This window comes from Chenopodium album, chromosome 6 (assembly GCF_948465745.1).
Source record: "Chenopodium album chromosome 6, dcCheAlbu1.1, whole genome shotgun sequence".
Taxonomy (NCBI): domain Eukaryota; kingdom Viridiplantae; phylum Streptophyta; class Magnoliopsida; order Caryophyllales; family Amaranthaceae; genus Chenopodium; species Chenopodium album.
In genome coordinates, this window is record NC_137839.1 from 17,831,309 (window position 1) to 17,903,397 (window position 72,089).

Here is a 72,089-nt window from a genome sequence, read left to right on the forward strand (position 1 = left end):
GTTTGTTAACGGTGCGGTGTAAACGGTTTTTATCCTGGTTCAAATAGTTTCGGATTGGGAACGGTTTCGGGTTAGAAACAGTTCGGTTCTTTTTTTGGTTCAGTTTATAACTGGTTCGGTTCCTTTTCGGTTCAGTTTTTAACTGGTTCGGTTCTTTTTCGGTTCAGTTTATAACTAGTTCGGTTCTTCGATGGTTTAACCACTTTAACATTATTCATATTGGTTCCATTTCAAGTTTACTAAATTACGGTTCGGGTCGGTTTTCGGTTTCAAAAAATAAATTGTTTATTGAGTTGTTTGAATTCGGGCAGTTAAATGGTTTTGGTTTGAAATTTGATAGTACTTGCTAACCTTTTGCGTTCACAAGTTTTATATAAAGTCGCGAATCATTTCATATTTACTTATTTAGGCATCATATTATAAACAAATTCTCATTGATTTTATAAATACATATTATGTTCTGTTTCAAGTTTAGTCATACTGATCTCACTAGTTTATTACGAAGTAGATTATAAGAGTTAGTGTATTAATGTATTATTGTTTTACAATTAGGTTATTATATGCTTCTTATTTAATCATTTATATACTACGCATAGTATCATAATCATGATTTGATGAGTTCTTGTGAAATGGAAATTTGCAATTTGGTAATTCGATACTTGATTAGTCAACAAGACTGATAATTATGACTCGTTTATCATTATATATTTTCATGAAATTATGAAGATATTACAAAGTGCTTTGATTTGTATAATGAAAGAAAACACTAATGACTAATTAACAAGGTAATATTGATTAGTTCAATCGATCATATGTACACATTATTAACACATGGCATCTAACCATCTCATAGTTAAATATTCGTATCATCGTTATTCGTATGTATTAGTACAAAGTTATAGACTCATTAGTGATCATTTTAAATTTATCTATTTATACATTTTATTAATATAACGTTTTTATAATTTTTACGTGTATGAAAATAAAGATATACTAGTAGATGTTTTAATACGTGTCTTGGGCACTGATCCCGATCAAATGGGGCAAAAAAATACTAAAGAATTGAGGGAATAATATTTTTGTAGATGAATGTACAACACACAAACACACACGGATCACCACTCTCAACCATAGATTAAAAAATCAATGGTTAGATTCTTTCTCCCACAACACACACGGATCACCACTCTCAACAATAGATTAAAAAAATCAATGGTTAGATTCTTTTTCCCACAACACACACAGATCACCATTCTGAACCATATATTAAAAAATCAATGGTTAGATTTACATGAAACCCTTTCACTCTCACTCTCACTTTACACTCACGGGCTCATGGCGCCTCTCATTCTCACGGGCTCAGCGCCTCTCCGTCTCCCTCATACGACGGACCTTGAAGCTGTCCTGATTCTGCCTCTCTCTCATCGGTGTTTGCTGCCCTAAATCTCCAAATTCAGGTAACCACTCTCTCTTTCTCGATTTTAATTGATATTTTTTGTTGGTATGAATTGGTTTTTTTTTTTTATTATTATTTATATTTTGTATATGTATTTCTTGTAATGCATGGCAATTGAAAATATAAATTTGGGGATGAATGGATGATAGTAACAGTATATAAAAGATGGCCAAGTTGTTGATTTTATATATATAAATGAATAAATTGACTGAAAGTGTTGAAGAATGGGGTTTTGGTTATAAGGAATTAAGGATATATAACTTATTACATGCAGTATTCTGAGTTTTTGTGCTCCAGCTGCTATAGCAAGTTTTATACAAGGTGGTTGGCTTCATTGTCTCTAGGTGACTAAATGCTCTGTTTTGCCGACGATTTTTAAAAGTTTATTAAGCACATAATTGCCTGAACTTTGGTTTATTCATACATTAAAATTAACACATTGTTTTGTTCAGTACATTTCTATTAGTTGCTGCTGTGAAATATTAAGGTGAAAATTAATTAAATTGACACTTTGTATTATCCCTGTCAGATAAAATGGCCATCTATATGTATCAATATGTGGCCTAGTATTGATTTTCTTTCAAATGTGGTATGGTATCAAACTATCAATAGCGCTAAAATAATAAGAATTCTGGTCAGTTTTAATATATACCATGTTCTTTGCTGATGAGTTGACATATAATGGAATATGGTTTGCTCAACTACATCCACTTATGATGAAATGTGTTGTTTTGTTTCTGTTTTTTTTAGTAATGGAGCAAGGGTTTGGAAATTATGATGAGCAAACTATAGATTCTCAAGACACTGTTCAAAATCAATGTAATCATATGCTTAATAGTCTCTGTGAATTAATTTTATTTATTACGCCTTCAGCCAAGCCTTGGTACTTAATATTACAAGTTTTTTGTTCATTTGGTTTCATCACCTCAAATGTATACATGACTAGAGGCAGTAGTGTTGCTAATAGTTTGAGGCAGGGCCTGAGCCCGCTTGTTTTGCTCTTGTTTGTGAACACTGATTATCCTTAATGAATGATTTGCCTTGCTATTTTTAAAAAAATATTCTAAGATTTCTAATATTTAATCCATTTAATTATATTCCCGTCAAAAAAAAAATCCATTTAATTATATAAAAAAGTTTGTAAACGGTTCGATTTAGAAGCGGTTTGGTTCATAAACGGTTCGGTTTATAACCAGTTCGGTTTACAATCAGTTCGGTTTTTAAATGGTTCGGTGCAAACGGGTAGCAGTTTGCTAACGGTTCGGTGTAAGCGGTTTTTTTGCCAGTTTAAACGGTTTCGGGTTGGAACCGGTTTCGGGTTAGATACGGTTCGGTTCTTTTTCGGTTCGGTTTTCTTTTAGTTCGGCTTATATTTGGTTCGGTTTGTTAACGGGTTCAGTTCTTATACAGTTTAACATTATTCGGGTTGATTCGGTTTCGGGTTTACTAAAATACGGTTCGGGTCGGTTTTCGGTTTCAAAAAAATCGGTTTTTAATCGGTTCAGTTCTCATTTGGGTCGGTTGGTTTCGGGCAGTTAAACGGTTCGGTTTGAAATTTGACAGCACTACATATATGATATATATATATTTTTTGAACGAAACATATATGATATATATAGTATATACATAATTTTTTTTTGAAACCATAATAATTTACTTGTTATATGTAAATTTCCCGTTGGTAATATTTTTTTAAAAAATAACTAGCCTACTAGCCCGTGCAATGCACGGTTTCTTTATAATTATACTATATAAATAATTAATTTTTAATATATTTATATTGGCTAATGAATAGGTTATAGAGGAGAAGAAGAGGAAAAAGTTGAATGCAATTGTAGTAGAAACTAAACTGGAGGAAAGTGAACCAAATAACATTCAATAGTTTATACATGTATTGAATTAAAGTTTTTTTTTTTTTTTCATATGAGAAAAGGGATTAAAAAAAAAAAGATTAAATGAAGTGACATGTGACAGTAGAGAAAAAAAATTAAATGTACATGTGACATTATAGGGATGAGATATTAGATTTCCAAGTCTCTCCTTTCCCTTCTTTCTCAGAGTATTCAAACCGGTTCTCCATTGCATCTCTCTCCTCACTTATCGATTGGTGATGGACACTGATGGTTGATTTTTCTGTGATTTAGAGTAGAAAATTATTTAATCCACATGTCAGAGTCTGGTGGGAAATATAAGCATTCAAAGTTGCAAATACCTTGAGAAGCCAATGTTGCATAATTTTCCATCAGATAATCTATCATGATCTATGAGATACTTAATTTTATTCCTTTGGGATCATTTACTTTTTAATCCATTAAGTATATTCATGTCTAACTTTTAGCTAAATCTTTGATTTGTCTGTAATATATGCATTTATACATTACTGTTAATATGTGAAGATGCTTGCCAGCAACCCTTTGATTATATGCTTGTACTTTTATACACATAATCTCTTACTCTCTAGACAGCTTTCTAAATATGTTTAAAGATATTGTTATACAGCTTTGGCTAGGTTATCGAACTCAAATGGGCCCAGCTTAGTTTCAGATTTGTGATTTATCTCTAGCTAGTACAGATTGTGTTTATCTCACTCTAGACTAAGGCAGACGTTTTTGTTTCATTCTATCTGACAATGGAGGAAATATATGATAATGATATAAGCTACCCCTGAGTATCTCTTGTTTCTCATATATATGTAGTACATATAATTACTTCATATCATCTATATTCATGCGAAAGGAGAAGGAGATGCCCTCTAAAATGTAAGTATGTCTGTAATAGTCTACATACATGTTAATCTTTAGAGGGATTAGCAATACAAAATATAGACCTTTTTTCTATGCTTAATTGGCATTCTTTTATCTTGCCCCCACCCCCTTTTTTGGTTTTCCTGCTCAGCAGCACTCATGATTTGGTAATTATCCAATTGGTCTATAGGAAAAGGAAGATGAATATGAATTTACAGAGGGAATAGTATGACACATTTTGGATCTTGAAGAAGCTCTTGCGTAGTCTAATTTTTTACATTTTGATTTCCCCATTACTTCGTTTGGCATTGCTGCGGTTTTCTGTTTTTTGGTTTTTTGTTTTTTAAAAGTATGTGATATATGTCCCAAAATGAATCAAAAATTATTTAAACTTATTAAAAACATGATTATTTTAAAAATTGACAACAGAAAAGTGGAAACACCTTTTTCTTGTTTCCTGCTTTTGGTTTTTGGTTTTCAAAAAAACAGAAAACTAAAAACCAAAAATGATGCCAAACAAGCCCTTATGTATTTGTCCTAGAATACTACTTTCATGTTTGGTGAGCGTTAAACTTCTTATGACATTGTTTGGGCAAAATTTCAAAAATCATATTCTCTGAATTTACAAAGAGTAATAGAATATTACTTTAGTGTTCAGACATTTATTAACCTATACTAACAGCAAATCCTTCCATGACACCTTGTCATTACTCATTACCTTGTGAAAATTTTTCCCGCCTTTTTCACTTTTCTCTTACCTTTGTCATTACTCATTACCTTGTGAAAACTTAAAAGCAAATATTTATTTATTTATTTATTTTATTATTTTTTTTTTTTTTTTGCAAACTACTTTACATGAAATATTTCTGAATATCTTTTTATATATTTTATATTTTGTAATATTATTGTCAAAAATATCTAACAACTATGCATTGCACGGGATTTTAACCTAGTTACTTATAATCACAAGTTCCTATAGTCTTCAATATGTTGAGGACTGTGTACTCGTATGAACAATGTAGTAAGATTGAATTTATCCATCGCCTCTAGATTGTAAGAGACTGCATGATCTGGCCCAAGCATACTGACCATTTGCCTTAGTGACAGAAATAAAATTTTTAATCTAGTTAAAGTAGGCTGTTAAATTAATCTGTGATGAACAAGTTAGGCAATGATATTTTTGCTAAGTTTCTTTAAAAAATAGCTCATGAGTGAAGTCATATTTTCTATGATTTAGAAGTTAGATTTTGATGTAGAATGATATTTTGGTCCCTGACAAAATAAACTCCACTGTAAAGTTTACAAAAAAAAAAAAAAAAAAAAAAAAAAAAAAAAAAAAAAAAAAACACCAGGCCAAAGAGCTTAGATTGGTTCTTTTATAGCTTAGTTATGAGAAGATGAGGGGGAAGGTGTAGGGAGAGGGGCAGGGGCAGGGGGCAGTGCAGGGAAAGTGAATATCCTATCCTACAGGAAACTAAGCATACTACTAGCTTTCACTTGCATTTTAATAAAACAAAATTAAAAAATATAGGGTAATAAATCCATGGATATCTATCTTTGAGATTTTCACATTATGTTAAGAACTGGAAACTAACTTAATACACACTTTGAATGAGTTCTTTATGCTTTAGAAATGACATTCATAGTTCAAATGTCCAAGCTTTGTATGCACAACCATTGACTAGGCAAGTTTTCTTATTGTGAGGTTTTTTTTTTTTTTTTTTTTTTTTTTTTTTTTTTTTTTTTAGTTTCTTTTTATTTATTTATTTATTTTGTCTCTGAAATGCTTCAGAAAATTTCCATAAAACCATGGATAAATAATGTTTCGTATGCCTAGTGCATTATGCAGTGACATTCAGGTTTCTTGTGCAACTGATTTATATATTATATGGCAGTTATCAGTTAGATGTCGATGTTTTCTTAACTTCAAAGTTTGACTACGTGTTATATATATTATTATTATATAACAGTCATCAGTTAGATAACGATGTTTTCTGAATGAAATATATAAAGCCATAAATTCCATCAGCTGCCACAAATTAGAATTTTGGTTTTAGAGTTTAGTGCTAGGTACTATGCTAAAAATTTGCACTTTGCCTTTCAGGGGCCCTAGTTATTATAGGCACTTTAAAACAGAGATATTTTTGAAACTGTTGGTCTCGTCTATTAGAATGTGTACATATGCAGCTAAGTAGAAAAGAAGAATATAGGGGTTAAAAAATGTGTAAGTGCCTAACTGCCTATAATTGGTTGTTTAGTTGTTATTTGAAGGTTGGGTTAAAGAGGTGATAAAGTAATACTTATAACTTCTAATGAGTTGTGATAAGTACTGCCCTCGAATTGCTATTAAGTAAAACGTGGAATGCTGTAGAGAACAGACGTATACACTGAGTTTTACTTAACTTGTCTCCATACTGATCTGCATTTGAAGTTTGGATCATTTTTAAGCATATTTAGCAAATTTTATGTTGCTGTAATTTCTAATGAGTTGTTAGTTAGATTGTGTCTCTGCTTATATGCTGTTGTTTCCGTTTTTTCCTTTGCTAGTCTCCTTTATTTGGATCAGACCAGTTTATGTTGCTCTAATCTCTGCTTATGGCATTATGGAGGCCTGATTTTCATATTTTAATTATTTGAATGCTCTAATATATGTTGGACATTATTTCTAAGTATTAAAGATTTAATATTAATAGTACTGCACCATACTATGTTTTATTACCATTTTTGCCAGAATTAGTTCATACTATCAGTTCACATATCTTCCATGCTAGCTGTTGTTTTTATTTTAACTCTGTATAGTTCCTCTTTTGGGGATTTAATGCTTTTTGTTTCCACCGTGTGCATAGAGCTTTAATAATTTGTAATAGCCTTGAGCATTCTATAACTGTATAAAATTTGTTAATTTTTTTTTCTTAATTTATTGCAGGTAAAAAGAGACGGCAGAGCACAAGATTTAAAGAGTTTTTTTTTTTTTTGGGTGGGGTGGGGTAACAATGAGACATTGAGGCATACCCATTTCATGTATGTTTGTATGTATAGATATCAAACATCAATTAGAAATTTTATTTTGTGTTATATATTTATTTTAACATTGACTAATGTGAAATATTTGAGCAAAAAATGTCATTAATTAGCCACGTGTATCTTAAAATGCCATAGCCAAGCTTATGCAACTGCCTTTGGTAGCAGCTGTAGCATTAGTGTCCAAAAATTTAATTCCACGTTACTATTGTAGCAATAGATTTACTTGCCACGGTAATAAAGCTTATTAGCCACAATAATATTTGTGGTAATAGGGTTTATTGGTCATGGTAGTATTTGTGACAAACAAGCTTATTAGCCACAGTAATATTTGTGGCAAACAAGCATATTAGCCACATTTATGTTAGTGGCAATTCATTTGTTAGCTACATTAATATTAGTGGCTGGATAGTTTGTTTGCCACATGAATACCCATGGCATAAAAAATAAAACATGCCACAACATCCATTTTCCCGTGGCAAATTCCCAGCCACGGCCTCTTGTGCCACGGGAGTAAATTTAGAAATTTCCGTGGCTAAATTACATAGCCACGGAAATTTTGAACTTGTGCCACGATTTTACTCGTGGCACAAATGTCAATTTGTTGTAGTGGGTGGTGCTCGCCCTAAGGCGTGCCCGGCTAGGCGAGGTAGAGGGAAGAGAAGTCCTTGCCCGAAGGTGCGGTTTCTTAGGGTGTTTTGACGTTTTTTAGTTTGTTGCCCGACCGGGGGCGTGTTTCTAAGGGTGTTTTGACGTTTTTTAGTTTGTTTTTTATTAGGATTTTTGGAGCTGAAGTATAAGTACGTTTTGTTAAGCTAGAGACGATTACGTCTTTTCATTAGTTAATTTCTCAGATTTTAGTTTTAAGCTTTGGATCATTACTCTTGTTCTCTCTACACTTTTGGTTTTTGCAATTCATTATTTCCGTTTACTTTTGTAACGATTTCTTCCCCTTTTATTTTTAGTAATTTATTTGCTTTGATTAATTATGTCTTGCTTAGCTTAGTTTTAAATATGTGTGAGTAGTTTTATTTAGGGTTTGTGGGGATCTAAAAATAATATAAAGGGGTAATTTATTATTGTTGATTGTCAATGCTTGATTAATTTTCTATAGATTGATTTAATGTTGTGCAATAAGATTAGGCGTGGTTTAATAGTATGAGTTATGTAATATTGATTCGAGATTCGAGAGATGAGAATTGATGTTTAGGCTTAGTTTTAATAGGCAGGTTAATTTATAAATGGTTAAGTCAATATTCAAGAGCTGCGATTTAATACCATAGATTAATTTCGTGATTTTAATACGAAGCGAAAGCTCTTTATGATATGATTAATTGATGCATTAATAATTGATTGTTTTACTTTACCATGGAATATGATTTACTGGTGAACCTATACCCTCGGCTTTGATTTATAGTTATTCCTATTATTCTTAATCTCTTTAGTTTAATTATTCTCCTTAGTTTATGTCCCTAAACAACAATTTAGTTACTTGATAGTTTAGATTATATTATTTAATTAAGAATAGAAAGACTTGTTTCCCTATGGATTCGACCCTACTTCCCTATCTGCTTTAGTTAGAGGACTTAGGTAATTCTTTTGATTAGGAGATACACTTTATCCTGTCAACCTCCTCCCCCTTTGATTAGGCCAATGCCCGCGCGCCAGCTGCTGCTGCCAGCCTTGGGCACCAAGGCTGCCTAGCTGGTGGCCTAGCCCCTTGGCTAGGCCTGCTAGCTAGCCCATGCGCACAGACCACACACCAGCCCGTAATAGCAAGCTACGCGTTTATGCGGGCTGCTTGTTGCTACTGCTACTAAGCACCAAGCTCGATGCTAGCAGCATGTGCCCGGCACACGAGCTATTGGGCTTTGTTGGTATGTTCGCATAGCGCTACGACCATGTGCGAGGCCAAGCACGCACTTATGTGCTGCTAACCTTGCGATGGCGTGGCTGGTGCTTACGACTTTTGCGATGCACACAAGGCATGCTCGGCCGTGCTAGGCATGCTGAGCTTGTAGTCGTGCTTGCGGCCCAGCCTTACCTCGTGGAATTGGCTACGGCTGGCTATATTGCCTTAGCCCTCGGATGTCTCGGTGCATTCCGAGGCTTGGGATATATTTTTAACTTGTTGTTTGTTTGATTTCTCGTGTCGTCGATTCTTAAATTCGACTCGATTTATGGCGCTCGGTTTTGACGCTCTAAGCTCGATTTCCAACGTCTATGTTCGTAATAGTCTAATGACTCATTTAATCCTTTGGATTAATTTATCGTTTCGGTTTGGTTACTCAATTGGGTGTGACCAGAAGGATTCAGTTAAAATTAAGATATAATATTAATTATACATTAATATTAATGAAACTGATAGGAAGCGGCCTCCAACTAGCCATTCCGATCACTTGGCCTCACTGAATAATTAGTTTCTTAACAATTCCGAATCCTCTATCGGAATAATATACTTGTTCGATGGACACCATTCAATTCCTTTCAGCCCCCACCTATGCCCACGAAACCCTACCTAGCCCCCCTCCCCACCTTTAATGAGTGTCATCTATGGCACTTATATGGTAGTATTTTAGGTTGTTTTCCTTCTATTTTATGGCTTTTCTCTTTAAATAAGGCTTTAGATTCACTCATTTGTGTTTAAGTTTCTTCATTTCTTTTATTATACTATTTCTTAAGTTTTAAGGGTATTTTCGTCTTTTCCTCTTTACTCGCTTTAATTTCTCTTATTGTAGGTCTTGTTTTGGGCATGAGGTTTATTTTAGAAGATTATCAAAGTCATTTGGACGATTGGGACAAGATCTCATGCCATTTGGATGCCTAAGGATCAAGTTAAGGAGAAAACTCCTATTCAAGGCCTTACGCTCTAATTGCATATATTGGTTATGAACACGTAAAAATGAAGATTTGAAGGCTGCCCCCCTCGTGAGCATCATATGAAAGCGTCGGTGAGGAGCATGCTTGTGTGCGCAAGGACCAAGGAAAGGGTCGTGTCTGTGTGTGTATGTATGTGTGTGTGTGTGTGTGTGTGTGTATATGAAGGGCGTTTGAGCACATTAGGGTGACCATGATGGTCACACCTGTGGTGTGTTCGTGCCAATCCACAGGTGCTTTGGTCTAATTTTTATTCTTTTATAAATTGGCCATGTCTTTACTATTTTGAGAGATTAGACAATTTAGAATAGAATTTAAATCTCATTTCCTTAGCTTAGTTGAGAGCTTCTCTCTCTAGATCTAGATTTAGATTTATGAGTAGTTTTAGAGAGAGAAAGTAAAGAAAATCAAAGAGAGATTTTGAATTTTGAAGATTCAATGTGACAATTGTATTGAAAATCTCCATAATAATTAAATGACATTTCTCACTCACAGTCTCTCCTCTTTATTGTATCCTTTAATTTCATGTTGATTTTGTTTTGTTATTGGGTTCTTGATTAGATTAGTTTGTTCTTCATTTTTGGTTGATTTTTGATTTCATGTTTGATTTGGATGATGATTGTTGGTGAATAGTTTTGTTTGTTAGGGTTTACTTTTATGATTGATTTATTGTGATTAATTTGGGAATTATGTTGATTAATAATTGAGATTAAAATGATTAATGTAAGTTATGTGCTTAGTTTGATTAGGCCTTGAGAACTATGATATGTTGCATTGTTGATCCTAATGACATGACCACTTGATTTAGGATTTGCTATTGTTCATTGATTTGAATTGTGATTATCCTTGTTTGTTATTCATAGAGAAAACCTAGCTTAATAATTAGGAGATAGCTCTTAAATCTGATTGATAGCTCTGATAATTAGGCTTCACAGCCATAGATTGGCTTGACCTTCCCAAGTTGTTGCAATTGTCATGATTACTTGTTGATCCACATTTACTAGTATTTCATTTGTTTGATTCTTTGTTTTAGCAGTTGAATAGTTTCCTTCACCCTTCGACTTGGACCTAGATTAGGCATTGATTGAAAGCACTTAAGCATAATCGTTCCTATTGTTTCAACCCTTGACTTACCTCTATACTTATAATTAATTTTGTTAAGTGATTATAAATTTGTTTGACTTAAGGGAGGATTAGTTAACAATCACCTTCAATTCTTTTCCCTACGTCAACCTCCTCTTTCCAAAAAAGGAAATTGATGTTGTTGTTGCATGTTAGGTGTTAGGTGTCGATCTACTAATTCGTGGCTGGTTTTGGTTGTTTGAATGTTGAATTGAGGTTGCTGGAATTGATTGATGTCGTAGTCTTGCAAAGGGCTAAATTGGGTGGCGTTATCGGTGGTTTGGGGGACGCGAAGATAAAGAAAGGAACACGAGTGAAAGAAAGAAAGGGGAAGAAAAGAGAGGGAGGTTTTAGGGTGGTCGTCTGACAGCGCAAGGCCACATGTAGCTAGGTTAGGTGGTTGGAGGGGCTGGAAGGTGTGGAGGCGATGGTGGCAGCGTGATTGAAGAAGCAAAGGAAAGGGGGTGACTATCGTGGGCTTGTTGGGGATTTTTTTAATAAATTTTTTTAATTTACCTAATTAGGTGGTGACACGTGGATCCTCTAGTAAAAAAACAAGCCGGAATAATGGAGGGGGTGGTAATACCTACTGGTTTTGCATTTTGGAGGTGATATTTTATAAATTAGTTAAAAAAAAAAAAGAAAAAAGGATGGTATATTAGAAAAGTGGTATATTTAAGGGTGCTTTTTTAAATTTACAAAATTTCCCAATATTTATTGTACATCCCATTTTTTTTTAACTGTTTACAAGTTTATCTTTGAAATAAATTTATCGCATGGCATTTAGGTAAATAAATCAACAACTTTATCCAGTCATCATCCTCTTTCAATGAGAAAATTGTTGATCTATTTACAAAAATGTCATGTGACAAATAATTTTTTGTTGATTATAGAGATAAATTAAACCTAGGCATCTTCATATAGAATTGTATAGAAATAGTCAATCATAATAATAGTAAAATAATTTGTAGGCAAATTAATAATTCTAAAAATTAAAAAAGGTTTAAGAGACAAATTCACTCAAAAACAAAAACTTTACCTTAGTGTTGGTGTATATAGATTCTAAGAGCATATTGTTTTAAAACAAATATAAATAATTCAATGGTCAGTAAAAGTATTTTTAAGTATTACATCGTATAATACCAGTAGTATTTATTAATATACCAATATGTAAGTACATAATATCATTAGACTATTCGAACAACTTTTAACGGATGTAGCTAAGAATAAAAGTATGTGTAATTTTCTCATAAAGCTATAAGCAGATTCCCACCTAATTGACATCTAAAGGTGCACTTTGACATCCGAAAGTGCCTTGTATGTTGCAATGCTTCATCATGCCTCTTGTAGCTGATGTAGTAGTGTCTGTTTGATCATTGCAATTACCTTATATATAAATGAGACTTTTGACTTGCCGAAGGGGATGGAACTCATGGAAGAAGCACAATATCTGCAGATATATAGAAGTCGAGAAGTCGGTAAATCATGTATTAATTAATATATAGCTTTTATAGGGATAACTCTGATTACCATTGTTAAGGCATTGTGGTTGATGGTCAAAATCAGACCTCAAGTGGTATATATATTCATACACCCTTCATCTTTTTTTTTTCAATTATATGTAGTGTTGTGTGTATAGATGAATGATGATTAATGAACTTCATTCTAGGTTACCTAGCACGTGTCAACACGCAATTGCTTTAAAAATAAAAAATAAAAACAAAAAAGGAAAAAAAATTAAAAACATCCAAACCATAAGCCACTAGCCACCATTAGGGGCCCTTCACCCTAGCCTACCCCCGAACCACCCTCCATCTCTCTAACACCGATTTCTGCTACCAAACCACCCATCACACCAGAAATTGCCCTCAAACCACCACACTAGAAGTCACTACCAAACAACCCACCAATTCATGCCAACAAAAAACCCACCAATTTTCACCACCAAACCATCTAACCCCTAAATGGACCTCCTCCCTTCCGAAACAGCCCAAACTGGTGCCCCATTCCTTCCCATAGCACTGAATCCGACCCCTTCTCCCTTCCCAACCCAGAAACCAACCTCTCTCTTCCCCTTCTTCGAAATCTTTCCCAAGCTCCCAACGTTTGCAGTTTTAGGACTAAGTTAATTGTGGTCGGGGGAAGCAGAGAAAGGGAGGTGTCAGAAATAGGTCGTGGGCATCGAAAAACGGAGAACATGGTTGAATTTAGGGTTTCGAATAATTCACGTTATAAGTAGTTATTAAACATCTTTGAAGGATGATATACAAAACATTGGATACTCCCTATGTGTTATAATAAGTGTTACACTTTCTTTTTTTAGAAAAAAGGTACATTTTAATATTAAATCTGTCTTCTTTCATGGTCCTTATCCGATCCAAATCCGCTTCTATTTTATTTTATTATTTTTTTCCTCTTACATTTATTAATTTTTTAATAAATTATTAACCCCATTGTCTTTCTTTTATAATTTTTAATACTCCAACTAAGCTACCTATGGGGAATATTTCAAACATCAACTTTAAGCCCCACTGTGATCATGCATTTAAGCATGGTGGCGTTTAAAGGGAAAGATGTTAAAGCAAAAGAGTCGCCAATAAGTTCTGGGAACTTGTAAATCGTCCACGGGCGTAAAGGTTACACCTCATTCACAATCACAGAGATCGCTAACTCCAAGAGGTCCTGAATCATGACTGGATATTCGAGGATGATGGTACAAATCCAACCTAAAAGAGATTGAACCCGCTCTAAATAGGTCTTTACTTTATTCTTATAATATTCTTGTGCGCTTTCCGATCAACATACAATCAATAAATTAATCCTAAGCATATTTAATCTACGTTGGTTGATTATTAATGCACAAAAAAATCTATTATTGGCGATTACTTATATTAAACTCATATTGGCCTAAATCAAATTATTAATTATCTTATTAAGATTTATTTCAAGTACAAATTCCCTTTAAACCTGCAAAAAAGGCGTGATCAAGCAATAATTATAATATCATGAATAATTAAGCAATATATAATTATTGACACAACAATCATCATCATAATATCCTCAAAGCATAATATTATCAAGATCCTAGGCATGATACTAACATGATTAATAACAAATCCTAGAATGTCACTAATAAGCAATAAAAATCAAAGCTTTATCCTAAACATGATACTAGAAACATGATATTAGAAACATTAATTAGCACCTAAAACATGATACTAAGAATTAAAATAGTATTCTAAGCATGATTTCTTTAGGAATAGAGCAATTGAATTACTCACTTTAAATCCTTGTACCTCTTTCTATTAAAAGAAAACACACGTTAGTAAAATTCAATAAAATATTAAATTAAACAATAATTGATATATGGATTTGGGACGAAACCCTCAGAACTATAAACCTTTTAAGTCGAGGCCTAAGGCAACTTCGAGCTTGGCTAGGTGTATTAGAGTCTCCCAAGGGACGTATGGTGTGTGTTTCTGATGTGTTTAGGCAAAGATTTAGAAAATCAAGAGGGAAAGAAAATAATAAGCTTTAGCTCAGAGAGAGAAGAGATGATGATTATTGGTGAATGAAAACGGAAGAAGTTATCCGCTATTTATAGTGGAAAAAAACGACCAAAAAGATCAAAAAAGAGTCATAAATCGAATCATAATAAAACTCCTTTCATCGCGAGGCGATAGGAATATCGCGGGGTGATATGAATATTGTGGCGCGATGGCTCCATCGCGGCCTTATGGAATTATCGAGGCGCGATTTAAAACATTTTTTTACGGTTTTTGTTTTTATCATATCTTTTGATCGAGAAACCGAAATAAGATAAATAATATGTCGTTGGAAATCTCTTGAAGTCTAATTTTCAACACATTTAGAATCAAAATAATATCTTTTGTAGAATAAAATATATGGAAAAAATAGTGAAAGGGTGTCAGTTTTGGATAGAATTTGGTATTTCATTCATATCTTTTTTGTTATAGCTTAGAATTGGGATTATGATACATCATTGGAAAGATAATTTCAAGGTCTATCCTTTGGATGAAAATTATGAGGCATTAAATCATATATGAACTTCTTTCAGTTCGAATAGAATTAGGATTTTCAAAAAGAGAAGTTTTATTTAATTTCAAACTCTTGATCTTTATCTTTCGTAAAGGATAGATTAGAACCTTCTAGAGACTTTTAGAAACTCATAATAAATCCAAATTGGTTTAGTAATGGGATTAAGGTTAATGGACCCTCCACATGATCATTGGGTCTGTTGGTAAGGCTCAGTTTGGGTCCAATTTAGTATTTTGGTCATAGCTTCCTCGTTATAACTCAAATTTGGAATTATAATATATTTTTGGAAAGCTCTTTTCAATCCTCATCCAACTACACAATTTTTGGACCTAGATTATGGATAAAAATAAACTAGATTGGAAAATTTATAAAAAGGACACAAAATAAATGATTTTGGAAATACGAAATGAATTATTCAGAATTAAAACATTTTTTTAGAAAAGGGGTAATTTTTGAGACCCTTCAAAATTTCACCTTACTCGATAATCAATGACGTGAAAGATACTCATCAGTGGGTTTGATTTTTGGGGAGACACAATAAGGTGTCTACAAAAGCCCCCACTTTGACTAAGTTTGGAGAAACATAAGTTTCGAAAACAAAAATTAAAGTAGTCGATAGGGACGGAGAATGATTTGAAATCCTTAATCATTCTTTTAACACCGATACCTGCAAACTAGCGTTAGTTATACAAATAAAGGAGTTAGAAATGTGTATCTTGCACCATCAAGTACACGCCTCTAGGTAGCATCTTTTTCTTTGTTTGACAACCTCAAATATGCTTCGTGAACGCCGCCGAGGTAACAGTGCTTCATTATCTTCATTTGTAGTGACAATCTTCCGCATCCTAGGGAACATTGTCGAACGTGACCTTGCTTCACCATCTTTAGTTTTGTGGTAATGTCTTGCTACGATAGTTCTTCGCCGCTTCATTATTGTTGTTGTGGTCGTGCTTTGCCACGGAAGTGCTTCACCACTGTTGAGAATCTCCTTCATGCTTCGAGACATCGTTGACGACCGTAGTGTGTCATCATCTTCAAAATCTCGTCATTGCTTTGACGTGACCAACTAATGCTGACAACCTCCACACCCTAGGGAAAGCCCTCGAAGACCGCTTCATCATGAACCGATTCTCTCAAATCAAAGTGACAACCTCCACAATCATAGCAAACGTCTTCGAAGATCGCTTTATCACAAACCGCTCCTCTTAAATCAAAGTGACAACCCCCACAATCATAGCAAACGTCATCGAAGACCGCTTCATCACGAACCTCCCTCCTCAAATCAAAATGACAACCCCCACAATCATAGCGAACGTCGTCGAAGACCACTTCATCTCGAACTGCCCTTCTCAAATCAAAGTGATAACCTCCCTAATCATAGAAAAAGCTACCAAATATCACTTCATCTCGAACAGCCCTTCTCAAATCAAAGTTATTATCTCCCCAAGAATGGAAAAAGCTATTGTAGAGCACTTCATCTCGAACCGTCCTTCTCAAATCAAAGTGACAGACCTTTTAATCTTAGAGCACACTGTCGAAGACTTCTTCATCTTGAGTTTTCAAATTTTCTTGTCTTTACTCAGAGAAGTAATTGTCCTTTCCATCTTTGGAAAATATATTGCAAGAATCATATCTTAAGATTCTACAAGCTTTAGATTGATTTTCATAGAAATAGTCCAATCCTAGGGATTCTTTGTGATCATAATCAATCACTACTAAAATGTTCTTAATCAGTACTCAAATGTACTCAATCAATAATGTAATTGTCATCAAGATGATCATCAATCAAATTGTAACTGGAATGATCACTAATCAAAGGTGTGATTTCAGAGGTGTTTACTTAATGTGTAATCAAATTGTGACTGTCATTAGGCTAATCATCAATCAAAACTATAATCTGGCCAATTACTAATCAAATCAAATATCTATTAATTACTCATTATGAGGCTAAAAAGGATCAAATGCTCATCAAAAGGCTCGAATGGATTATTCATGGACCAACCAGCCAAGTTGTGGGACCCTCAAAAGCTGACGCAAGCGAAATCAGAGCCATTGCGTAGCGACAGTTCTATCACGCTGCATCAAAGTGTATCGCACCACATGAAGGTGTATTGCGCTGCGCTTGAATCAAAGTCAGAGTTTATAAAAATTTCTTTGCTCGTTTAGTTTTGCTGATGTTGCTTGTGTATTTTTGTTCATTTACACTCAATTAAATTGCCTCTAATCTTTTGTAAAAGTTGCTCGCCTGCTAAGGACTTAGTGTACCTGCATCTATGTTTTGAACTATAAGATTTTGCTCATGTTTACAGTTATCTTGAAGTTGACCCAAGGCTTGGTGTTACTTAACTCATTGTGTGACTCAATGTGTTTAAATCAACTTGGCTCACTATGTTGTGACAAGTATGTGCAGACTCAACTCAATATGGTATGAAATGACTTAATGTGCATACTTAAAAAAGAAAAAATTTCTATCAATTTTGTGGAGGGTACCGACTTTCTCTCAAAAAAGATAGACGTGAAAAGAATGAAGGTGAAATGTTGGTGAAAAGTGAAGTTTTGATCTTCCTCAAAAGGAAAAGAAAAATAATGAATCAAGCGATGGTGCACGTTGAATGAGCTTATTCAACTGTATGCCTTAATATTACATCTCATGGTGCAAGGATTGTAGCGTCTTAGGCTATCTCAGGTGATGACTCGATGATGAGAGTATTTGAGTAACTTAGGCGCAGAGGGCTAAGTACTTTGTACTTTGTGGTGCAATGATGATTATGATAATAAGTGATGAATGATTATAAGATGACAATGCATGTTTCAAAGTTGTATCAAGATTTTCTGAGAAAGATTTCCTAAGGGAAGGATTATTCGGCAATGTATTTGTGATGTGCTTGAAAGTGACACTACGGTTAGGATGCAAAGGCTAAGGGTGTGTAAAAACATTTTAGAAGAGTCAAATGATGATGACTCTTAGGGAGGGTAGGCTAATGAAGTAGGGATCAAGCCCCCAAGTCAAGCTCTTAATTGATAGGGATGAGCATTTGGAGATCCCTTGATATGATCATGTATAAATGTAAATATGAATGTGAATGTATGATTACTATGGCCGCACCCCAGTGTGGGGTTGCCTACGTATCCGCTAGGAATCAGGTCGAATGCTAACTATAACTGAACCTCGCACAAGTGTATGTATACCTAAAAGAGGTCTTTCAAGGGTAGTAACGGGGTTGGGATAAAGGTTGAAGAAGAAAGGATAAAGGATCAAGACCTAAAATAAGCCCCAAATATGTGCAACCTTGCTTTTGAATCTTGGTATTTGTATGCTTGAGATTTTCTCACTTTTGAACTCTATTTTCTTTTTATTATACTCTCTTTGTTTTCTTATGCATTTTTTTTTATTTGGATAAGTGTGGGCAATCCCGATCATGCGGTCTATCACTCACTTGGCACTCATGTTTCCTAGGTACGGTGTCGTGCACTCGATGAGAGACTCAATCTGAGACGTGTTCATAACAAAGACATGTTTATATCAAAGACATTAGAACACGTGCCCTTTTGCACACTTTTAATTCTTTTTTTTAACTTCCAAAATTTTCTTTGGTAAAAACCACACAAGCTTTTATATAGGGAAATCACATAAGTTGCACGCCATCCCATCCAAAGGTCGAGTAGATGTGGGTTGAAAAAGTAAAAGGTCTATCGTTAAATGAGGCTCAAAATAGTTATAAAGAAAGGATTATGTAATCCAAAGGGTGAAGGTGATATGATGTGGTTACAAGGGGTGCCGCAAATCATTAATATACCTTGTGCTTAGTTCGGCATAAATTTTATTTTATTTTATTATTTTTTTAATGCAATGCAGTGATCATATGCAAGGAAATTAATGCTCATTTTATTAAAATGAAAAGGGAAAATAAATCAAACTCATGAAATAAATCTAAGTAATGATGAAGGGTGCCTATGCTAGACTTATTGGGGAAAGGGAAATTAAAAATAAGAAAAGAAATCATGAAATCTTCGTGATTAAAGCGCGCCTCATGCTTTGTGCTTATCACCACTTGGTATTCTTGCCAGCTGGAGGGAACATAATCTTTTGCATCGATGAGATCTTGGATAAGATTTTGAAACTTATGACATTCATTTGTAGTTTCACCGTTGCCTCAATAGTACTTGCAATAGGATTCAGGGTTCCATTAGGGTGTTCTCCTTTCAGGACGAGGATCTTGCATTGATTCAATGGGAGTGATGAGTCATTTGGCATGAAGACGATCAAAGACGATATTGTAGCTTATTCTAATTGGAGTGAACTTTCTTTCTGGTTCTTTTGTCTGTAAAACATCTTTGTTAAGAGCCTAGATTTCATCAATGTAACTGTCATTTTGATGGGAAGAAGCAGAAGAAGGATTGTTGTTTTTCCTGCTTTTGCCATTATCGCCATTATTCTTAGCCTTCTTGTTGCTCGGAGGAACATGAAGGCAATTTGAACCAATGAGGTCTTGAATGCGATCTTTCAGGGTGAAGCACTTTTCGGTGGTGTGACCATGGCCTTTATGATATTTGCAATAGGAGTTTGGATCCTAATTGGAAAGTTGTTTCTCAGGTACTAGATCTTGGATTGGACTAATGGGGTATGACATCCGATTCACTAGGACTTCTACCACACTCATAAGCATGGGTACGACATCTCGCAGTTTGCGAACGTCTTCTTTTAGACTTGACGAGTTTTCCCTGGTATCACCCGAGAAAATATCTTCTTGACTGGCCATTTTTCTTTGTCGAATCGGTTTATCGAAGAGTAGTACTTGAACAAGGGTGTTATCCTTGATTAACCGCCATTCTCTCCTTAACCAAGTGATGTGGACAAGGAAGTCATGGATACTCATTGTTAATTATTTGAGTCAAACTCGATTTAACATGCATAGATGGGAAAAGATCATGGTGTATGAGGAAAATGTTATTCATGGAGAAAGCATGTAATATGAAGGTGGTGTATGAATTTGGAAAATGTGAAAGAAGGAAAGTGTGAGATATCTAATGTATGGTAAAGTGATGTAGATGGAAAAATTAGAAGAATTCAGAAATTGAATAAACCCTGAACTCAAATGACGGAAAGGCGACTCATGCATATATGGACCTAAAACATGGCCATGGTGTAAAAACAAAAAAAGTACGTACAAAGTGTATGCTAAGACTTGTGAGTGAAAGTGATATGTTCAAGATTCGTGTAATAACCATGTGACTAGACATGTAATTAGACTCAGACAAAGACTAAGCTAAGACTGTTTGATGAAAATTAACTAATCATGTGAATTAGACTCGACTTGAAGACAGAAAGAAAAGATCGAACCATCGCATAGCAATATAACTATCGCAGCGCGTCAGCTCCATCGCTGCGCGATATAAATATCGCTTGGCGATGGATGCTGATGCTTTGCGTCACAAGTCAAACCTCCGCACCGAGACTGGAACGTAACTTGTTTTCGTTATTCTTACAAATAGGTAAGCTTATAGTCTTGCTAAAATTTGAATTTAATGAATAAATTAATCAATTAAGCAAAGTCCTTTAGTCATTGGTTAGTTTGTTAAAACTTTATTTACAAACACAAGTCAACACAAACGGTTAGTTTAATCACAGGTAAGGTATGCACAAATAAGGAATGCACAAGTAGTAGAGTAGTCACAACATGATGCAATGAGCTTGTAACCTAACCATGGCTCTAGTTCTCGAAAGTTCAAAGATTATGGTAGTCAAAGAGGGTCTATGGTTATGAGTCCGGATGCATCGCGTGAAAGGCTTACTTTTGGAAGGGTTGACGCGTATGGATGGGACCCCGCAAGTTAGACTTGCTTCCATGATTTGGTGAATTCAAAATTTTGAATGTACTCGTCGTTGCACATAGCGTTCGATTGAGTAGATGGAGTGTGAATTCCCAAGGGCTAAAACCATATGTAGAGCACATATAGGTTTCATAAAAGAAGGAAAAACTCAATCAGGAAGTAGAATAGGCTAAACAGTATTAGAATCGATTAAAACAAGAAGGAAGATTTCTGGCTCGGTTTTGGAAGAACTCGGCGCAAGAAAATAGGGTCCATCGTGCATCGATGGACACTGTTTCTTCTTGACAATTCCTACACTCCTCGCAGATTTCTATGCTCTCGGGATTTTCCGATTTTCGTTATATTTTTTTCGATTCTAGTTGTGAAAGATAATTCCCAATTTTCCTACATGTAAAAATCCTATGTTTTTGACGCATTACAGATGGTCTTTCTAATGCGGACCTTTTATGCTTATTCCACAATGTTAATTAAAATTACTAGAGTTGTCAAAAACCAACCCGAACTGGTGAATCCGAACCGTTATGAATTGTTCCGAAAGGTAATTGAACCGCTAAGACCTGTTATTTTAAAATCGTAAATCGACCCGACCCGAATTTTTAAAACCTGAAATTGAACGGATCCGAATGTTTGAGAACCGTTAATAAACCGTACTTGTTATCAAGACGAACTGATACAACCCAAAACCGAGAACAACTCGAACTGATTACTTCCGAACCCGATAGCAACCCGACCCATTGTAAACCAAAACCGTTTAAACCCGAAAAAAACCCGACAAACCCAAATCGTTTACAACTTGTAACTGGTTAGGATTGAACCATTTATAACCCATAATAAGTTATGACCAAACCGTTTAAAACCCGTACCCGGTTATAACCAAACCATTTATAATCCGTAAGTCCGTAACCAGTTATGACCGTAGAGTTTTTTTTTTCGGTATATTTTATCAATAATAAACAAAAGGGTTTAATTTGAATTACAAAGTATTTATATTGAAAAGGTTTGGAATTTTGATGTCATTGAAACTCTTATGCTAAAATATTATTTTCCTCTAACGAGTAATGGCTTATGGAACACTATATTGTATTAAAAATCTAAATCAAAAGCTAACATTAGATTTGTTATTATTATTTGGTCCTTAAAATCATTATACAAAAAAGGGACATAAAGTTAAACAACTAAGGGTCTGTTCTCATAGGCAGTTGAACTGAACTGGACTGAACTGAGCTGAACTGAACTGAAATGAATATTTTATAAGAGAAAAAAATTAGGAGCTAAACTAAACTGAACTAAACTTAACTGAACTGAACTGACCTGACCTGAACTGAAAATAAACGTATGAGAACAAGCCCTAATTAATATTCAGTATGATCTACTGGAATAACTAATTAAAGAATATTGAGGATATACTAGACGATATATGTTAACGAAACCCGTTTAAAACTGGCAAAACCAGTTGTCAAACCGACTGAGTTCAACTCGAACCGATTACAATTCGAACCGATTAGGACTCGATATGTGTTGACACAAAACCCGCTTTAAACTGACAAACCCCGTTTTTAAACCGAGCGAATTTAGCGAACCGATTATGATCCGAACCAATTATAACCTGACCCGATTAGAATCCGACCTGAAAAGAAACTATAATAAAAATAAAGCAAACCAAAACGACATTAAATTATTTAAAATCGACCCGAAATGACCCGTTAATAATTCCAACCCATTAAAAACCGGCCCGTTACAGACCAAAAACCGATAAACCAAACCCAAAACTGAACCGAAAACCCAATTGGCATCCCTAAAAATTACACACATGAATAGTTAGTACGTTTCAAGTCTCATCTACTCATTCTGAATCAATTGCCAAAATAACTTTTAGGAACTAATAGAAATCGTTCTTAGTGGAGTCGCCAAAATTTTTTAGGGAATATTCCAAACATCAACTTTAAGCCCCACCGTGGTCATGCATTTAAACATGGTGGCGTCCAAATGGAAAGATGTGATAGATCAAAAGAGTCGCCAACAAGTGTTAGGAACTAGGGGCGAAGCCAGCCCGGGACAAGAGGGGATAGCTGTCCCCCATTTTTAAAAAAATTAGTTAAATATTATTTCATGCACAATAATCAAAAAATTTTAGGGTATATTCAAAACATCAACTTTGAGCCCCACCGTGGTCATGCATTTAAACATGGTGGCGTCCAAATAGAAAGATGCGCTTAGCACTGTCAAAACGGTTTGACAGTTCGGTTTCGGTTCGGTTTGAAATCGGTTCGGTATTTAATCGGGTCGGTTTGGAATCGGTTTAATTGTCTCACGGGTCGGTTTTGGTTCGGTTTAAATAGTTATCGGTTCGATTCGGTTTCGGTTTATTCTTAAGCGGTTTTAATTCGGTTCGGGTTGTAAACAGTCCAGGTAGTAAACGGTTCGATGCAGACGGGTTGCGGTTTGTTAACGGTGCGGTGTAAACGGTTTTTATCCCGGTTCAAACAGTTTCGGGTTGGAAACAGTTTCGGGTTAGAAACAGTTCGGTTCTTTTTTGGTTCAGTTTATAACTGGTTCGGTTCTTTTTCGGTTCAGTTTTTAACTGGTTCGGTTCTTTTTCGGTTCAGTTTATAACTGGTTCGGTTCTTCGATTGTTTAACCACTTTAACGTTATTCATATCGGTTCCATTTCAAGTTTACTAAATTATAGTTGAATCTGAATTAAAACATAGCTTAATAGTATATTCATGTCACTAGCACACTCCTATCTTTATTTCATTATTACTCACAGAATCAATGTAATCATATGCTTAATAGTCTCTGTGAATTAATTTTATTTATTACGCCTTCAGCCAAGCCTTGGTACTTAATATTACAAGCTTTTTGTTCATTTGGTTTCATCACCTCAAATGTATACATGACTAGAGACAGTAGTGTTGCTAATAGTTTGAGGCAGGGCCTGAGCCTGCTTGTTTTGCTCCTGTTTGTGAACACTGATTATCCTTATTAAGACCTTAATGAATGATTTGCTTTGCTATTTAAAAAAAAAAATTCTAAGATTTCTAATATTTAATCCATTTAATAATATCCCCGTCAAAAAAAAAATCCATTTAATTATATAAAAAAGTTTGTAAACGGTTCGATTTAGAAGCGGTTTGGTTCATAAATGGTTCGGTTTATAACCAGTTCGGTTTACAATCAGTTCGATTTTTAAATGGTTCGGTGCAAACGGGTAGCAGTTTGCTAACGGTTCGGTGTAAGCGGTTTTTTTGCCAGTTTAAACGGTTTCGGGTTGGAACCGGTTTCGGGTTAGATACGGTTCGATTCTTTTTCGGTTCGGTTTTCTTTCAGATCGGTTTATATTCGGTTCGGTTTGTTAACGGGTTCGGTTCTTATACGGTTTAACATTATTCGGGTCGATTCGGTTTCGGGTTTACTAAAATACGGTTCGGGTCGGTTTTCGGTTTCAAAAAAATCGGTTTTTAATCGGTTCGGTTCTCATTTGGGTCGGTCGGTTTCGGGCAGTTAAACGGTTTCGGTTTGAAATTTGACAGCACTAGATGCGCTAGATCAAAAGAGTCGCCAACAAGTGTTAGGAACCAGGGGCGAAGCCAGCCCGGGACAAGAGGGGATAATTGTCCCCCACTTTTAAAAAAAATAGTTAAATATTAATTCATGCACAATAATAAATACAAGAAGTTAGATGGTGAAGTGGTATAACTCTAGTAGCGTGAGTTGCTCAACGCGTGATCAATACCTACATACAACTCTTTACTTTTTTTTTCCTTTCTTTTTGAAAGATTATTTTACCTGATTTTTTTTTTTTTTTTTGAAACAAACCCACAGAGGGCTACTTAATTAATAGTAGTAACAGAAGCAAGTTCAACAGTACGATCGGGCATGACATCCTTCCACACTCTTTGGCCAACCACAAATGGTTGAAAATGAGCCAAATTGTGTGCTATTTTGTTCCCCTCTCGCTTAACGAAAGACCAAATCACAATATCAAAAGTAGAGCTAAGTTCTAAAATATCATCTAGTAGCATATGAAAGGCACTAGTTCCTTTAGCAGCTTCACGCAAGGATTGAATGACTGTCAAGCAGTCACTTTCCACCACCAACCTTCGAGCACCCACCTCACTAGCAAGATTAAGACCGAATACCATCGCTTTTGCTTCAACAATTACCACCTCCCAACATTCACGGCCCTGCCAGGTAGCACAAGCGCACACCTGACCATCGTTGTCCCTAATAACTGCACCCAGACCCGACCCCAAATCACGCACTGACCCCGCATTAACATTGACCTTCAAGAAATCCCTGGCATGAGGGGTCCACACCGTGGGTAGACTGCTGCTCGTACCCCCAACCTTTGCCTTCTCGGACTCCCCACAAGCCTCATTCCACGTCTTAATTGTGTATCTCACAATATTTGCAGAATCCGGGTTCTCACCTTCCATCACAAGGGAGTTGCGAGCACCCCAGATAGCCTAACACAAGGTCACCACACCCGCAACATCAGTTTCATCAAGCTCCACAAAGCAACTCTCCCACCAATCAAGAATATGACCAGTCCTAGATTCTGCCATAAAGGGGAAAGGGCTATTGGACCATACCTTGCGAGCTAATCTGCAATCCATGAGAGCGTGAAGGGTCGTCTCGAAATCACGATGACAAACACTGCAATCCGGGTCATAATCACGCACTCTATGATTAATATTTCTTCGTGTTGGAAGGGCATTTTGACAGGCTCGCCACGCAAAAATTTTAATACGGGGGAGAACATTCAAGTGCCATATTTTATTCCAGATTCTCTGAGCATCAGAAGGGGCTTCTTGTTCATGACTCCAATTATCCTCAAAAATCGCATGGTGGGCTGTCTTCACCGAATAATCACCTCTCTTCTCTAAATCCCAACATAGCCTATCAGCAGGAAGCCTACTACTCAAGGGGATACTAAGAATCCTCTCACATTCAAAGGGAAGGAAAAATTGAGCAAGCTTATTGACATCCCAGCAACAAGTAGATGAATCAATAAAATCGCAAACCCGCAAGTCCTCACTTGCATAACCTCTGGGCGAAATTACCTTATGTGATTGAGTATTCGAAAGCCAAGGATCAGACCACACTTTAATGGATTCACCATTACCAACTCTCCACCGCATTCCCCTACGAACCACCCACCTCGCCTCAACAATCCCACGCCAAGTATAACTCGGGTTGACCCCCATTTGCGCTTCCATAAAGCTACTATTCGGAAAATACTTACTCTTAAGCACCTGTTCCACTAAACTTCTTGGCTTCGTAATCAACCTCCAAGCTTGTTTGCCCAAAAGAGCCCAATTAAATAATTTGAAGTCTCGAAACCCCAACCCACCCTCTTTCTTCGATCTACAAAGCTTCTTCCACGCCACCCAATGGATTTTTCTCTCACCTTGCTTCTGACCCCACCAAAACTGAGCAACAAGAGACCTTAACTCATCACAAAAAGACGATGGAAACTTAAACACACTCATCGCGTAGGTAGGGAGAGATTGGGCCACTGCCTATATCATAACCTCCCTACCCGCCTTAGAAAGCACCATCCCTTTCCACCCTTGCAGCTTCTTCCAAAGTTTCTCCTTCACCCCTTTCGTAATCACTTTCTTCGACCTCCCAACAATAGTAGGAAGTCCCAAGTATCGATCATGAATATCAACTACTCGAACTCCAAGCAAATTAGCCAACTCACTCTGTTTATTATCCAAGACCCCCTTACTAAAAGAGATAGTTGTCTTATCAAAATTTATCTTTTGCCCCGACGACAACTCATATGTATTAAGCACCTCTTGGATAACCTTCGCATCACCGATTACAGCTTTCGAAAAAATAATACAATCATCCGCAAATAACAAGTGACTAATAGAAGGAGCCGTAGGAGCAATACGAATCCCATGGAGACTACCACGTTCCTCTGCACCCCTTAGCAAATGAGAGAAAAATTCCGCACACAAAATAAACAAGTAAGGGGAAATAGGGTCCCCTTGCCGGATGCCTCTACCCGGAGAAAACTCATCTGTCGGTCGACCATTAACAAGAACCGAAAAAGTCACCGACCTTACACATTCCATTACCCTCCCATACCAACCTTGATCAAACCCAAATTTATCCAACACGACCTCCAAAAAATCCCACTCTATTCTATCATACGCCTTTGACATATCAAACTTCATAGCCATGCAACCGCCCTTATTCGGAAAATTTTTCATATAATGGAATAATTCAAAAGCCACCAAAATATTATCAGAAATTAGCCGTCCCGGAGTAAAAGCACTCTGGTTCACCGCAATGATTTTATCCAGAAAAACTTTTAGACGATTAGCAAGGACTTTTGACACCAGTTTATAGACCACATTACAAAGAGAAATTGGTCAAATCCATCATACGATCTACATTGTCTTTTTTCGGAATAAGTGCAATATATGTCCTATTAACAGATTCAGGGATGGGAGCACCACGCAGAATAGACAGCACACAATTCGACACAGATAGGCCAACAATATGCCAATAAGACTGAAAAAATAGAGGACACATACCATCAGGGCCAGGAGCCTTAATCGGGTGCATTTGACTTAAAGCAACCTTCACCTCATCACTAGTATAATAAGCTCTCAATATTGAGTTCATGTCATCCGTCACCCGAGCTTGGAAATTATGCAACGCTTGCTCAATCAACGGTGGATTAGAAGAAGTAAACAATTTCCAAAAGTAAGAAACCGCAACTTTCCCCACCTGCTCATTACCCGAGTGGACAACACCATCATCATCCATCAAACTCCGAATGGTATTCTTCCTCCTTCTACTGGAAGCACGCTGATGAAAGAACTTTGTGTTCTTATCACCCTCCGCAAGCCACAACACCCGAGAGCGTTGCTTCCAAAAGGTTTCTCCATGTTGTACTAGCCCCGCAATGTCACGAACCAACACCTTCCGCTTCTCCAACTGAGCTGTCGTGAGCCCACCCCTATTAAGTTTTTTCAGTTTTTTCCTCTTCTTTCTCAGCTCACAGAATACAGCCCCAAACGCACTCTCACTCCAACTCTTAAGATCAGCCGCACACATAGCAAGTTTATCCTCCAAAGAAAATCCCCCCAACCACGCATTCTCAACCACACCTTCACACCCATCATGTGACTGCCAGAATTGCTCAAATCGAAACGGCTTCTCCCCAAGCTTCTCGACATTTTTAACCTCTAACAACAACTTAATCGGGGCGTGGTCGGACCAATCACGATCAAGATGCACCAAATGTGAGCTTGGAAATAAAACCATCCAACTGTCCAAAGCTAATGCTCGATCGAGGCGACATTGTGTGTTAGCCACACCCTCCCTTCCATTATCATACGTAAACTCATACCCCGAGAAAGCTAATGCTCGATCGAGGCGGCATTGTGTGTTAGCCACACCCTCCCTTCCATTATCATACGTAAACTCATACCTGATTTTTTAGTTAAACACTTAAAAGCATTTTAGGGTTTTTTTTTTCTATAATCTTTTGTTCATCACTTTTTCAATTTTACCTTTTTGCTTTCTTTAATTTTTTGTATATGTCTAAGACAATTTGCCTTTCATTATTTTTAACAATAAGTATAGTTGTAATAAGGGATAACAATAAATGCATTTAATTACTATATTATCCGATGTTCAAATTCGTCAAAAATTCAATCTCATAAGTAAATATTTACATGGAAAAATGCTAACGAACGCCCCGGGGACGTTGGATAAGCTAGTTAAAAATAGAAAGATTAAATTAAAATGAACATTAATTACACCGATCGACACATGATTTTGTCATGCTTCCCCAAATTAATACTATTTTAGGTAAGAATTTAAATGCTTATCCAGCGCCCCAGGGGCGTTCGTTAGAAAGATCCTATTAACATTATTCAAATACTAATAATGTACCATCGGAAGAGGAATAATTAGTATATGATGTAATATTCTTTAGTAAGTATTTTGGATTTTGTAAAACTTTAATTATTTAACTAATTTTTTTTTACAGAATTATTTAACTAATTATGTATTCAAGTATTGATATTTTTTTCCACGACATTTTTGTCAAACTATATGACATCATTTGTCCCCCGGGATAGAAATTTCTGGCTTCGCCACTGCTAGGAACTTGTAAATCGTTCACGGGTTTGAAGCTTACACCCTATTCACGATCACAGAGATTGCTAACTCCATAATGCTCCTGAACCATGACTCGATATTCGGGGATGATGGTACAAATCCAACCTAAAAGAGATTGAACCTGCCCTAAATAGGCCTCTACTTTATTCTTATAATATTCATGTGCGCTTTCCGATTAACAAACAATCAATAAATTAATCCTAAGCATATTTAATCTACGTTGGTTGATTATTAATGCACAAACAGATCTATTATTGGTGATCACTTGAATTAAAATCATATTTTGAAGGAGTTTTATCTTCGATAAGTGCAATTACTAGATATATCAAGGATCACTATTATGGAGATAATAAGTTCGTTGTTTTGGGTCGTCATTATCTGTTGCTAGACTATGATCAATTATCTTTGGGCTAGTCAAATAGTCCAAAGGCCACTAGAATGAATCCTATGAGGTCACACACAAAGGTATTGGGTTAAGCAAGTTAGAGGCCCATTTATGGGCCTCATGAACAAGTAACTAATCATGAATTGGATTGGGCTAGCATAGTTAGATTAGAGTTAAGTTTTGGATTTGTCATGGACTCTTATTTAGAGAGGAGATCTATAAATAAGATCCATACCTAGGGTTGTATGACAACACAATTAACAGTTGATTGTGCATCAAGCAACCAGAAATCCCAAAACCTTCACACTCTCTCTCTCTAACCCACGACTCTCTCTCCTCCTCCCTTTTGACTCACGGCCGGCCACCCCTAGTGGTGCGTGTGGTGTTTCGTGGTGGTTTTTGATTGGTTTGTTGCTTGTTCATCTCCTTAGAAGGTCAATTGAAGGGTCCAATTGCAACTAACTAGCATTAGTGGAAGTCTTAATCCATGCTTGTGGACTAAGTAAAGGAATCACGTTCGAGGTTCTTTATCTCCCTTGTTCTTGTTCGATCACACGTGAAATCACGCTTTAAAGGTATTAATTCTAATTCTTTATGTGTTATGCATGATCTTGTTTTAGGTGCTATATGAATATGATTCATGTTTTCCGCATTCGTACCTATAAACTCCTACATATTTGCCTAAATCAAATTATTAGTTATCTTATTAAGCGTGATTCCAAGTACAAATTCCCTTTAAACCTGTAGAAATTAAGGCGTGATCAAGCAATAACAATAATATCATGAATAATCAAGCAATGCATAATTATTGACACAACAATCATCATCATAACATCATTATTGAGCTTAACTGATTTTCACTAAACTGAAAGTATTTTCATCAAACTAAAATTATTTTTACTGATAATACCTATAAAACAAAATTATTTTTACTGATAATAACAACGTATTTTGTATGCGGCTAGCCACACCATCTGGCCAAACAAAATAATACCTATAAAACTGACCGAGTAACCCTTGTTATATTAACTGAGTAACCTCTAGCATCGACTAAGTAACCCCTATCTATAACACTGATTGAGTGACCACTATAACACTGACTAATAACCTTTATAGCACTAATGAAATGACTTTTGTAATAGTTGGTGACACGGGTTGACCAACTACGTATGAAAGTTTGTGATTAAATATATTATAGAAAAAATTGAAAAGAATAATCCCACCTTTCGCCCATCTGCTCAAAATAATCCCACCTTTTCGAATTCCAGAAATAATCCCACCTTATAACCCCATCTTCCCCAAATGGACCTTTTTACCTTCAACCTGTAAAACAAGTTAGATTTTTTTATTAAAAAAAAAATTTCCTCTAATCCCTCTTCTCTCACCTCACCCCTTCCAATCTTCCACAACTGCATCCATGTCAACCACCATAACTACCTCCACACCACCACCTGACCTCCACCCACACCACCACCACCCAAACAACTTCACTGCACCAATAAAAAAATCAATCTCGGTTCCTACCTTGCAACCCACAACCGTGCAGCCACCATCCCTCACCTCACAACAACTAAACACCCTCCTCCATCCCCGTTGGTCAAGTAGCCAGCCGCCGGTGCAGTCAAACCCTGCCACCCACCAGCTCGCAAACAACCCACAAACCTTATGCCTCTACGTCAACCAGCGGCAATGCACCAACGGCGTCGCGCCACCAATCACTAAAATTGACTGCGCACCAAAACCAACTACGCTAACAATCACCAAAACCGATAGCCCACCAGCGGCGTCGCGCCACCAATCAACCAAACATCAATCCCGACAGCCTCCAATTTGAACAAAAGTAGCGCCAGAATTTGCAACTCAACCCACAAATTAGCTTAAATCAGGGGTGGAGGTGATTTTCGTGGGTTGGGTTGGTAGCCTAAAACGTCGACCGACTTCCGATCCATTTCTTTCCAGTTCAAGTGTGGCTTCGGGTTCAAGGTTAGGTGGGGGTTTCGGGTTGTGATGGTGATGGTAATGGTAATGGTGATGGTGGTGGAAAGGGGCGGCGGCAGGGTTGTGATAGTGGTGGACCGGTGGTGATAAAGGGGTGGTGGCAGGAGGTTGTGATGGTGGTGATGGCAATGAAAGGGGTGGTGGGGGCTGGGAGAATTTTTTTTATTTGTTTTTTTTTTAATATTTTAAAATTAGGACCAATTAGAAGGTGACAAGTGTCAAGTCACCTTCTAAAACAAGTTACTAATTTCATAAACCGGTAAAAATTTTATTTTGGGAAGATGGGGTTACAAGGTGGGATTAATACTGGAATTCGAAAATGTGGGATTATTTTGAGCAGATGGGCAAAAGGTGAGATTATTTTTTTCAGTTTTTCCTATATTATAAATGGATCTTATTTTTAAAAACTTTTTATAATGAATTTGATGATGGAAATATAACAAAGTTATAGGATGTTTATTAAAAGTTATGATTAACTTTGTATATATAAAATATTAATTTATCGATAATAAAACTTTATGCAACAATTTTATCTTAAAAATCTATCCAACTATCACTTACTTAGTGATATGATGAGTCACAATAATACCTATTTTGGCCTACATGGCGTGACACTTGGCGAAAAACTAGAATACCAAGTGTCGCTGTCTCGTGACCTGATTGCGAGACCGACTTTATATATTAGTGATATGATATGAGATTATAATTTGTAATTTTAGGTATCTTTGAATTTTTATTACTCCCTTCGTTTCATAATGTTAGTCCCATATACTATTTTGGTAGTTTCAAAAAGATCTACCCATATTGAATATATATCATTTATGACTTGATTTTTTTTTTTTTTTTTTTGAATTAATTGATTGTGGATTGATGACATGACTCTAAGTAAGGAAATTTTTACCTTAAATTATGCAATTATGACTTGTGTTTTCCTAATGAAAAATCAAAAAAGTTAAATAAGGTAAACTAATTATGAAATTTGTTGTACTTTAATGTTAGATTCCAAATATATTTGTTTTCTTATTTTATGTGATTGATTCTATATGGGACTAACATTATGAAACGGAGGGAGTAGTAAAAATAATGAATAAATACTAGCACTTATTAATAATATCACAAACTATATATAGTAAGATTAAAATTATCCAATTTCACAACATTTTCAAAAGTATATCCATATGGATGTCTATATAAAAGGCATTAAAAATAATTTCATTGTTTTTCTAATAATCTTTTGATTTGTAGTTTGTAAAATATTGTCGAATGATGTATTATTCAATTCTAATAAAAAAAACATGACGATGATTAGGAAAATGTTATCTCTAGTAACAAATTTGTATTTTTTTAGTAACGTAACGTATTTTTTTAGTAGTGTAACATACTTTTCTTAGATACGTCATAGATAGATTATTGGCGTTAATGGAATTCATCCGCAAAAATTCTGCCTATTTCTTATACACGGTGCCAAAATCATTTTTTTTTTCGACTCACTTTTCCTTCTCATTTTTTCAGCTAATGGTTAGTTGGCCTTTTTAAATTGGTGTTATGTATGGGCCAAACATACAACAATTGTATTTGTTCACCTTCCCTAACTCCAAACTCTCCTTCTTCATATGAAGTTCCTCCTTTATTTGAAGGAGCACACATAACACATTAATTGTCCAATTTAATTATTCCCTATACAAGGAAATAAATCGCATAATTTTTGGAAAGAAATCATCCCAATTTATGAGGTATAACTACAAAAGTAATGAGTCAATAAACTCTTGCTACCCCACATGTTGTGTGTGTACACACAGAAGTATAACTATATAAAATCTCACAACTCAAATTTTTATTTCTAAGGTGAAATGAAGGTCTTCTCAAGGAATTTGAACTTTGTCCCAACGATTTCATCTATAGTGATCATCATTTTGCATTTGCAATTCACAAGTAAGTCGGTTAAACACTTTCATCACTTATGTTTTTGAGAAATAACAATCAATTCATCAATTAATTTGATGAAAAATAATATGATATTAAAATTAAGTACTATGTATAATCAAATTAATTGATTTGTGTATCTAATAAAAGTTGTCATATATTTTGATTGCTAATACTATATTGTTTTTTTTCCTACCTTTTCAAAAAGTTTGAGATAACTCTTACGAAGTATAAAAAATGTTCAGGCAATTATACCATCAAAAATATTTGTTTGCTAATTTTCCCTTATTAATATTAGTTCTTTTTTTAAACTTTATCTTAAAAATAGTGAGTGGACATTTATACTACATTTACCCATAATTTAATTGTTTGACCACCATTTTGGTGTTGACCACCTTACCACCACTCACTCCACCTACCTTTGTTGCCCTAACCACCTCGAAACCACCCCTCACTAGCCCAAAACAATCGCACACTAATTAACCTTTCGAAAAACCGCCCACCCAACCCGAAACCACCCTTGCCGACCAAAACCCCACCCTAATTTCATGAAAACCACTGTTGTCACCTCGACACTACCTCTCACAAACTAAATTTTCCACCATAACTAGTTAAAAATTGCTCCACCCACCTTGTGGACAAAGGCCGGAGAAGGGTGGTTTGGGATGGGATGGAAGGTTTTCGAGTGATTAGGGTGTGGATTTAGGGTAGAAAGGGACGATTTTTGGTTGGGTGGGTGGCTTTCAGTGGTTAGGTTGGGGTTTTGAACTAGTGAGAGGTGGTTTTGGGTTGAGAGGATGGTTAGGCATGTGGTAGGGTCAGTGGCGGAGCCAGGATTTCTTCTTCGCGGGGACAAATTTCGGAGGTTTGATGTTTCAACAAAAAAATTGAAAACATAAATTGATTAATATTTATCTGAAATCACATTGACAGTTATTTCGGTAAAAGAGGAGTAAAACAAATTTCATTGTATATTAAGAAAATTAGACAATAAATGAATAAATGTATGTTTGTAAACCCAATTCCAAGTTATGTATATGTAATTCAATAATTAATAAATACGAATGAATGCAATTACCTTATCATTAAGTTAATTAAATAGTTTGTTTCAAAAAAAAAAGTTAATTAAATAGTTAAAAATAAACGCAACTTTCTTAAATCAATCATATTATTACAAATGTACTATATATAAATAATATTTAAGATTTAGTTACGAACAATTAATTAATCATAATCTATTAGAAATGTAAAAAATGGAATTTAAGCAGACTTAGTTAAGGAAAATATTAAATAAAAAAATATAGAGAGATGTATGTATTCGTTAAGAATTGTATAATAACCCATTAATAATCACTATATAGCAACGGTTAAGTAGATAAAAATTATATAATATAAAAGGAAATCCAACAACAAGAAATGGGGAAAAAATCCTAAAACAAGAAATAGGGGAAAAAAATAAAATAAAATAAAAAGTTGTTGAACACTAGAGTAATCCAAAAAGCACAAAAAAAAAAGCTATAAAAATGTAAGGTTAGGTTTCGAACCTAAGACCAAGAATAAGGCATATTCACAAGGCAACCACTAGACCGTGAACATAATTGTGACATTTTTTATTTATAGTGTTAAGCTGTTTATTCTTAAATTAAAAATAAAATAAAATAAAAATAAATAAATAAATAATTTGAAAATGGGGGGGGGGGGGGGGGGGAGTTGTCCCCCATGTTCTAACGTGGCTCCGTCACTAGGGTAGGGTGGTGAACCTGGTGTGGGTGCTTGGTGGTGAGGTGGTCAACGGGTAAGGTGGTTGTTGACAAATTTTTTTTTATATCATGTGTGTTTTAACAAACAAAAAAAAAGGTGTAAGTTGATTTGTGATAAATATTTGTATTTTTTTTTAAGGTGGTTTGTAACATTGATTTAAACAAATTTTCCTTTAAAGTATTGTTATTTCAATAAAAGTTTACCAAAAAATCACTTACTTATGTCCTACCCCCCTCCTTTATGATTTTAGAACTAATTTAGATCATGCAACTTTTTTTTTTTTTTTGGTGTTCTACCCATTTCACCCTTTGAACTAATTCTGATTCAGGGATCAATTATGGGTGGTTAGATTATATTCTCCTCCCAATTGTTGTTGCGGCGGGGTTCGAACACAAGTCCTTACTACCAAGTGTAGTTTCAATAACCACTACACCAACATCCAATTGGTACAATTGTGCTAATGTTGGGCTGAAAATCTTCGCACTTTCCAAACTCATTTTTCTAAATAGTTTTTTTTTTTCTAAATAACACACTCTTACCCTAAGTATAAGCTCAAATTTCACATATACATTTCCATTATTCATTACAGGTGCATATAGCATCATACTCTTTGGAAACTAACTTTCCTATGCAATCAGGTGCTATTGTTGGAGTCAACTATGGGATGTTAAGCAACAATCTTCCTCCAGCAGACTTGGTGATTAAGTTCTGCCAGTTTAAAAACATCCATCTCTTAAGATTGTATGAGCCACATTCAAATGCACTCGATAGCCTAAGAAGGTCGAACATCAAAGTTGCACTCGGCATGAACAATGACATAGTAACAAGCATTGCTATGGGTGTAGATTTCGCCATGGAATGGGTTAACTCCAATGTTGTCCCTTATGCTAATGAAGTAGATATCGAATGGATCATTGTAGGCAACGAGATGGTGCCCGGTCCTTCTGCTGACCTCATCCCTCAAGCCATGAACAATATATTGAGTGGCCTTAACTCGGCCAGGTTATCTAATATCAAAGTCTCGACGGTGGTAAATGTCAATGTCTTGGGTGTGTCCTCACCTCCTTCTTCCGCAAGCTTCAGCGCAGAAACAAATAAATCTATGCAAGGAATTGTAGCATGGTTAGCAGGTACAAAAAACCCGCTGTTTATCAATGTGTTTCCTTATTTAGCCTTAGCTTTAAGGCCTAAGGAGATACCGTTAGATTATGCACTTTTCAATGCACAACAACCTATAATCGATGGGACATACAAGTACTATAGTTTGTTTGAGGCTATGGTAGACGCGTTTTATGTTGCATTAGGGAACATCAGTGGGGATAGTGTGACTCTGGTTGTGTCTGAGACAGGGTGGCCTACTGCTGGGAATGATCCTTATACTAGTAAGCAAAATGCACAAACTTATAATCAGAAACTCATTGATAAAATGAAGCGAACAGGAACACCAAGAAAGCCAAAAAATCTTTTGGATATCTTTATATTCTCTATGTTTAACGAGGATAAGAGGGCAGCTGGAATCGACCAAAATTGGGGGATTCATTACCCAAGCTTGGAACCTGTGTATCCCTTGACATTTTAGCCAGTATGGAGTATGATTGCTAAACCATGCTATGGCATTTATAGTTGTAAGTCGAAGACTCGAAGAAGCTTATTATAAGCCTTGGCTTAAATAATATTCCTAAAACTTTTGGCAGTTCATTTTCTTTTGTATGTTTGTCTTCGAAATATAAGTATAGGTTACAATTTTGTCAAATAGACCCAAAAAAAGGATTTTTATTTTGTCTTGCACAACCATATAATTCAACACCTTATGGTCCCTATTTATTTTATTTTTCAAAAATCATTTAAACGATTAATTGTGGCAAGCTAATGGTTTTGAGGTTCGTTTGACATCACTGTGCTTTTTTCATATCCTATGTGGCAAGCTCATGGTCTTTAAATTTCTAAAAACTAGATTAACTCTGTGCGATGCACAGTTTTAAAATAAGAATTGAATTATAGACTTTTAACACGTAGGGAAAGAAAATAACTTCTTCATTTTTCCTAACTAATTTCTAATAAAATATGAATATACAGTTCCCAAAAGTGCATAACTTTCATATTTAATTAAGAAATTTCAATTTAATTATATTATTAACTATTGTTAACAACTCATAAATAACTAAATAGCATAAATGCATAATATATGTAGAAAAACCCAAATTTAAAATTTAAAAATTCAACTGGAATATATTTTCAAAGCTATGTTTAATAGGGTAGCTTAAAAAGGAAAAAAAAATATATATGACATCATCCTTGCATTTTGGAGGGAAAAAAAAAAGTAACACGTGGACAATGATGATATCAACAGTTGTTATTTTAGTATATATATAGATAGATGTTTTAAAAATTAGTATTGTGTATTTATGAAAATCATAAAATAATAAAATTGTTTTAGAAATAATTAAAACGAAAAAACCCAGGCCACCCCTCCATCAGCAACCCCTTTACCCCACCGATGCCGACGACCAATGACCCACCCCCTTCCCCATACCGCCGGGGACCCAGCCCTTCCTCATTACCCCAAGTTATTGCATTATTTTTATGACAAAAATGGGGATATGAACATATAACGACGAATATCAAAACATGTATAGAATTTGAAACCAAAAGCTCTTGAGTAGTAATCAGTTCTGATTAGAACATATGTTTTTCAGATTCCAAACAATTTCTATGAATCCCAGTCAGAAAACAAAATATCTTCTATCCCCCATTCAAAATCATGAAAGTTCCTCGTTCTTGGGTTAGTCCGGCACATTGGTTACCTGGGTCAGGCGAGACATCGCGAGCTTTTGTTATGGTCCTTTTAGTTTGTTTAGTTTTCTTGTTTTTGTTTTTCTAGTGCTCGCTGTCAAACATCAAGGCCGAGAAAAGACTGCAACTCCGGATTAGCCCAATGAGGCACCAGATTCTTTGCAGGGCAAAACCAAGTTCATTTAGTGCATTAATTCATACACCTTTGGCCAAAATTTTAAATCTATCATATCCATCTCACCTCATCATCTTTTCCAATTCCCATTCAAAAACCAACCAAAGCAGAAATCCAAATGTATCTACATGAGTAACATGACTAAATTCGACATCCTTAAAACCGTAAATATTCAATTCAAACCTATAAATGCTAAAGCCTTTCGATAGAGAGCTTTGACATAGTAGTCAAATCGTAGAGAAGTTTATTACTTGTTAATACACTTGAACCTTGAAGGCACAAAATCAATGGTTACTACTTCACACAACAATTTAGCTCTAACTCAAATGGTTACTGCTTCACACAGCAATTTCTCTGTCACCTGTTACCTTGAAAGTTAAACTCAAAGAAATGTTGCATCAAAATACAAAACAAAAAACAAAAAACAAAAATCAAACCAATGTTAATTACGAGCATGCCCAGGTTAATATCTGTTATAAACAACTCTTGTTTATAACATGGCAGAATGGTAAATAAAATGTCTTGATTTTCGTGCTAGAGTAATAAAGTATTGATTTGCCTACTAAAGTTCTGACATCCATCAATTTGGAGCTAAAAAGTGCACATGACTCTGTTACTTCTCCTTCCATGTTCTTTAACCAACCTTAACCCATGGTAACTGAGGGTGAGTTAAGCAATTACTACCGTAAAAGTAAAAAAAATTGACAAATGGACAACTTACACAGTTCATGAAAATATTTATTATTATTTTTTTACTTTTTCCCATCATCTCCTTCTTCCTCCCGTGACTCCTTCCTCAAATGTCCATCAACAACCCAACTCCATTAGAGCACTATCAGCAGAGATAAAAAAAAAATTCCCTCACCACTCTCTCTCTCTAACTTTCCCTCTCCTCCACATCAGATTTTTAAAGAAAGAATTTTTTCCATCCCACCAACAACAAACCAAAAAATTCCCTCACCACTCTCTTTCTTACTTTTCACTATACCCCACTATATTCTCTCTCTTACTTATTTTCAATTATTATAATAATTATTATTCATATACTTGATGATAATTAAATTGTGACTTTAATTAATTACGAACTAATTAAATAATAATGATTAGTGGAAGACATAAGTAATAAAACTAGAAATGCATTACATTAATAAAAAGTAAAATATGATTACGATACATGATGATTAAAGCGTCATTAGATTTAAAGGGTTATTGTCACCAAACTTTTCCCAAATGTGCTCTATCAAGTCATCTTTCAAGGATTGATGAGTTCGTCTATTGCGCATAGCATCCCTTATCTCCAAATATTTATTAATGTCGATAGGACGTCCTGTTTGAAACTGAAATGTCTCATCATTATTTGGAGTACCACTTGTACTAGCTTCACCTCCTAGACGTGACATTGGGCGATCTGTTTCGTAATATCTTCTTGTTACTTCAGCATTTTTATAAGTATCTCGTTCATCCTCTACTATCATGTTATGAATTATGATACAAGCCTTCATAATGTCAGCTAGCACATCTTCATCGTAAGCAAGAGCTGGTTGTCGTACAATTGCAAACCTCGCTTGTAGGACACCAAATGCACGTTCGACATCTTTACGTGCAGCAGCTTGTCGTTCAGCAAAAAGCTTATGCTTATGAGTTTGAGGATTGGTAAATCCTTGCACAAAAGTAGCCCAACTCGGATAAATACCATCAGCTAGGTAGTAAGCCATATTATATTCATGGCCATTGACATTAAACTTCACTGGAGGTGCTCGACCTTGCAACACATCAGTAAAAACTGGTGAACGGTAAAGTACATTAAGGTCATTACAAGAACCTGGAATACCAAAAAAAGAATGCCATATCCATAGATCTTCATCTGCAACTGCTTCTAAAATGAGGGTTGCATTCTTATTTCGTCCGCAATATTGACCTTTCCATGCATTAGGGCAATTCTTCCACTCCCAATGCATACAATCAATACTGCCAATCATCCCTGGAAAACCCCGTTGGTCATTTCTATACAGGATCTTTCGTAGGTCTTCGTCCGTCGGGCTGCGTAAATATTCAGCTTCAAATACCTTGATGACCCCTTCACAAAAGTTTTTAAGACATTTCCGTGCAGTTGTTTGACCCATACGTAGATACTCGTCAACTGCGTCAGGAGCCACCCCATACGCTAACATTCTCATCGCTGCCGTGCATTTTTGTAGTCCAGACAACCCCAACTTCCCAGATGCATTTCGCCTTTGGTGGAAAAACACATCATTTTCCACAATCTTATTCACAATCTTACAAAACAGAGGTCGTTTCATCCGAAACCTCCGGCGAAACTGACTTTCATTATATACAGGATGATCCGCAAAGTAGTCGTTGAACAATTGGTTGTGCCCTTGCTCATGATTTCTATCCATTTGAATCCGAGTATGAGCATTTGTATTATTACGTTGATCTCGAGGTGGAGGTGTTGGGTACAATATAGATGGTAAGTGATTATTGACAAGGTCGTCAATAACTTGGTGAAATTCTTCATTACTATCAGATGAAGAACTTGAGCTTGAAGAGCTTTTTTGAAACAACATTTGTGTTAATTTTAGTAAATTTATGTGGATGATGTTTTGAATGTGTATTGCAAACCATTCACATAGTCTTTATATTAGAATGAATGAGGCACATTTGTTCATATAGAATGACAAAAATAAGACTACACAATGACATAAATAAGATTACTACACAATGACAGAGTACCATAAAGATTACACAATGACATAAATAAGACTACACAATGACATAAATAAGACTACACAATTGTTTAGGGTATTTTTACCCTGCCACGTGGCCCAATCAGAGGGTGACACGTGTCAGCCTCAGATTGGTCCAAAATGGACCAATCCCTGCTTGACACGTGTCATTCCAGAAATAAAGGGGAAAAGGCGGCCTTCAGGCCCAAATCCCGAGAACGCCGGAAAACGGCGCAGCCCACCAAATGATTAGGGTTTAGTGAACTAATCAGGGGCAATTCCCAATGACCCTATAAATAGGGAGATGTCCCTCATTTCAGAGGGACGTTGGATCATTTAATACACCTGCATTCTCTTACATCAGAGAAACACCTGAGCTTGGAATCCGAGCAGATACCCACCTAAATTTCCGTACTCTTTATTCCTTTTCAAGTTACTAACTTGATCGTTGGAGGCGGAGCACCACCCGTCAGGTGTCTCCGTTTGTTTTGCAGGTACAGCTCATCCCGGATCAGTCTTCGTGTTGTAACTCTCCCGAGGGACAAAAACCCCCAAAACATTTGGCGCCGTCTGTGGGGAGAGTACCTCGAAGATGGTTCAAGAGTCTGTACCACCCCCTAACCGTCTGGGTGAAGACCCAGAAGTTTTTACAGACCACGAGGAGGATGAGGATCCTCAGGTCGAAACCTCTACAGCCGAGGACGGCTCTCTCAGAGTCAAGCGCATCCGGCCCAAAGAGACTTTGGAGCGGGGCGCCTCCCAGGCGGGTCCGAGCAGACCTACTGGGCAGCCGGAAGGGGCAACCCAAACGGCAGCTGGATCGGCCCCTGTCACCCGAGACGAACTCATGAGGTTCATGACGAGTTTCAAGGGTGAAATTACAAAGCTGATCACCAAAAACCAGGCTGGCCCAAGTAAAGGTCAGTCGGTGAAGAAGACTCCTCCAGAAAAGGGGAAGTCAGTCAGAAACCGGCAGCCCACTCCTCACCCAAAGGAGAAGGCAGCCGGGACCATCGATTGGTCAAAAATTCTCCTTCCTGGGGGGAACACCAATAACACTCGCCGGCCCCAACAGCCGGTGAGAAGTAAAAGACCAACTTCTGATGCCCGGGAAATTATTAACCGGAAGAGAAATCAATCGCTGTCTGAGTCGGCTTCAACGTCGAACTTTCCAGACAGTTTCAACAACGTTTCTGCAGGGAGTGCACTCTCCTTGCATGAGAGTCAGACAGGCGGTGATACCGTCCATTCTGGCCCTCATATGATTGGAGCTGTCCCGTATATGCCTTCTCCGGCTTACGGGCAATATCCTCCTCACTTCATGCAGCCGGCCCTTTTTGGGGGTCAGGCGGCATATCCAAATGTCCAGCCTTTGGACTGGCAGCTTCGTTTGCTGCGCCTGGGTGAACAACCTTCTGCGTTCACTCGAGAGATAACCGAGGCGGCTCAGCCGGCCAAGGTTAAAAATGTGTTGGTTGGTACCTATGACGGTACCTCCAACCCGGAAGATCACCTCATGGCTTACACCAACCTCATGTATCTGCAGGGGTTGGATGATGTCGCTTTGTGTCGATGCTTCCCGGCTACATTGAAGGGCATTGCCCAACAATGGTTTGGTAATCTGCCAGCCGGGTCCATAGACAGCTTCAGGAAGCTTGCCTTCCTGTTTGCCTCTAACTTCTCAATGAACATCCCTGCTAAGAAAACAAGCCTTGATCTGAGCACTGTTAAGCAGGGAGAGAGAGAAGGGCTGCGCTCATATGTCAGGCGGTTCAATCTGATAAGAATTCAGATTCAAGGACTGTCGGACGAGGTAGCTTTTACAGACTTTTTTAAGGGTCTGAGAGACGGGTCGACCTTTAAGTTCGACCTCGTCAGAAAAGGGGCTTTCACCCTACAGGCGGCCCTGAGGGAGGCGAAAAGCTACATTCAAGCTACCGACCTCTGCTTGCCTGGCAGTCAGTCGGACTCTAAGAAGTCTGACAGACAGAAAGACAGCCGGCTTGCTCAGCCGGCAAAAAAGAAAGAAGAGAGCAAGAAGAGAAAAGAAGTCTGGGCGGTTAGTGACTCTGACCAGCCGTCCCAAAAGAAAAAGAAAGAGTTTAAACCGTACGTCCCCAAGTACGAGTTTAACAAATACTCCAACTCCATCCTCATGGAGGTAAAGGACCGGCTGTCCATTGAGAAGCCGAATCCTATGAAGAGTTCTGTCCAGTCACGGAACAAGAATAAATTCTGTCAGTTCCATGAGGAAGTTGGCCATGACACCAACGACTGCTGCAGTCTTCAGCGTGCGTTGGACCGTCTGGCTGACAAAGGGCTGTTGAAGTCCTACATTTCTAAGTCCCCAGCCGGGGCAAAAAAGAAAAACAAGGGTCAGTCCTCCAAGACTACCCCCCAGCCTGCTAGTAGTTCGGATACCGACAAGGAGCCGGTCTACACTATAGCGGGCGGGTTCTCATGTGGTGGCCCTACCATCCGGGGCACCAAGAGCCATCTTCGAAAGATGGACAAAGATGATGATGAGCAGGCGGAAGCCAGCTCCTCCTTCCCAGACGTCCTGATCACTGAGAAGGACAGGGGCAGCGTCCGCCGCCCGCATGATGACCCGGTGGTCATTGAATGTAAGGTTGCCAACCAGCTGGTTGGACGGATCCTTATAGACACCGGCAGCTCATCAGACATCATCAGCCTCCGGTGCCTGCAAAAGCTGAAATACAATGTCAGCAGCATGCATCCGGTCACCCACCCCTTGGTTGGTTTTGGGGGTGGGATGGTCTACCCAGCCGGAAGAATTGACTTACCCATCCGGCTAGGGGAGAAAGGCCAGGGACGACACATTGTCGCCAGATTCTTGGTCGTTGAGGAGTTGACCGCCTACAACATCATCCTTGGCAGGCCAACCCTTAACGTAGCCAAGGCAGTAATCATCCCGTCTCTCATGCTCATCAAGTATGAGAGGGATGACGGCTCTGTTGGTTCCTTGAATGGGGATCAGAAGACGGCCCGAGAGTGCTATCTCTCAGCCGTTCGAGATACCATGGCCCCAGGCGGTCAAGAACCAATAGACCTTGACAATGTCAAGGATGCCGACCCAGCTCCCGCCCCACCAGCAGCCGGTAAGAAAAGAAAGGCACCTATGTTGGTGGAGGTGAAGAAGGAGAAAAAATAGCAATCACTGACCGGTGAGCGGTCAGATGAGCTTCGTCCCCAACCGGCTGACGAATGCATTGATCTCGTTCTGGATGACAGCCGCCCAGAACGTACTGTTAAGGTTGGGACGGTTGCGCATGCTACCTTGGGTGCAAGCCTACACCTTCTGCTGAAGGAATTCAAAGGCATCTTCGCCTTTGAAGTGGAAGAGATGCCAGGCGTCAGCCCGGATCTCGCTGTCCACAAACTTGCCGTGGATCCCAAAAAGAAGCCCATCCGGCAAAAGAAAAGAAACCACGGTGAGAAAAGAAGTCAGGCGGCAGCTGCCGAGGTCAAAAAGCTGCTAGATGCCAGGTTCATTCGGCCTTGTAGTTTTCCCGACTGGGTGGCCAATGTGGTCCTTGTTAAGAAGCCGAATGGGACCTGGCGCATGTGTGTTGATTACACAGACCTCAACAAGGCGTGTCCAAAGGACAGTTATCCGCTTCCAAAAATCGACAGCTTGGTCGACTCTACAGCCGGCCACGCCTTGATGAGCTTTATGGATGCCTATTCCGGCTTCCATCAGATACCCCTGTGGAAAAAAGATCAAGAGAAGACGGCCTTTGTCACTGATCAGGGGTTATTCTGTTATATTGTGATGCCGTTTGGCTTGAAAAATGCGCCTGCCACTTTCCAACGAATGATTAATACGGTCTTTGTTAATCAGATTGGGAGGAATGTGGAGGCATACATTGATGACATGATAGTCAAATCTAAGCAGCAGGCGGATCACCTTGCTGATCTCCGAGAAACCTTCACCACACTCAGGCGGCATAAGGTCATGTTAAATCCTAAGAAATGCGTCTTTGGTGTTGAGTTTGGGAAGTTTCTCGGGTTCCTGATTGATCAAAGGGGGATAGAGGCTAACCCTGAGAAGATACAGGCGGTGATTGACATGCAGTCACCCCATTCTGTCAAGGAAGTCTAGAGACTCACCGGTTGCCTGGCTGCCTTGGGAAGATTCCTCAGCCGGTCAGGCGACAAATGCCTCTACTTCTTCCAAGCAATCAGGACGAAGACCAGGTTTGAATGGGGGGATGATGCTGAGGCGGCGTTCCAGAGGTTGAAAGAGCATTTACATTCTCTGCCTAGGTTGGTCAGTCCTTTGCCTAGGGAGACGTTGTACATGTATTTAGCCGTCTCAGACCATGCCCTCAGTGCCGTTCTCCTTGCTGAGCGAGACGGCGCGCAGCTCCCGGTTTACTTCATTAGCCATGTTCTTAAAAATGCTGAACTCCGGTACCCCATGGTTGAAAAATTTGGCCTCGCTTTGTATATGGCATTCAAAAAATTGAAGCCTTACTTTTTGGCACATCCGGTGGTGATTTACACGGACCAGCCACTCAAGCGGCCAATGTCTACCTTGGACTCATCCGGGAGAATGTTGAAATGGGCTATTGAAATGCAGAGCCTTGAAATCGCTTACGAACCAAGAAAGGCAGTGAAAGGTCAGGCGTTTGCCGACTTCATTGTGGAAATGACTCGTCCGGTGGCTCCGGATAATCTTGATCAGGTTTGGAAAGTGTACGTAGACGGGAGCTCTACAAAGAACGGCTGTGGTGCGGGTGTAATTTATGAGTCTCCTGAAGGAGACAGATTTGAGTATGCACTACGCTTCAAATTTCAGGCCTCTAACAATGAGGCGGAATATGAAGCCCTGCTAGCCGGCATTCGCATGTGTAAGGCGGCAGGGGCCATGAAAATTGACGCCTACTCTGATTCTCAATTGGTTGTTAGCCAGTATGAGGGAAGCTACGAGGCTACTCATCCGGCTATGATTAAATATCTTCAGGCAGTCAAAGAAGAGACCAAGGCACTTGAGGAATTCCGGCTGAATCAGGTGCCTAGGTCGAAAAACAATCAGGCGGATGCATTGTCAAAGCTGGCATCTTCCGCCTGCCATGATACGCCTCGGTCAGTCTTCTGGGAAGTTCTTGAAAAAAGAAGCATCTATGAGGATCCCGTTGGAACTCTGGACCGAAGCTCTACCTGGATGGATGGCATCCGGGCCTATCTCTCAGACGGCACACTTCCTGATTCGCCACAGGAAGCAGTCGTCCTGAAAAAGCAAGCTGCAAGATTCGAGTTAAAAAATGGAGAACTCTTCAAGGCGGGGTTTCTGAAGCCTTTATTGAAGTGTGTCACCCCAGAAAAGGGGAAAGAAGTTCTCGAAGACTTGCACTCGGGATTCTGCGCCTCTCACATAGGCGGCAGGTCCCTAGCCGTCAGAGCCAGACGACATTACTTTTGGCCCACTCTTGAGGCGGACGCCAAGGAGTTGGTGAAGAAATGTGACAAGTGCCAAAAATTTGGCAAACTCATTCACCGTCCGGCTACTGATCTGACGGCCATCCACAGCCCAATCCCGTTTGCAAAATGGGGCATGGACATTCTAGGTCCTTACACGCCTGCTCCAGGCGGAAAGCGCTATATCTTAGTGGCTGTGGATTACTTCACCAAGTGGGTTGAGGCTGAGGCGGTTAAAAACATCAAGACCTCAGACGTAATTTCCTTCATCTGGAAGAACATTATCACCCGGTACGGGGTACCCATGTCTATGGTTTTTGATAATGGTCCTCAGTTTGAGACGACTCAGCTAAAAACTTGGTTGGGAGATCAGGGGATCTCAAGCTATTTCGCATCTGTTGGCCGGCCCCAAGCAAACGGCCAAGTTGAAGCTTTCAACAAACTCATCTCAGACGGCATTAAAAAGAAAATAGAAAGAGCTGGTGGCTTATGGGCAGAAGAATTAATTCATGTCCTGTGGGCCATCCGGACAACAACGAAAGGGGCAACCGGTGAAACCCCATTTCTCATGGTTTACGGTGCTGAAGCCGTCTTGCCCATCGGACATTACGAGCCGACTCTCAGAGTCATGCTATATGATGAGGAGGCAAACTGGGAAGCAATGCGCCTGGCATTGGATTCACTCCCAGAACGCAGGGGCAATGCCGCCTTGCGTCATGAGATTTACCGTCTGAGAATGACGAGAGCCTACAACAAAAAAGTACACAAGCGTCCCTTGAAAGTTGACGACTTAGTGTTACGAAAAATGGAGGCAACCGGTAGGGCCAATGAGTTGGGAAAGCTAACCCCAAATTGGGAAGGCCCCTACCGGATCTATGAAGAAGTAAGGGACGGCACCTACCGCCTGGAAACTCCAAACGGCAGGCGCCTGCCTAGAACTTGGAATGTAGACAATCTAAAAAAGTACTACTTCTGAGAATGTAAACTTTTTGTAAACAGTGTCAGTTAATGAAGATTCAGACTTTGTTTGCAAAATTATCGTTTGATTATCCATCCGGGTAATATCCAGGCGGATTCCTCACCTAACTAAGTTCGATACTTAGTGAAGATTTCATTTGTTAGTCCGCCTGGGTAATACTCGGATCTCTTGTTTATTTAAGTTTGATTTAGTTTATTCAATTGCTTGACTATCCGCCTGGGTAATACTCAGACGGATTCTCCATTTATCTAACTAAGTTTGATACTTAGTATGATACTATCCGCCTGGGTAATACTCAGACGGATTCTCCATTTATCTAACTAGGTTTGATACTTAGTATGATCAAATATTTGTCTGTCCGTCTGGATATTACCCAGATAGACTCGTATGCTTAAAAAACTAAGTTCGATACTTAGTGTAAATTCAACACTGATTAAGAAACTAAGCACAAAAACGTTTAGTGGCTACACAACCGGTCTCAAAAAGGACCAGAGGCTAAAATGGCCGGATGGTTGCTATTTTTATAAAATCGCCTGTCCCAACATGGACAAAGGCGTCCGGCGACACCCCTCCGGGTGCAATCGTCGCAGAGAACAGATTATCTGTCGGTTCTACGTATCCATGCAGACGGCAAAAATTAAACGACCAAATTGGTCAACTCATAGCCGTCTGACTAAAATAACCTATGAAGAACGAATTTCCTAAATACCGGATGCCCATAGGCATCAGTCGGTAACCGGCTGAAGTTCTCACTTAGGTCATTTATTTAAAAATTGCACCTCACCCCAATTGGGGCAAGAGTTCAATGGCTATGAAGTCTCTACCAAGACGGGCATAAGCCGTCTGGGTAGTGACTGAAACGCCTGTTGGTGTACAGCTGTGCACTTGGTTTGGGGCAATCACTACTGTGATTGATTGACTTACAAACATATCATGCTATTTGCAGCATCAGACGTTTCCAAGTCAATCAACCAGCTCCAATTGAAACCAATCACACAGCCGTCCAGGGGCAAAGACAGCCGGACTACTGATTAGTTAGGCAAGAAATCGCCGCATGCTTTTGATAAGTTAGGCGAAAAAATTCAAATGCTAAATGATAAAAACCGACTTAGTCGGTGCAATTCATAAAAGTCCATCCAACCAAACGGTTGTAATGGATCGAATGTTAACCGGACCCCGTCCGGGAGAAAGAAATTGTTAATTAACCCGGCTCCATAGCCGGTAAAAACACAAATACTCGGCACGCAGGCCGGAAAAAGCAAGTTTTGGCATATAGCCGCTGAATAAAAATTAAAAAAGCAAAGATTGGCATACTGCCGCTGAAGGGTCACTTCTGGGCTGCAGACGGAGCCTCCGGGTCCTCTCCCTTCTCATTGTCTGAGGGAATTTCCTGCGCTTCGCCAGGACCAGGAAGCTCAGGCGCGGACGGCTCATTGTTGCTGAGCCAAGCTTCAAAGGAGGCAGGCTCTGGCTCGCCTTGCTCCCGCAAGTACACCACGTACTCGGCGTAGCTGTGCGCCAGTGCCCAGACGCGGTAATCTGTGTCTGGGTACAAGGCAGCCCAGGCAATCTTCATACGGGCGTCGTTGTCAGCGTCACTCTCAGCAACCAGGCGATTTTGCTCCGCCTCCAGGGTTGCTGCAAAGTTCTTCTGAGCCTGCGCAGCGTCCTTCTCTAGCCTCTCAACCTTGGACTTAAGTTTGCCAAGGTCCGCCTGGGCCTTCTTGAGCGCCTCATCAGCCTGCTTGGCGCTCTCGTCTGCCTTTTTCTGGGCCTCCTCCGCCCCCTTCTTGGCCGTCTCAGCATCAGCAGCCCGCTGGTCGGCCGCCTTCAGATCTAGCTCAAGCTTTTGGACTTTGGACGCCTGTGTCATAATTATTGCTTTAGTTTCAAGTTCATTTACGATAGTTGAATGCAAAGCAATATTATCAGCGTCTATGGCAGACTTCTTGGCCCTTTTTACCTCTTCCCGTTTGCGGGAATAAGGACGTTTGAGCCCGTCCACCCGCAGCATGGCCTGCAAAAAGCAGGCGGTATAAGAATTACAGGCGGGGTAAAACACTTGGAAATAATAACATTGAATTGACAAGTTTCCTACCTCAGCCAGAAGGGATAGAATGCGTTCAAGGTTGAACGTCTCTATCCCAGGGATTTCGTCCTTATCCCTCTTCCGGACGGCCTCCAGCATGGCCTTGGCATGCTTCTGGACGTCTAGCCAGCGGGGAGATTGAGTTTGATCTGCACCACAATCAATAGGTGATGAGTGCGAAACTAAGGCAGCACCTATTTGTTGCCGACCGTCTGAGGATGACGTCTGTTGGGAGTGGGATTTCACCCGTAAAGGCCACCCCAGCTCAAGCGGGGATTCAAAAGGGTTCTTACCTTCAGAGCCGACCAAGCGGGAGACGCTTGCGGGCGTGGTGAACCCCGCGGCTGCTGAGGGGTTGCCAAGATCAAGGCACACGCTGCCGCCTACCTTCTCGAGTCGCCCCGCTATCCGCATCGTCCTAGCCCCGGCTGAGGAGCCAGGAGTTGACGCAGAGGCGGACTTTTTTATTTTATTGAGAACGGCTGGGGCCTCCTCTCTAGCCCGTTTGAGATTCTTCTCAAACGATTTCCCAACTTCTCCCCCCTGTGAAAATAAACAAGTAAAGGTTAGTATCCGGGCAAGACAGTCTATAAAATAAACTTAAGAAAGGGACAGGCGCTCAATACCTTGGCCCTGACCTCGGCCGCAGCTTTCTCCGCAAGTTCTTTGCGGATGGCCGCAGAAGACCGCTTGGGAGTTTTCTCCGTCTGCAGCATGTTCAATGCTTCTTCTGCAAAAAGAAAGAGATTGGTCAAAATCATAAATAAATACCGATAGAAAAATACTACAAACGGTATGAACTCAGGTGCATACGTTTATTAAACATGTGCCCTAGCCCGCAGGCGGCTAAGAAGCATTCATCCCTGAACCAGGCGCTCTTGGGAATCCAGTTCTTAGGAACTTTTATTGTTTCCCCGGTTGACAGAGTTGCGTCTGTGAGGCCGAAAAAGTCTGCCTCAATTATTTTGTCAAAGTCTTCCTCTGGGATCCGGGGAAGAGCGCACTTCCTGCCCAACAAGTCAGGCTTCTTATTGTACAGACGGAATTCATAATTCTCCCGTCTGGTTGGGGCTGACATCAGGTAGAACCTGTGCTTCCAGCCATCAAACTTGGAGACCTTGTCCAAGGTCATCATATATTGCGGCTGCGTGGTTAGAGTATACCACACTCTCCAGCCGCCTAGGCTCCTGCTGAGGTAATGCATGCTTGCAAAAGCCTCCCAGCCGGGGTTGAGCCCTTGGAATTCGCAAGCGGCAACATACCCCAGAATGTTGGTCCAGGAGTTGGGGGTAAGTTGCCAGAGCCCCAAGCCGTAGCCTCTCAAAATTGCCTTCACCGCCTGGTGAAGGGGGAAGCGAAGGCCGGCTTTGAACGCCGCCTCATAACAGCCAAAATAGTTGTTGGCGTTCTCTTAATCATCCCCCCAAGCGATGGTGCCCAGCTCAGGCGGCACCCGGATCTTATACCCGTCTCCAAGCGGGTGCATTTTCTTAAAGCTCTCTAAGTTTTCCCCCATTTGGATCCGGTCTTTGGAGGAGACGTGGATGCTGAAGGGATCGTCCTTCTCACTCCATTTTTTCCTTTCTTCCTCCTCGCTATCCGGAAGAGGGGGCAAGTCATCGCTGCTCTCGGAGGTAGAGGCGGAGCTGTCACTCTCCGACTCCCTCTCACTTTGGTCCATGGGGGCAGAGGCGGCATCATCGCCGCCTTGATCACACTCGTCCAAGAAAGAGTCAGCAGGGGTTGAAGGGGCGCGCGGAGGGGATCTCTCCAGAGCCGTCTGGTCTCCCTGACCAGACGTTTCTCCCTCAGGCGTTCGGCTGCCTGAGCCTTCGCTTCTGTAATTTGGATCATTGGCCGTCTGCATTGTCCGAGCCATGGTGTCCTGCACAGACACATAACTGGTCGGAATCCATGGCAAAGGGTGGTCCCAACACCCCGAGCCGGCACTCCCAGTCCTAGACTCATCCGTCCCTGGTGACCGGCTGGACTCTAACCTAGGCTGTGCCGTGTGTGTTGGTGATGCATCCATTTATCGCAAGAAATATGTACAAGCGGTGAAAAAAGAAAAGAGCTGAGAGAGACAGAGACGGTACCTTTGGATTTGGTATCTAAAGGAAGGCGGGTCCGGCTGGGTTGCGGAAGAACAAAGTTTCTTGCTTGCGCCTGACTCAAACGGATGACTTCTGCTCTCAAAGTTTTTTCTCTCTAGAAAATTTTGGTAAAATGTACAAAATAATGAGGGTAAAACAGCTATATGTAGAGGGTAAATACAGGGACATTTCCGTAATTTACCTAGAAGGTGAACGGTTACTCTGTAACGGTAAAATTACCACCTATCGAAGCGTGACATGTGTCACAGATGCCACGTGGCATGCCACGTCACATCTGTGAGGGGCAAATGTTTAGGGTATTTTTACCCTGCCACGTGGCCCAATCAGAGGGTGACACGTGTCAGCCTCAGATTGGTCCAAAATGGACCAATCCCTGCTTGACACGTGTCATTCCAGAAATAAAGGGGAAAAGGCGGCCTTCAGGCCCAAATCCCGAGAACGCCGGAAAACGGCGCAGCCCACCAAATGATTAGGGTTTAGTGAACTAATCAGGGGCAATTCCCAATGACCCTATAAATAGGGAGATGTCCCTCATTTCAGGGGGACGTTGGATCATTTAATACACCTGCATTCTCTTACATCAGAGAAACACCTGAGCTTGGAATCCGAGCAGATACCCACCTAAATTTCCGTACTCTTTATTCCTTTTCAAGTTACTAACTTGATCGTTGGAGGCGGAGCACCACCCGTCAGGTGTCTCCGTTTGTTTTGCAGGTACAGCTCATCCCGGATCAGTCTTCGTGTTGTAACTCTCCCGAGGGACAAAAACCCCCAAAACAACAATGACATAGCTAGATAAGACTACATAATGTCAGAAACAAGACTACACAATGCAATGGATAAGACTACACAATGTCATAATTAAAACTACATAATTAATGTCAGAAACAAGACAATACAATGCCAAGCCAAAATACTAAGTGGTCATTTTTACCCGTACAGTTCCTGGAGTAATTTCTGCTTAAACTTCTCTTCCATTTCATTAAGCGATGTCTTAGACAACAAGACTTGCAATGTATCGAATTTTCGATTCAGTTTATCTGCCTCCATCTTCTCTTGTTGCATTTGGAGATTTTTCTCCTCCAACTCTAGTTGTCTTTGCTTCCTCATTTCCTTTTGTATATCAAAATCAAGTTTCTTTTGTTTAAGGCTTACCTCAACATCACGTTTATCATTGTAAACTTTCATCTGTTCACCAACAACAGTCAAATCTTCTGATGCTAACCCTTTGCCTTTTCTTTTGGCCTTGGCTTTCTTAACACCTTCAGGGCGACTCATACCTCCAGATACAAAGCAACTAGTAGCATCGTCTCTAGTTCTTTTACCACTATCGCTGCTCTCTTCAAGTTCTTTTTCCGCTTTGTGTTCAGCATCAACTTTCTTTCTTTCTTCCTTATTCAGACCCCACCTCATGAACTTTCTCCACTTTGGATATTCATTCACCTTTCCCCACGCAAATTGAAATTTAAAATTCCTTGGCGGATTTTGACAGGACCTTCGAAACAATTCATGGGCATTTTTTACCACATCACTATCATTGTACCCACTTCCCGTTATTTTACCAGCTTCTTCCATAACACTTGCCCAAATGAGTAGGTCAGCAGCCATCCTCCTCCAATGAGTCTCCAACATGTTCTTGTTCCGCTCTGGAATTTCATGTGGTCGAGATAGATGAGCCGCATCATATTCTCGATGTATATCTCTCCAAAGGTCAGCAAATTTTCTATCTTTGCCAATAATTGCGTCTGTGCAATTGTTGAAGTAAGCCTCAATTAGAGCTTCTTCCTCTTTAACAGACCAGTCACGGGTGTTTGTTGCAACTGGAATTGGCTTATTTCGCTCTGGCGGATACTGTGGTGTCTCTGGAACGATTTCTTCTTCATCACTAATGAATTGACTATTACTTCCTTGATAGATTTGTGGAGACTGGTTGTAATTTTGGTGAGTTGGTGGAGTTGTTTCTTCTGGAGGTGGTTGTTGTGGTGGAAAATTAGGAAAATTTGGAAAATTACCTCCAAACATTTGAAAAAACTGAGAAAATTGTGGATGATTCATAAGTGATGAAGGATCAAAGTCGTTCAGATTTTGTGAACGATTGGGATTACTAGGATCCATTTTTACTTTTAAAAAAGGGAACAAAATATCAAAAAAATTTAGGGGAAAAAAAATTACACACTTGAATGATACAATTATGAAATTTAAAGAGTAAAAAAACGATATTTTCATAGTATCAAAATATTGAAAAATGGATGTCTATTTATAGATCAAGTTTTTTTTCCGTTGGTAATTTTAGTTTTTTTTAAAAAATAATTTACTGTATACAAAATAGCCGTTTTACACTAAAACGGTAATATATTTACTGTTAGAACAAAGCTCTTCCAAAAAATGACACGTGTAAGAAGATCAATGGCTGACAATTAAACTCACCACAACATTGTATTTTTACCGTTGAAATATTAATTAATGTTAACTTTATGGTGGGCCCCACACAAAATTAATAAAAAAAAAAAAAGAAAAAAACACAAAAACCTGCGCCATACCCCACCAAAAGTCAGCAACAATCAAGTTGAGAAAATTTTCTCCAAAAGAAAAAAATCTCATTTTTTCTAGATTTTTTTTGAGAAATTTTGTTGGTGGGATACTTTTTTTGGGGGAAAAAAAATTCTAGAGGAGAAAATTTTCTCTATTGCAAGTGCTCTTAAAGCTGTAAAATTTTCCTCTCTTGAACCACCAATTTCACCACTGTATTTGCGGCGGCTCCGCCGCCAAATTAAAAGAAAACCCTAATAAATAATGGAGAAATAAGGGACATTGTTAACCCTAAAGGGTAGATGCATCATCCTAGCTCTTCCATTAAAGCTCCTGTTCAGTTTCTTCATTGAATTTCTTGTTTATCCATGGAAGCTGTTCTTCGCTTCTCCATTGAAGCTACTCTGTTACTGCTTGATGCGATTTAATTTGACTATCCCAAACACCTTCATCTTCTTCTTCGAGCTCCATTAATGGCGGATACCAAACCTTAACACCATTTTTGGCGGCTTTGCCGCCGAATCTAACGAAAACCCTAAGTAAAAATATAGAAATTAAGGGAATGATTAACCCTAAAGGGAAGGTGTTTTCGTTTGCTGGTTTGATTTCCCCCCTCCTATTGGTATTCACCATTGATGGAGCTTGTGAGCTTCTTCATTTCCAGGCCCAACAGAATTCTATTTTTCAATAAAGCTCTTGAATAACTAAATTAGGGGTATTGGGAATCCAAATTGATGTTGCTGGGGAAATTTAATTTACTCTCATGAGCTTGCTTTTAAGTTTGAAGAAGAAACCATGAATTGGAACACGTTGCAAGAAATAAATTGGGCAGGTGAGAGGAGTTAACCATAGTTAACTTTGTCCTCTTAACGTCGGTGTAACAGAGAAAATCCATCTAATATTTGTTGCCCAAATTGCCCTTACTTTTAGAAGTGAAAAGACGGACGTATCCTGATTTAAACACTCCTTGTTTCTATCAGATATTAACTTGGATTTTCTCGTTAATTACTAAACCCTTTTCATATTAACCTCCAGCAACATCATACGCATCCTTCTTCAGCAAATGATCGCTGTCATCCTTGAAGAACCTAGCTTTATCAGCATATCAGGCAAATTTCACAATACTTTCATCATAATCATTAGAAGGGTTAAGAGTAAGTCATGATATTGCCATCCAGTGATTAGGGAAATTAAGAAAAGACTTGAAGAAATTAATTGGACTTAAGTTAGCTTTTGTTATGAATAGGATTCAGCGTCAAACAAGTTAGCACTTGATATTCATTGTTCGCACAAATGTTTTAAAAAATCCGGTTTACATTAAATTGTGAACGGCGGATGGCGGCAACAAATAGAAAAGAACTTTGTTACCAATTTCATTCATACGTCACACATTTCATTTCTTCTCTCTTCTTCTTTTTTCTCTCTCTTCCTCATAATTTACTTTCTCTCTCTTCCTCAATTTTCTCACTCTTCCATTTTGACTTGATTTTCTTCAATATTTTGTGATTTGATCTGTTTTGCTTCAATTTTTAGTGCTTTGATCTGATTTTCTAACTTCTTTTTCACTTGCGAACTTGTTTCTTGCTAATTTCAGGTTTGTTACTTAATTTTTTGTGCATTTTTATTAGTTTTTAGTGGATTTGATTCGATTTTTAGGTTTTTTTAATTTTGTTCTTCTACTCTTTTGTAGTGCTTATTTACTACTAATTTCTGCAATGGTGAAGAAGAAGAGTAAAAATTTGGAGTTATAGTTAGATGATGTTGATCTCAGTGTAGGTTGGGTCACTTTTGTGAGAATTTAGGTTATTTTTGAAAAAAAACAAAAAACTAATGAGATTTATGGAAATTTTATGTGAAGATATTGGTCACTTTTGTGAAAAAAAAAAGTTACTTTTGTGAAAATATGAGTCACTTTTGTGAAAAAAAGGGGTTAAGTTTGTGAAAAAAAGGGGTTACTTTTGTGAAAAAAAGGGGTTACTTTTGTGAAAAAAAGGGTCACTTTTGTAAAAAAAAAAGTCACTTTTCTAAAAATATGAGTTACTTTTGTTAAAAAAGGGTCCCTTTTATAACAAAAAAGGGTCAATTTTGTGAAAAAAAAAGTTATTTTTATGAAAATATGAGTCACTTTTGTGAAAAAAAGGGGTCACTTTTGTGAAAAAAAGGGTCACTTTTGTAAAAAAAATGTCACTTTTCTTAAAATATGAGTTACTTTTGTTAAAAAAGGGTCACTTATATAACAAAAAAGGGTCACTTTAATGAAAATATTACTGTTCACATGCACAAAATGTCGATGTACAATAAAATTATTGTAAACCGGGGGCATGCAAAAGTTTTTGCATTGTTCGATGGCTATTTTGGTAACATTCCAAATCAAGGGTAAGAGAGACAGAGAAAAGACAGTAGTTTTCCGTTAAGAGTTAAATGTTAAAGAGTAAATCAACTAGATGTATACTTTCGTATAGGAGGAGTTCATCATAATAATGCCCAAAGAAAAAGAAAACAATATTACTGATCAGATCTCTGTAACCTAAATATCTACAACATTATTGTGTCTGTTTTATATTTCCTTCCACTTACCAAAACATCCTTGCTAGGTATCTTAATATATCAATCATCAACAACTTTCTACCAGACCCAGCTAGCCAGCCAGCCAATCTTTGGCATAAAATTGGCCTTTATGACTACTACTCTCAAAATGTCATACCTGCACACCCTTTTATGTTGACTCTGCATTGAAGGAATATATGTCAGCAGGGGCATTGGTGCAGCTAACAGCAGACTGCTTGAGTCTAACAACGTCGCCATTATGCTTGTTATGATCGAGATACATTACTACTACGGATATATCATCATGGAAATGACGCCTTATGCCTTTCTCAATATTTTTAATATCGCTATATCTAAGCTCTCTCTTCCTTGCAGCTTCTTGTAGGGCAGCTGTCACTAGTCTTTTGGCAATTCCCTACAACATAAACAACCAACATTAGGTTCAATTGTCTGCAGAAATTTTACTGAAGTTTAACACAAACAAATTACAGTTTCTCCACAACAAAAATGATGTCTCATTTCATTATTGTAACATACAAGGAGTTACCATTATGCTGGTATAACATTCTACTTTCCTTATCTCATATATTTAAATATAAGCAAGAAAGCAGTACAACGGTTGATTTACTACATTGTTTTTATTTTTATTTATTTTTATTTTTAATTATAGAACTTATCCCAGACTCTTCTAATGATACGTTAGTGTGTAAAAATCACTCGGTAAAGTCATCTGATATCATGTAAATGTAACCCCTAGATCATCAAGGCCAGTCTTACCAAGAGGGCTACTATTTTTACAGTAGTTTCATTTCTCTACAACCCCCCTCCAAAAAAATAACCTCGGAATAAGGATGATCGCTACTCTATGGTTTATACAACAGTAAGACTTGAGAACATGGTTTATAAAGCAACTAAAAAAAGAAACTATTTAAACTCACCGTTCTAGAATTCTTGGAAACCATTTCCACCACAGTTTGATCAGACAATTGTTCCCAAAGACCATCTGATGCAAAGATTAGAAACAAGTCTTCTGGCTCAAGCTTTCTTTGAATTACCGATGGTTCAGCTGTCATTGCTGGACGTTTTAAGGAAATGGGGTAGACAAACTGCTGATATATAGGGTCTCTACTGAAATCTGGTTTTTTAAGGTACACATCTCCAATGGATCTTGATACCTGAAAAAGATAAGTTGATCATAACAGCATCTTCATCAGATGCCTTTTCTCAGATAGAAACTTAAAGTAAGCATAACAAACAGCAAGGAATATATGAAGACTACTTATAGTTCTTAATTGTTGCTGAACAACTACTGCTTTTCGTTTATTGTTCTCATCTCCATAAATATTTATGCTTTGCACATAAAGATTTGAAAAACAGCCTTATCAAAAGGACATAGTTAAATACTCTGTATCTAAAAGAGGTAATAGCATTGGCAAAGCACCTACCAAAATAATAATACACGGTATACACTACTGTACTCTTTAGTAAATATCTCTGATGCAAAAGAGAGGAAATTTGCAACTTGCAAGGCCAATTTTCCATTGGATGCATAAACTGTATTTTATTAGTCGCATAAAGAAAAAGGACAACTTACACAGTCACACAAATGTTCTAATATACAACGGTAGAAAAACACGCATTCATTTAGCAAATTCACTTTTCAAGCATTTTTGGTTCAAGTTGCAAAGCATACATTCTATTTTGAAACTATCTTAGGCAAGTTTTTTTAAAACAAAGCAAATTCTCAAACATAAAAGCCTTCAAGCAGAAAGGATACTGAGGTCAGAACAACCACCATTATCATAAAATGTGAACATTTAAGATAAAATGATTTTAAAAATACACTATTAAGGTTGCAAAACAAATTCATACACACAAATGAGTGTTAACCATTTAAGGCATGCTATTACGGTTGCAAAAGAAAATGAAACACACAAACAAGCATATACTTTGCAAGTAGCAATTAATAAACTATTCTCCTGCATAAGGCGTAATGCAGCTTCCAAATAGCCGTCCACATCAAACAAAGGCACACAACACCCTATTGCAAACCTGTAATATACAGCATACCAGGAGAAATGAAGACAATTGTTGAAAGGCTCAATATCACATGCACCCATCAATCCTCACTGTTCTGTTTGAAAGAAAACCACACAACCACCACCCTTAGAGGCTCCTGCAGAAGCCAAGTCTTGGGAGGTGAGATGTATGCTTCCATATGTCTTCAAGAGAACCTCAAGAAAGGATTATTTTGAACTAAATTAAGGACAAAGGTAGCATAAATAAGTAAAAGCAGACTAAATAGCATGTAGTCCACTCACATCTAAAAAATGCACAAAACACCCAAACGGCCATAAGATTAGAAAGCAATGAATAGATGATTACTTGTATAATCCCCTTGATCCTCCAAACTCCACGACTGTATACAACGATATGAGAGTCATCAGGATGAAGTGCCTCAACCTCCCTTCTAACCTCCACTTCTGACACATTATGATCAGTTGATAACCTCTCAGCCACAACCACTTCCCTTTTCCTAACAGACACTTTTCGACCCAGCACTGCTCTCGAGTCACCAAGATTGGCAACAAACAATTCATTATTGACTACTGCACCCAGTAGGCAACATGATCCCACAGAAGCAATATTTGGCTGCACTGATAAATTGCGCTTTACTAAACGCAAGAATTCATCCTCTGTTGCACTAAAAGCCTTCTTAATCACTTCAACTGATAACCCTCCATGCTCGGAAGAAAATTCTGAGATAATCACATAAACTTGTCAGCTCGTAAAACCTATTATTAAGAGAGACCAAAGAATCCAACACAATTACAAGAATATGAAACAGAAACACAGCATATGAACCACCAAATTAAATAATTCACCAAAATTACAAAACCCCATAACTTTTCATCTGCCTAAGTCAATAACCAACAAAATCCAATTAACAAGATGAACCAAAATTCAATATCTAAACAAGAACCAACCTAGACTCAGACCAAATTGGTTTAATCTATACAAAACCCAATATCACAAATCAATCATAAAACACAATTAAAATCAAAATCAAACAAAAATCAAGAAAACTAACAAAAGGATGTTATAATCAAATCATAAAACTTACTATGGAGGAAAGAAAAAAGATGGGAATTGACAAAACGAGAAGCTTCAGGACCACCATGACCATCATAAACACCCACATAAGTAGCAGAAGGAGAACTATAAACCTGACTTTGATCTTCAAGAGATGAATTAGCTTGAACTACAGCTATTGAATAATCTCCATAAGCATGAGGTTTCAGATCCATATGCCACAATAATCCATCGCTTCTCCTTCCTAAACACCTCTCCAATGGCTTCATACAACTTCTCAACATTCTGGGTATCTCAGATTTTGATGAAATTTGGCGAAAACCCAGAAAAAATCGCAGAAATTATGGTTTTGATTGATAGAAAGTTTGAATTGTGAGAATGAATCGAAAATCGGGGTTCCTAAAATTTTGATGGGGTTTGGTTAAAACCCATAAAGATTTACAAATTAGATGATTTTATAATTGAAATTTAGGATTGTAAGAGTGAATTGGGATTGAAAAATTGAGGAGATTGAGAAGAAATTGGGGGAAAGGTGTGAAATTGGGAAGGAAAAATCGTGTTATGAAGACGCGTGAGAGAAAAGGAAGAAGACTGACTCATGATACTTCTACTCTACGCGTGAAGTAAAAGTGAGGAAATTAAGGGAACGTTATTTTTTTTCCTTTTTCTTTGCTTTGACTTTGTTTTAGAAAATTAGAAGCTTTTTGAATTTTAACTAGTCTTTTGGCCCGTACAATGTACGGGCTTGTTATTAGTTGGTTTTTTTTTTTTTTTTTTTTTTGCACGTTTGATTTGATTATTATGTAGACGTCATTTTTTATTTGTGTGTTATCTTATGTGTCACTATGACTTTTTATATTTGCATTTTATATCAAATATGAGACTGAAATGTATTTCTAAAAGAGAGTATGCATGGTCTTTTGGAAGATAGATTTGCAAAATATTATTTAATATATGTCTAGAGTAACTATGTTTACATAGGATAGATGGGGTATGAGATTTCATTCTTCGTCGTGTAGCATCCACATTTGTGTGTTCTTTTTGGACTCCATTTTTCATGTCGTGGATTTTGCGTTATGTGGTACTTTTGTCTTGAATTTCTTCTATTTCTGGGAATGTGTCGTCATTCCTATGAAATAATATAAATATGAGTAAGGGGGTTTTTTATTTTTAATAAACTTTAACTTGACGATGGTTGTTTACCTTTTTGGTTTATGTTTTTTGCTTGTTGTTGCCTTTGTTACGATATCGGGCTTCACTTCTTCTTGCTTAAGCTCAATTTAGATACAAAGGCTTCCTGGTTGGTTTTTACCACAAGGCTAGTAATTCAAAGAGATATAATTCCAACATTTATTTTAAATGCTCCCTTGCAGCTATTAATCAATCAACCATAATTTTTCATAGAAATCTTGATCAACTCTAGTCATACAAAGCTTCAACTCTTGACCACAAGCCCTAAGTTCAACATAATAGAAACCAAGGAGAGAACAAATGCAATGCAAGTGCTTTGACAAACATCTCTCTTAACTAAATTGTCTCTTCTCCTGATGAAGTAACTTGTTAATTATCCAAAAGCTTCCTTCAATGGCAAAAATACACTTTTCTCTGAACTTCAATCATAGAAGCAAGCATGATAAAAATAGTTCAAGTGTAATAAAAATAGCATGATAAAAAGTGTAATAAGTTTCATATGACAACATATTTTCCGAATCATACAGATTAGTAAGGTATCTCCATGGTATTAAGTCTATTTGAATGCTCAACAACATCCACTTCATCAAAGTGGTAATAGTTTCCACTAATATTTCAAGACTAATTTTCATAGGAGCTATCCTTGGATCTAGCTATCCAATGATGCCATTATGGACAGGTCCAGAAATTAATTAATAATTAATTATAATTTATCTTAAACAAAATGCAAGAGATGATAAGAAAACAGAACTGGGAATTTATAAAACAACGGGAGTGCAGATAAAAAGCCACCATATGAGACTTCAAATGTAAAGCAACACGTGACTATGCCATAAAGTAAACAACCATCACAGAGAAAACAAACCCACTAAACAAAGAAAAAACAATCCAAATTCAGATAAGCTAATGCAACAACACAATTTCAATTCCCCAAAAATGTTGAAGCTTATAACAAATATCAGATTAAATTAGCCAAAGAGCTTTACATCTTGCAACAACCTTCAATTTGCATCAAGCTCTCTACAAAATCAAACAACCATTTCCAAATCTTGTTAATTGGGGGTTACAATATAAATCCTACAAAATAAGAATAATTAAAAAAAAAAAAAAAAAAAAAAAAAAAAAAGCACAACATGATAGTCACTCACCAAATGTGAAGGCGAATCTGCATATAAATTTGATACTGGAGGTACTATGTTATACAGAGTTAATATTGCATTGAGAGATGAGTGAATAAATACCCAAAAATCGTTATCATCATTATTATGAGAAGAATTTGTAACCGAAAACATGATTTAAGAAATTAAATTTGTGGGAATTGAAGAGGGGAGATGAAGAGGAAGAGTGTGTGGGATTATTGTGGGTTAATTTGCCGATGAAGATGGAGCGGCCATGGAATTTGCTGGGTTCGTTTTCGGTTTGCATATACTACATATTACAAATAATAAATGTGTAATAAAAGGTAATCAAGAGAGAAGATGATTATGTGTCAAAAAAAAAAAAAAAAAAAAAAAAAAAAAAAACAAGGAAGATTGCGTAGTCTAAATTGTACAGGTGGAATGAAGGTAAAAGTGCGGCAATGTGTATTTTTGATTAATTTGTTTACTTTGCTTAATTATCTTTAATCAAATTTGTTTGTAATATTATTTATGAAATTTTTATGCTTTAAAATATTGCTTGCATACATAATGATATAGACTCAAGCTCAGACCCGTAAGGTTTTGGGATGTATACAATTTCTTGCGATTATCCAAATAATGATATCTCTTAATACGGAGTAATATTATTCTGTAATATTATTATAAGTTTTAAATAATATTATTATGTAGTATTATTATAAGTTTACTATTATTAATAGATAGATAGATAGATAGATAGATAGGACAATTGCACACGTGGCAATTTGATTGGAATAGTGATTACTTGGCACATTGAATTGGAATAGTGAACACGTGGCACATTGGATTGGAATAGTGAACACTTGGCACATTGGATTGTAAAAGAGAGCATAGGATGGGGACATGTGTGTATCATGGTTTGAGTTTTTAAATACTAAGTATAGATTGTTTATTTAAGGAAATTAGAAGCTTTTCCAAATTTAAAGTCCGTGTGCTAAATCACCTAAAATGCTAAAAATAGTGAAATATGCTAGTGTGAAAATGTGAAGATATAATAGAGGGATCCATACTTTCTTTTTAAAAGTGTTTAAAAGGGAAATAGGATAATTCGGTTCGGATTTGGCTTGTATATTTAAACAAAATTATTATTAAAAATTGTTTAAAAAACAAAAAATCTGATTAAATTAAGGAAAATTTTTAAATTTTCACCGAAAAATATATTCATTTTCAAAATAATCACCTGTTTAATTTTTTATTTTATTTTATCACCCCTTAAATTAAAAAACTACTCAGATTATCACCCATTTTAAAATTTTAGTGGATATATGTTATAAGGACCTACCCAACAACTAGTAACGGCTCTGTCTAAGCATTACAATCAGTCATGTCTTTGTTCCACCTCCCCCTTAAACCAGTTTATTGAGTACAAGATAACCTAAAATAAAATAAAAAATAAAAAAATAATAAAAATAAAAAAACAAGAGCTTGTTGCCTGAAGTGGCACTACCACTGATCATCTTCTTCCTATCACCACTAAGAGTCGTTAGGTGGGGCCTACATAAGAAAAAATCCATCGGAATTTTAAAATGGGTGGTAATCCGGGTATTTTTTTAATTTAAGGGGTGGTAAAATAAAATAAAAAATTAAACGGGTGGTTATTTTGAAAACGGATACATTTTTGGGTGGTTGTAGACACCTAAAAATGTCTCCCCGAAACCAAACCCGATAATGAACAACCTTTCACCGCCACTATTGGTCGAGTTCAGTATTTAATCCTGAGAGTGCTTAAAAAATCGTATTTAAATTCAATTTTTGAATAGTCCAGGGATCAGTCTTGATGTTTAGTCAAAGCATAGATTTTTTTTTTAATTTCAGCCCAAACCTTTTTTTTTATTTTATTGTTTTATTATTTATTTTGGCCCAAACCTTTTATTTGTTATTTATTTTAGCCCAAATAATAATAATAAATCAGAAATGGCCCGAAATTATCAATCGGCACTTAAAATGATGAACGAAATTAAGGTTAAAAATAAATTTAGACGGAAAAAGGACTACAGACTCTCGCGTCACGGCATTTGTCCACCGTGTCACGGGAAACTACCCCGTCTGACGGTGGGATTCTCCGTGACACGAGGCACCTGCTGTGACACGGGGGTTTCCGTGTCCTTTCCGCGTAAACCCTTAACGCGTTTTGTTTTCTGTTCACTAAATATTTCCCCCGTCACACAGCAGTCCACCGTGTCACGGGAATGTTCCCCGTCTGACGGTGGGATTTCCCGTGTCACGGTGCACATTGCCTTGTCGCAGTGTAATTTTTTAGGGTTTTTATCTTTTTAGGGTTCCGTGTGTTCCCTCAACACATTTTTTCTATAAATACCCCCTCATTTCTAGTGTACGGGGCATGAATTAATTCTCTATTTTTCTTTCCTCTATTTGCCTAAACACTAGCCTACCCTTCTTCTTTCAAAATTCCTTCTCCAAGCACTCCAAGGAGTCCATACTTTACTCGTGGTTCTGTCCTTAAGCCAAGGCATGAAAGGTAGAACTATTTAAGGGTTTGGCCCCAAATCAACTCTATTTAATTTAATTATTGTTTTATTATTATTTCCTTGAAGTTACTAACTCGTTTATTATTTTATATTTGAAAGCAAACAGAATCAAAGTAAGAATTATGTTCCTTTTATTTCTATTATTTTTCTAACGATTTTATATTGTTGGAATTATTGTTGAATTGCTTCCAATATTAATGTTTATTCTATTTTTATTTTTGATCGCCATATTGCATGTTAAAGGGAATATGTAATTGAAAATAACGCCTAATAAGATAATTTGGACAACCGATTTAGGTTCCTTTAATCTTGTTATTAATTCAAGTGATCACGATATTTTAGAATTATATGTTGCATTAATATTCAACCAATTTAGCTTAATAATAGTTTGTAGCAAATTGAATCTCTGTTTGTATGCCTTTGAGATCGCATGAATCATTTTTCGCTATAAGAATCGAGTAGAGGCCAATACGGGCGAATGTGACTCCATGACTCACTTCGTACCATCATCCCCGATCCTCCTTTCGTGGTTCCGAACCATATGGAGTTAGTAATCTCATGAATTATGAATGTGGTGTAACCTTCACGGGTTAATCGTTGTTGCATATCGTTGTCCCTTATTGTGGTTGCCTTTTTATGATCCGTGAACGGTTTACAAGTTCCTTAAAAACTTGTTGGCGGCTCCCTACTTTCCTTGTCCCTAATCATATTATGTCAATTCCCACTTCCTATGAGTGTCAAGCATATTCACACATGTTTTAACGTAGACGCACTTCGAGCGACGCCTACAGTGGTAATTTAAAAATTTTCTTTAAATTGAGGGTGCTTTTTTTATAAAAAAAAAATACAATGGTTAATCAAATTATATCAGATGTAAGTTCTCAATAAAAAAAAAAAATGTTATAACATATATAATAAGTTAAGTTAAAAAAAATTCAAGTGAAAAGATTTCATCCCTAATTTTATTATGTACTAGTTTTGTGTCCGATCAATGCCCAGATTGTTCATAAATTTTTTAATTATGATAAATTTGTTGGCTTGAATGTCTATTAATACGGTCATGTAATCCCTTTAGATAATACAAGATATTTAAACATACGACATCATATCGCTTGTTTATAAAACAATGTACTTTTTGTAGTTTTGTTTGTAAATAGATATCTATATTATTATTGAGTTGAATATAATATTATTGAACTTAAATTATTTTTACTACATTGAAAGTATTTTTACCAAACCAAAATTTTTACTGATTAAAACTAGTTTTTAACGATTCTCTATTATTTAGTTAACTAAATTAAATATATTATAAATTGATCTTATTTTAAAGAACTTTTTAAAATGAAATTTATGATCGAAATAAACCCGAGTTATAAGATATTTATTAAATTTTATGATTAATTATATATATATATATATATGTGGAATATTAAAAGTGTAGTCATAATAAAACTCTATACAACATTTTCATCTTAAAAAATCTATCCAAAAATTACTTACTTAATATCACATGTGTCACAATAATACCTATTTGTCGCTTGCGTGATGCAACACTTGGCAAAAAATTGAAATACCAAGTGTCGCTTTCTCGTGGCATGGCTGCGAGACCGGCTTTATATATTAGTGATGATGTATGACATGATTACTCCTTAAAAACCAAGTGTGACGTTATTGCTTTCTTTATAATCTTAGAAAAACTTTTTTTTTTTTTGTAAATTTAATTAAACCAATCTCTTGTATTCTAAAATAATTTTTGTAAAATCTAATATATATATATATATATATATATATATATATATATATATATATATATATATATATATATATATATATATATATATATATATATATATATATATATGTATATATATGTATGTATATATATATATGTATATATATGTATGTATATATATATATGTATATATATGTATGTATATATATATATGTATATATATATATGTATATATATATATGTATATATACATATATATATATATGTATATATATATATATGTATATATACATATGTATATATACATATGTATATATATACATATATATATATATACATATATATATATATATATATATATAAAAGTAGGCATTTTTTGGGAGTATTCGGCACGCCACATAAGAAAAGGTATTTTTTTTTATCCAATGAAAAATTAAATTAATAATTTATTGGAAAATTTGTCAAAAAAAAACCTTTTAAATGCCACATTTTGCAAGAAAAAACCTTTTTAAAGGATCTTTGTTTAGAAACCACCACGATCACTTTTTTTTTAAATGAAACCTCTCCCCTCTTTTCCGGCAGTGACTTGAATCTTCAGGTGTTGACCCCTCATTTTCCCTACTTACACCCAAATCTTTTTATATTTGCACTCCCTAGTTTTTTTTGCCTCTTATTTCCCCTCAAAAGTGAATGCCCCCTCTCTCCTTCCTCCATGAATGCTCTGCTCTCTCATTTCTCCATGATTACTTTGCTCTGTAATCACATCCATTTGGGTTTCTCTCTCTTAGTCCTTTGGTGCAAGCCATTAATGTTGCTACAGTAAAATAAGGTAAGTGTTAATAATTTATCAAATTGTTACTGCAAGAAGTGTAACTATTAGGGCTTTGAACTCACTTAATCTTTCACTATGTAAAGTCACAACCGCAATAATTCTTCACCATTGTACCTGAAAAATTAGCAACAACAACACAACTATTGGAGAACAGAAAACAACGCACAAGAAGAGAATTAAAAATTTTATTTTAGAATTAAAAAATTTACTCGCACACCTAAGCACACTAGTAGAAAAATACAAAAAGGCACCCCCTAATTGGCACCGGTTCAGTCCAAACCGGTGCCAAAGATAGCCTTAAAACATGCCGGTCTAATGAACCAAGACATATGGCACCGGTTCATTTCAAACCGGTGGCAAAAATTAAAGCCCACCGGTTTGAACCGGTGCCTTTATTTAATAAAAAAAACCGCCCCTTTATAATCACCCCCAACCCTAATTTTACATACCAACCGCTCTCTCTCCTCTTCTCCTCTTTCTCTCTCCTCTCCTCCTCTTTCACGATCTCCTTCTCCCTACTATTTCTCTTTCTATCTCCTTCCCCTTTCTTTCTTTCATTTGAAGACCACCAACATGCAACATATGGGTTTTTTTTTCGAGTTTGATTTCAATTTCTGGGTTTGTGTTTTTCGATTTAGATTTTTTTTTTAGTTTTTATTTTTGTTTTTCTGATTTTGATTTTTGACTTTTGATTTTGATTTTTGTTGTCTGATTTTGATTTTTGTTTTTCGATTTTGATTTTCGATTTTTTCTGGGTTTTTATTTTCTGATTTTGATTTTTAAATTTTGTTTTTCGATTTTGATTTTCGATTTTTTCTGGGTTTTTTCGATTTCAATTTTTTTTCGTTTTTGTTTTATTTTAATTGATTTATGGGTTTTTTATTTGTTCGTTTTTGTTTTTATTTTTTCAATTTCTGGGTTTTTCAATTTTTTATTTTTGTTTTTCGATTTTGATTTTTGTTTTTCTTTTTTTCGATTTTGATTTTTGTGTTTCGATTTTTACTTTTGTTGTCTGATTTTGATTTTTGATTTTTGTTTTTCGATTTTGATTTTTGTTTTTTTTTTTCGATTTTGATTTTTGTGTTTCGATTTTTACTTTTGTTGTCTTATTTTGATTTTTGTTTTTTTTTTCGATTTTGATTTTTGTGTTTCGATTTTTACTTTTGTTGTCTTATTTTGATTTTTGATTTTTGTTTTTCGATTTTGATTTTCGATTTTTTCTGGGTTTTTTCGATTTCAATTTTTTTTGTTTTTGTTTTTATTTTAATTGATTTCTGGGTTTTTTAATTGTTCGATTTTGTTTTTATTTTTATGATTTCTGGGTTTTTTTCATTTTTTTTCTGGGATTTTGTTTTTATTTTTTCGATTTCTTGGTTTTCAATTTTTTCGATTTTGTTTTGATTTTTTTTTTTATTTCTGGGTTTTTTCGATTTTGTTTTTATTTTAATGGATTTTTTTCCTTTTAATCAATTTTAATTCGTTTTTTTTTTATTTTCTGGGGTTTTTTTTAATTTTTTTCGCAGCTTATTCATTTTAATCAATTTATTTTTGATGTTTTAATTGGCGCAGGTATACATAATCTAAGAATCAAGAATATGGGGATTTTTAGATTGTGATGTTGTAATTTTTTTTTTGATTTATATTGTAGTTTTTTTTATTTATATGTTGTAATTTTTTTATTTATATGTTGTAATTTTTTTTATTGATCTATGCTGTAAAATTTTATTGATTATATATATATATTAAACAGAATCGTTTATATTGATTGTGATGTTTGATTTATATTTTCTGTTCTTATTTAATTTAGTTTATTTAACTTTTAAGCAAAAAAGACAAAAAAAAAATTTAATTTTGTTGGCACTTTTGGCACCGGTTAACCGGTGCCAAAGTCATTGAATTAATTTTTTTTGAGATTTTTTGGCACCGGTTAACCGGTGCCAATTCCAACGTTTGCCACCGGTTTGAACCGGTGCCTTTTTAAACCTCTTATTGGCACCCCCCACATTGGCACTGGTTCAAACCGGTGCCTTAAGCCGGGTTTGAACCGGTGCCAATTTCATTTTTTCACGTAGTGGCAAAAGTGAGGAATAAGATATAAGAATTTCGACATATAGGTAAAAATAGTGAATAGTGAATAAATTAAATTAAATTTAATTTATTTTAATAAACTAATAATTATCTTCTCTCTTAAAAAAAAAACTAAGTACTAATAATTTTTTATAGTAAATATCTTTAATCTCTCCTTAGCAAATATTATAAAAGATTGATTTTAATAATGCACTTATTGAGACGAATAAAACTAAATCTCATATGACTAATTCCCATAATTTTTAATAGTTAAAAAGATTATAAATGAGACTAACTTTTAAAACACCCTTGTACAAAAATGACCTAAAGTAACATCATATGGTATCACTTTGAAGGTTAGAAACTTAACTAATCTATAAGTAACACTATTGTAACACTTTGACATTTTGTAACATTTGTTTGTAACACTTTGACATTTTGTAACATTTGTTTGTAACACTTTGATATTAAGTATCACTTTATTGTAACACTTTAATATTGAGTAGCACTTTATTGTATTGTGTAGCATTTTAGTGTAACACTTTTTTTTTAGGTAACACTTGCCTATACACTAATTTTTGAAAATAATTGATCGTAACACTATTATAATATTAAAGCGATACTTTTAAAGTTAATTTTACCGTAAGATTGTTTATGAAAATTTATACCATTGGCGGATCTCATAGAGCTTTTTGAACCCTTACTGGACCCTAAAAATGTCTTATTATAATATTATATCTATAACCTATAAAATTTACGAGTACTTAGGGCCTGTTCATATTTACTGAACTGAGCTGAATTGAACTGAACTGATTGGAGCTAAACTGAACTGAACTGATTGGAGCTAAACTTAACTGAACTTAACTTAACTTAAATGAATATTTTATGACAGAAGGAAATTAGGAGCTGAACTAAACTGATTGGATGTGAACTGAAGTGAACTGAACTGATTAGAGCTTAACTAAACTGAAATAAAATTAAGTAAATGTGAACAGGCCTATAGTAACCCTTCGTATATTTTATTAATAATTTTTTTTATAGTAATAGGGCTAGTTGCTAAGAACATTTATTAAATTCGTTCAAAAAAAAAAATTCCTATATTAATTTTTTTTTCAAACAAAAAGTACATATATATAATCAATTGAAAATATATAATCAATTAAAAAAACCATTTATAGCACTCAACTTTGATCTTCACAAATCACGATTAACCGCAATAGGAATAAAACACCCTTTTCCGCTATTGTTGTTTCGGCCGCCATACCACTGCCCCTTCATCTTCCTCCCTCATCATCTTCCAGCCGCCAGTCTAGGGTCTGGCGCCATTGCTCTTCTCGCAACATGGGCTTTCTCTCCTCCATTGAAGCATAGGTAAGACATTATTGTCAATTTTTCATAATCTAGTGTTAATTCTTTTCAACTTCCATTTGTGATCTGTTATATATTAATCTCGATTTTTTGCTTGAAGAACCCTAAATATTGGATCTATTGCCCTTTTGCTGAATTTGCCCTTTAATTTGTTTCATTCTTCAATTGTATTTGTAAATTTTACGATCTTGTCAATCCATACAATTTGCTGAATTTCTCATACCCAGGTATGAGTTTTCTCATTATTAATTTAGTAAGCGGAATATCCCCTTTTGAATTTGCCTAATTTTCTCTATTTTTCTATAACCAATACGGTTTGCTAAATGTTTTGGGTTTTGTTTATTTCTCATTATTATAAATTTATTTCGTCAATTTCGATTTCGTCATTCTACTCCGTTAAATTCTTGCGTCAATTTAGTTTCTATTCTTTCATCTTTAGTTACAAATCTTATAATTATTTGGAATTTCTACTTCATTTTGTAGCACTTAATTTTACAAGTATGCCCCTTTGATATACTATAAGGTATCTTTCATTTTCATATGTCTAGCACTTTTATTTATCATTGTTTCGAATCAAATAAGAGGATGTAGAAAAGAAAATCACATTTCCACTTTTCCTAATCAATCATTCTGACTTCGTTTTGTTACTCTTTTGGGATTGTTGTAAGTTGACATTGATAAGTGCTGAGTGCCCAATAATTGGTGCGGCACCCATGCAAAGCAGACCCTAATTAGAGATTTGTTTGTTTTAGGAAATTCCATTGTTTAAATGAAAGATGTGTAAAATTAAATATGAGCAAGATACATGGATAAAGTTGACTACTTTAAGTCTTATCCTTAGTCATTGCATCACAGGAGATCTTTGCATTAGCCAAAACTTAGTTACTTCATATATACATATTAATTGGAGATGTATACATGTGTTCTTGAGCTGATGATGCCCAGTCCTATGACTGGTATCTGTAGACACTTCATAGGCAACATGTTTTTATGATAAATTGCTATACCTACTCATGCTACATGTATGCCTGATAATCATTTTAAGAATCTATTGACTTCGTCTTTTGGATTAAGTTGTTAATTATATTATCTATTGAATGTGTCCTTGTTGGAAAACATAATTGGAAGTAAAATTGGTTGTGTGATCTGATGTGGGTATGTACAGTTTAGTAGATCTATGTCTTTAGTTAGGATTGGATGTGGATATCGTCCTATTATTACAACAGATAATAAGGATCACATATTTTGTTATTTGTAGGCTGACAACTTGATATTACGTACGGGCCGGATGCCATGGCTATTTTCGACATTAGTCATGGCTCTTATGATGCCATGAGACCTTCCTAAATGCATGTGACAGTGTGACTTGTTGAAAGTATATTAAAAGTCTACTCTTAGTTCTCATTTGCATTATAT

The 72,089-nt window shown here is 36.7% G+C and overlaps 2 protein-coding genes and 1 pseudogene across 2 annotated transcripts; 1 reads left to right on the forward strand and 2 right to left on the reverse strand.

The window, feature by feature from the left end:
• Positions 1-27,483: 27,483 nt before the first annotated feature.
• Positions 27,484-35,826, reverse strand: LOC145636742 (uncharacterized). The gene is made up of 2 exons (XM_081688297.1): positions 35,723-35,826; positions 27,484-28,567 (listed from the first exon to the last, which is right to left on the reverse strand). Exons 1-2 carry the CDS (start codon positions 35,824-35,826, stop codon positions 27,484-27,486), a joined length of 1,188 nt encoding a protein of 395 aa, XP_081544423.1.
• A 131-nt stretch (positions 35,827-35,957) lies between these two features.
• Positions 35,958-36,908, forward strand: LOC145636744 (glucan endo-1,3-beta-glucosidase pseudogene; annotated as a pseudogene).
• A 19,754-nt stretch (positions 36,909-56,662) lies between these two features.
• On the reverse strand, positions 56,663-60,428 carry LOC145635932 (putative protein phosphatase 2C 63). The gene is made up of 4 exons (XM_081687317.1): positions 59,848-60,428; positions 59,109-59,482; positions 57,662-57,898; positions 56,663-57,138 (listed from the first exon to the last, which is right to left on the reverse strand). Exons 1-4 carry the CDS (start codon positions 60,098-60,100, stop codon positions 56,893-56,895), a joined length of 1,110 nt encoding a protein of 369 aa, XP_081543443.1. The 5' UTR covers positions 60,101-60,428; the 3' UTR covers positions 56,663-56,892.
• Between the last annotated feature and the right edge of the window lie 11,661 nt (positions 60,429-72,089).

Bases quoted from the DNA above. Each gene is read 5' to 3' on its own strand.
- LOC145636742 (XM_081688297.1), bottom strand. From the start codon at position 35,826: ATGAGTTTGGAAAGTGCGAAGATTTTCAGCCCAACATTAGCACAATTG. The intron at 28,568-35,722 runs GTGTTCGAACCC...CTAAAAAATCAG, and splicing joins ACACTTGGTAGTAAGGACTT to GTATGAGTTTACGTATGATA.
- LOC145635932 (XM_081687317.1), bottom strand. From the start codon at position 60,100: ATGTTGAGAAGTTGTATGAAGCCATTGGAGAGGTGTTTAGGAAGGAGA. The intron at 59,483-59,847 runs GTAAGTTTTATG...TGATTATCTCAG, and splicing joins TCTTTTTTCTTTCCTCCATA to AATTTTCTTCCGAGCATGGA. The intron at 57,139-57,661 runs GTGAGTTTAAAT...TTTATGTTGTAG, and splicing joins TTTCCAAGAATTCTAGAACG to GGAATTGCCAAAAGACTAGT.